Source organism: Grammomys surdaster, unplaced genomic scaffold (genome assembly GCF_004785775.1).
Source record: "Grammomys surdaster isolate TR1022 unplaced genomic scaffold, NIH_TR_1.0 145, whole genome shotgun sequence".
Classification (NCBI taxonomy): domain Eukaryota; kingdom Metazoa; phylum Chordata; class Mammalia; order Rodentia; family Muridae; genus Grammomys; species Grammomys surdaster.
Window position 1 is genome coordinate 1,599,197 of NW_021604603.1, and position 70,878 is coordinate 1,670,074.

At 50.0% G+C, this 70,878-nt stretch overlaps 1 protein-coding gene across 1 annotated transcript; it reads right to left on the bottom strand.

Moving 5' to 3' along the window:
* Positions 1 to 6,047: 6,047 nt before the first annotated feature.
* Positions 6,048 to 30,987, bottom strand: Cdk18 (cyclin dependent kinase 18). Its single transcript, XM_028764635.1, has 16 exons — positions 30,700 to 30,987; positions 14,731 to 14,879; positions 14,457 to 14,536; positions 13,867 to 13,992; positions 12,551 to 12,607; positions 11,709 to 11,823; positions 11,459 to 11,553; positions 11,120 to 11,182; positions 10,448 to 10,571; positions 10,165 to 10,285; positions 9,533 to 9,630; positions 9,252 to 9,357; positions 9,101 to 9,143; positions 8,331 to 8,421; positions 8,011 to 8,088; positions 6,048 to 7,448 (listed from the first exon to the last, which is right to left on the bottom strand). Exons 2-16 carry the CDS (start codon positions 14,852 to 14,854, stop codon positions 7,414 to 7,416), a joined length of 1,356 nt encoding a protein of 451 aa, XP_028620468.1. The 5' UTR covers positions 14,855 to 14,879; positions 30,700 to 30,987; the 3' UTR covers positions 6,048 to 7,413.
* Between the last annotated feature and the right edge of the window lie 39,891 nt (positions 30,988 to 70,878).

A 70,878-nucleotide genomic window follows, 5' to 3' on the forward strand; every position in this document is an offset into this window, starting at 1 on the left:
CCACAAGGAGTCATTTCCCTTACTCTGTCAGAAGGGACATGTGGCTGGCTACCTGTGGTGCTGATCAGCAGTATATCAAAGCCCATGCTGGCTCCAGGCTCCCTCAGTCTCACAAGTACCGGTTAACAGATTTCCAAGTCTACACTAGCTATGATGTACATAGTGTAGTGTAGCATCCCCGCCCTTCTCACCCCTCCCCTCCCTAAACTCCCGCCACCTCACAGGCTTCTCTACGCTCAGCTACTCATCCTTATAGCCAGGCTATTCTTACTGTATTCTCATTCTCTCTCTGTATTTCTCTCTCTCTCTCTCTCTCTCTCTCTCTCTCTCTCTCTCTCTCTCTCTCTCTCTCACACACACACACACACACACACACACACACACACTTGCTATGCTCTGTTCTCTATCTCTTGCTCTCTTGCTGTCTTCACTAGTCTTTCCTATTTCCCTAACCCTGGTCATGTACAGTCTGCTGGCTGTGTTAAGTCTAAGTCTTTCTCAGCTCTGGACTTCCCAGATGCCTTTGGATATTTTCCTTCTTTTATCTACAGTAAAAACCTTAAGCATATCATAAAGTGGTCATATCTGCAGTTTCTTTACTGTGCCCCCTCGAATACAAAAGGTACAAGATCAGGGAAGCCGTGGAATCTTGCCCCATTATTACAGAGAGCAGCTGTGGCCAGGAGATGTGTGGTGGAGTCCAAGTCCCTGCTAGTCAACTGCATGAAATTGTGAAGGTGATGCCTAGGTTGCTATGGAGATCACAGAATATTGGAGATGCCAGAAGTGTGGGCAGTCCACCGAGGAAACTTAGACGCAGAGTTGGGTTGATTCAAGAGAGAATTCTATGCTACAGGCATCAGATATGGAGGGATGGAGGGCTACCCAGTCCCTTAGGAGCCCAGCTGATTTCATTAGGAACCCCAAGTCCCAAACACAGATCTATGGAATTGAGAGTTTGTTGTTTGGGTCTTTCTTTGTTCTGATCGTTTCTTGCTATTCCCTGGGTCTTCTCTTTTGGAATAGGAATGTTAACTCTGTGCCATCATGTGTTAGGAGTATGTAACTGCAGGGTCTAGCATAGCCTTGGTGGGGGTGGAATGACATGGCTCCCAACCCTGGGACAGGACATGGGCCTCCACGAGTGTCAATGACTGCTGTGGGCATAAGGCTTGCTTGTATAATAATGTACATATTTTACATCCTTCCTTCAAGAAATGTCCTCCCTGTTAATGTTAATGACTCCATGATAATCACAGACAGCATGAGTGTGGATGTTTTAGCAAAATGGTAAATGCTGGGACCTTCGAGACAGCCCTTACGGCTGTGGAAGAGAACTCTAAAAACATGAGTTTGAAAATATATAATTTCTCAACTATGTGAAAAATATGGATGCAATATGAATTGTATAAGAATCTTCATAGAGCTAAAGGAACAGAGGCAGCTGCACTCTGAGCCATATTGTTAGAAACGTACTAAGGAAGAGGATAAAGAGATTTAGGGAGTGATGATCGAAGGAGATTCCACCCAGCTAAGTTTTTTACGCTTACAAAGGCAGACAGAGTCCCAAGTTCAGGGTTGGCTCGGGACAGAGCAAGGTTAGGCCCAGGCAAGGTAGAAATGGTAATTTCAGGACATGGTCACACTCAGCTAGTTTATCCTCTGTGCTTAACAGAGGCAGGCAGATCGCTGAATTCTTTTGCAATGTTAACAGTAAATGTGTGCTTGCTGTCTCCTCAGAATCAAAGGGCTGGGGTCACAGGATGCTGATTCACAGGATAATCAAAAGGGAACCTGGAGTCAATGACTGGATGGATATGTAAGATAAAGGGCTGGGCTTATGATCTACAAGAGATGAGCTGGCCAGAAACCTTTTTAGAATAGCAAGAGAGAACTGCTTGGAGAACTGTCTCAAGCAGAAAATAGAGAGAGAGTGTGGTCTGGAGATCTCCAGAGAGAAAGCAGAACAGAGGAAAAGCAATCTGGAAAGCTGTCTTGAGCAGAACATAGACTGCCATCTTGGACCCATGGTTTTTTTTTGCTGCTCCCAGACACCCTTTTCTCAAAACCCTTCTTGAAGCTGAGGCTGGTCCCTGGCATGCAAGTTTTATTTCATAGGAACTTGTATATAAAAGATTGCTTTGGGTCTCAGTGAAACTTGAAGCTTGGATTTTTAGAAGGTGTTAAAAATGGGGACTGGTGAGCTAGATCATGTGTTGGAAGCACTGGCTGCCCTTCCAGAGGTCCTGAGTTCAATTCCCAGCAACCATATGGTGGTCCATGACCATCTATAAAGAAAACTGATGCCCTCTTCTGGCATGTAAGTGTGCAGATAGAGCACTCATTCATTAAAAAATATATATTAAAACTGTTAAAGACTTGGGGCTTCTGAAGTTGGATTAAATGGTGTGGGAGGGGTTGTATTATAAAATGGTCCTGAGATTACAGGAGGTTATGACAGAACAGATGTGTTTGAGTGTCACCTTGACAAGGGGCAGGCTTGTGGTGGTTAGCGTCAGCCTGGCATGACCTGGGAGACAAGCCTCCAGGCACACCTGTGATGGACTGCTTAGCCTCTGGGCATGCCTGAGAGTGACTGTTAGGTTAATTGAGGAGGGGGTACCATCCTCAAAGTGGGTGCAGAACTGTATAAGAAAGAGAGATTGGGAAGGATGCAAGCTCTCATCAAGCCCTGCTTCCTGCTTGTGGATGTGATGTGACCAGTCAGTTCAACCTCCCACCACTCGGTCTTCCTGCGGTGACAGGCTGTACTGTCGTGAGCGGAAGCTGTGTCTCCCTGAGTTACTTTTGCCAGGATATTTTATTACAGCGGCAGGAAAAGAAGCTAAGACAGGGTATGCGAGAGCTACTCAGCCACTCACTGAGTAGGACCTAGCCCCAGAGTGTCAGAAAAAGAAGGCCAAAGCAAAGGCAAGAGCAGACATCTAATGTGGAGGGAAGCAGCCCAGTGGTGTCACATCTCGTCACTGTACCTGTGCATCCTGGCCTGTCCGTCCCAGGAAAGCTGGCACGCTCATCTGTAGCTAGCTACTGAGCACCAGCAATGCCACCAACCACTGTCATAACAGGTGGAGCAGGAGCAGGGCCTGCTGCCCTTTTAGGTTGGTGAGGGGTGGGAGGGCTTCGAAGGGGAGGGATGGGGGCGGATAGGGCCACGTGTTGGAGCAGAGGACAGTGACCTTCTGGTGCTGTTGAGCTTGTTCTGCTCCAGCCTCTATATGTCTTGCTCAGTTTCGGGTACATGTTCTTCAGGACTTCTGCTGGAGTATTCTACCCCTGGCTGTCCACCCAGCTCCCCCTTCCTACTTCCCCCGACTCTCTCAGGGACCTGTGGCCACACCAGCATGCCTGCCCCTGCTCTCACATTTCCTGGTGCAGCTTCAGCTCATCTGGTCCGTGTCCAGCTGGGCAAAGCTCGTTTCCTTTCTAGCTCTCGGCTGCATAGAGAGCCAAGCACACTGCCTGGCACACAGTGCCTGACAAAAAAATCTGTCTGAAGAAAGGCCACCTGCAGGTCTGAGCTTTCAGAAGCAAGGAGGAGTGTCTTGTACCTGACCTGTCCTGGTGTCCAGCACAGGGCCAGGCATGGAGGCCATGACCAATGTCTAGGCTGATGACTTGATCTGTACAGAGGGGCTCAGAAGGGGTTCTGGAGTCCCAAATTGGAACCAAGTGTCCAAACAAAGAAAGGGGTTTGTCAAGCGTCAGTTCTGACCCCCAGCTCCATACTTCAGGCTGTGTGGTTGTGGAGATAGGAAGAAGAGTGTCTGAGTCTGTAAAGAGTCATCAGGCCCAAGGAGTTTTTGGCTTAGGAGGCTGATGGGACCTGGGGATAGAGTCTGTAGGAAAGGCCTATGGTACCTGGAAGAGTAGGACAGGGAGAGCGACCCAACCCTAGGTCCCATCAGTGGGAGAGTGGGCCTGCTCTGCAGCAGTTCACAAACAGGGCCTTCTGGTCAGTAGCTATAAATGGGCACAGGGGAAGGAAGGTCAGATGGAGCCTTGAGCACTCCTGGCCTAACATCAAGGACAGTAGATGTCATGCCAGAGGGGACAATGACTCACCAGGGACTCCAGCAGAAAGGCTTCTGTTTAGGAGAGTGGCACACTATCAGGAAATGACTTCTGGGTACCCAGGAAACAGGGCTCCAGGGCCCAGGGCTTGGCTGTGGCTCAGCTTGGTCCCTAGGGCACTAGCAGTGGCTCCTGCAGCCCATCAACCCCGGCAGCTGATATAGCTAGTCACTCAGCTTGGCCTCGCTGTGATATCCAGCTCTCCTGTCCAGAACCATCATGTCTCCTAGGTCCATGGAAACCTGGAATAAGCTTGTCCTTCGGGTCTAAACCCCTGCTCTCCCCACCCCTTAGGCCACCAGCATTCTAGGTTGAAATTTCCCTGACACAGGCACCTCTCCAGGTATCCCCACAACCAGAGCCAAAGCACAAGGACAACTGCACGGGACAAGACATCTGCACACAGTGGGCCCACAGTATGATAAACGTTGGCCTTCACAGTGCTGCTCCAGGGAGCTGCAAACGCTGCTTTTCCCTGTGCTTGCTTCCTGCTTCCCAGGTCTCACTGCTTATATGCTCTTCTCCCTAAAGACCAAGGAGGGTTGGGCTGGACACAGACCCAGGGCTCTGGAATTCTAGGAAGGTTTTTTGTTGTTGTTGATTTGGTTTTTGTTTTGTTTTGAGTGGTGCTGAGGTTGGCACTTGGGGCTCACAGAACTCAGAAACTTTGTATATGATAGGCAAGGCCTGTGCCACTAAGCCATGTCCCCAGGTCTTAACAGACTTGGGATTCTAATTTGTTAGATGACCTGAGGCCAGTCACTTCAGCCCTGGGGACTGAAATGTTTATATATATATATTGGGGAGAAAGAGGTTGTGTTGTGGTGGAGATTTGATGAGATGGGTCCAGACATTGCAGGTGGGCAGAGGACAGAGTGCAGAGGGCAGGGGGCAGAGGGCAGGGGGCACAGGGGAGGCACTTAGTGTCTAGACTGCATGTAGGCATCTTCTCACTGGCTCCTTGCCTGTGTGTTTCCTTTCCCTTGTAGGAATCACCCGTCGTTGCCTGAGAGGTTCCACACTTTGATGCTTTGATGAGAACTCGTGTGGGAAACGATGCGAGGCCAAGGACCAAGCCCTGGCTCACTCCAGCTTCCATGCTTTGTCGAGGAAGCAGGAATGCCCTTAAGTACCAGGCCACAGAACAGGTAAGGCCAGGTGGCGTGCCTTAGGGCTTGGCATCCTGTATGGTCTTGGAACAAATTTGAGCAGTGAATTGGAAAACAACTGGATTCTCAGCACTCCAAGAGTTGTGTGGCTGGAGGTACAGACAGATATGGGGAGGTCCTCGGAGGACAGCAGCAGGAGAGTGAGGACTAGTCAGGTCTGTGCTCGCCACCGCTCTGGCCATGGCCACTTTAATACTGACTTACAACTTACAACTTATCCCTGCCCCTGCTCACCGCCACCCCCAGAAAGAGACAGACAGACAGACAGACAGACAGACAGACAGATACAGAGATGACAAACATACAGAGACAAATAGAAGACAGACACATGCACACACACACACACACACAGAGAGAGAGAGAGAGAGAGAGAGAGAGAGAGAGAGAGAGAGAGAGATTGATCTCCCCACTGGTTTCTGCTTCCTTAGTGCTGAGATTAAAGGTGTACATCACTAAACCTGGCCCAGCCCTCTTTGTATCTCTGTGACCCTCCAATCCCAAGAAGCCAAGAAGCCATGTGGTTTTGGCAAACCAGAATGATCCATGGAGGCCAGAGCCCAGGCCCCTCCTCAGGATTCTCTCTGGGCTCTCCTCCTTGGTCACCACAGGCACACCCTGGACCAACGGCAGGACACAGAACACAGATGCCCAAGCATTTTCTGTTTCACCCATGACCCTGGGTACCCTTTACCAGAGTTGATATGACCTCAAATATAGCACGGAGGGTACTAGAATCCTCCAGCCCTGGCCCAAGGCCAGTGCAGAGATGTGCAGAGACCAGACTCTCTTTAGTGGGTTGTATGTACGTCTCAGCAAGCCCAGACACCCAGAGTCGTCAGTCTTCTGTCTCTGGCATTGTCCTATCAGTCCCCTTTTCTGAATGAGACTACTCACTGCTTTTTGTACAACATGAATTAAATATATTCTCTGTCTTTGCTCTGAGTCATGACATTCACAGTCAGTGGGAAAGGGGGTTAGGGAGAACCCAGGCTCCCAGGGGTTAGGATAGGCATGGAGCTTGACCTCCCCTTGGCCTTTGCCCTTCAAGTTCAGCCAAAATGTTGGGGAGGAGTACAGAGGAAGGGTGCCTTCTCTAGGGATGTAGGATGAGGCTCTCAGGATCAAACCTGCTGTAATCTCACCTCTCTCCAGCTTGGACTGTGGTGCCGATGCCCTTCCCACCCTCTCTGTGGAGGCCGGTGCCAGGGTCAGGAGGACAGGACTGGGAAGGAGGTGGGGGGTGGGAGAGAGGCTGCACCAGCCCTAAAGAACCAAGGTTACCCTGGTACCAGTGTCAGGGTGACCTTGCATATCTGGGTGCCAGCCTCAGGACCCTGAGACAGGGTTGACTTATCAGCCCTCAGGGATGATAACACCCATAGGAGTGGCTTTGGGAAGAGGGACATAGGTGCTAGGTCCGAGTTCCAAGGGCAGGGCACACTCCGCCACCTGCCAATTTAAGGCAACCCTTTCCAGACTGGGGGATGGGCAGGGGGATGGCTGAGGCAGCAGGAGTACATCTTGGAGTACCAGACCACTTCAGGATGCAGTTGGAAACAGGCAGCATGCTGGTGCTTTCTAGCCTTGGTTCAAGCCAGAGGGTACAGGGCTTCTGGCAAGGAAGGGACAATAGCATCCTGGAGGTGGTGACAAGAGGAGGTACTACTTTTTTGATGCTCTAGGGATGTCTGCCTTTGGGTGGGCTCAGTACACACGCGGGCACAATTCCAGGCTCCCAGGTAAGGTGTCATATTCCTTGTTCTCAGAGGGGAGGAAGATGAAGTGAGGGTCCAAGGAATAAGAAGGGGGTTTGTCAAGCTGGCAGAGCCAGGCCCCACATTCTCCTGCACTTCTACTGAGAAAGGGTCCCAGGACCCTCCTCGACCCTCACTTCCTCTCAGGGAAGCAGTTCATGCCCCATCCCACGTTAGGTGACAAGGGGAATGGTGTCCAGGTAGAGGCCATCACAGAGCTGTGTGGCAAGCAAGGGAAGGAAGCAAATGCTACCAACAGGGCTGCCGAGTGGTCCTCCAGACTGGCCACAGGCATTCATTGTTCAGCCCTCTGATGGCCACACAGGCCCCATACTTCCTGAATTCATGTTCCGTGCGGCCTCTCATCCCTCAAGGTGCAGCAGGGTAGGTGTAGCTCAGAAGATGCTCTGCCGCCGGCTCTTCCCTCGCCCTGGAGAATGGAGGGAGCCAGGAAACAATAGAGGAATGGGAACGGGATTGAAGGGACACCTGTCCTTCACATGCCATGATCCAGTGGGCAAGGGCATGCACTTGAGTTCAGGTCTCATCTCTGTGGCTTGTGAGCTTCGTGGAATTGTGACTTCCCCTCTAGGGGCCTCAGGTTCACTGAAGTGGAGAACATGTGTGGTGCTAACCACACAGCCAGCCCCACAGTGTGTTTTAAAGACTACACGAGACAATGCATTGGAACTGTTATGCTAGGGACAAAGTCTGGACTGGCCAGGAGCTCAGGGTCTTCACGGAGAGCACACCAGGGACATGGCATGCCCTTGCCAGAACTACTGTGAAAGGCAGTGTTCCATCTGGGTGGGACTCGATGAGGGAGGAACCTCCCAGAAGGTCTATGTGGGGAGGGGGTGTTGACTTCCTATCCCGAGGGCACACTCTGGGCCCATTTCTTTCTCAAAGAAGAGTCTCCACTGGGGAAAGGTAGTCTAGTTGGCTGTTTCTTGCAAAGGGTATGGGATGAGGGGTGGAGCATGTGGCCCTACCTGGGTGCTGGAAGGCCAGGCCACGATAGCCTGGGTCCTTTTGGAGCTGGATCTCCTTCAGGGAGAAGATGGAGGCAGCTAGGCAAGAGAAGAGGATGGGGAGGCCTGGGTGGAACCACACACCAATACCTACCAACCCCACAGAGCCAAGGCACCCCCCCAGTCAAGACTTGCCCGGGAAGATCTACCATCTCTAGTGGGATCCACCCCCTTAGCTCCAAATGAGAACAGTGAAGGGAGCCATGTGCCCAGGACATCCAGCCAAACCCAAGCCTCTGCTATAGCTCCCACCCATACTGGCTGACCTCTCAGACACTTACTGTCATCGAGCTGGTGTACTCGTTCTCCCAGAGACTGGAAGTAGGGGTGATTTAGGGCCGCCTCTGCTGACATTCGATTCTTGGATTCATACTGAAAGGCACAGGGTAGGCTCTTGGGCCCTTCTGGAGAACCTTCTAGAAAATGGGACTCCTGTGCTAAGTTAGATGGCTGAAGCGGAAGAAGCTCCCATCTGACCCAAACCAGGCAGTCTCAGGCCTTAGGACACCAAGGTTTAGACACCAGAGCTTCCTGGGAGAGTGACTGCATCTTGGGCTGAACAGATTTGAGAGTCTACCCTCCCCCGAGTATCAGTCTATTAGTAGACGGCACCACTAACTGCCCTTTATCGAGTGCTTGCTCCAAGTAGGCACTGCGTCATCCCCAGCATCTTGTAAGGGATAAACTAATATCTGATACAAAGTTAAGAAAACTGAGCCTTAGCCAGGCAGTGGTGGTGCACGCCTTTAATCCCAGCACTTGGGAGGCAGAGACAGGCGGATTTCTGAGTTCAAGGCCAGCCTGGTCTACACAGTGAGTTCCAGGACAGCCAGGGCTACACAGAGAAACCCTGTCTTGAAAAACAAAACAAAACACCCCAAACAAACAAACAAACAAACAAAAGAATACTGAGCCTTCTGTCCCCTGGAAATGCCCAACCAGGTCTTGGGTGCCAAGCACAGAAACTAGTGCTTTGGAGTCGCAGATGGTGTCTCAACTACCATGGCTTTCTTTAGTTGTTGCTCCCAGGGTAGGACGGGAGGAAACTCACCAGGAGGAGGCTGGTCAGGAGGTTGATGCCTTCAGTGTCCAACCTGCAAGGAGGAGGCGCTGGCACGGGCACAGCCAGGGGCAGGCTGGGGACCCAAACCTCTGGGAGGGAGATCACAGTGGGGAGCAAGGGGCCTGGCAGGGGAGACTACCTGGGGGCATGGCTGAGAAGTGGTTGTGGCAGGTACCGGGGGAAGTTGTAGGCTCGAAACTCAGAGATGGACATCACACCCGGCCACGACTCTTCTGTAGGTGTCCCTGAAGACATAGGACCAGGTAAGAAGTGAAGGGCTGAGGCAAGGGTGCAACATTAAAGAAGACAGCAAAGGGTAGTCAAAGCTAGCCCCCACCCTGACCAGGCCTCGGTGCTCCTGGGTGGGCAGAGTTCTGGCGCCCCCTGGCGGCGAGGTGGAGAGTACGGAAAGAAACTAACCCAGGAGCCGGAAGATGAGGTGCAACTCCTCCTTGACAGTAGAGCCTGGGAAGAGAGGCTTGCCGGTGGCCATCTCATAGAGGATGCAGCCCACGCCCCTGCGGAAGCAAGGGCAACAGTGAGACAAGGAAGCACAGGCAGGCCTCCTAAGGCTACTGTGTGAGGGATCCAATGATCACATCTGGACTTGAAAGGCTTATAAAACCAACCCAACTCCCACTACAGACCCTCTTTGTAAGGCCTAAGCCCTTACTCTGCTAAGGCAGGAAGAGAGACTCAATACTCACAGTCTCTGAGGGAGCCTTGGGCTTGGCCAGGCACCTGTGCTGGCTTTAAAGTTGAGCTGGTTTTCCTTTTACATCAAATTGTACATTTTAACAATAAAATAGTATGCTCGTTCCAGGATGCTCCAGGGGAAGATTCATCCATCTACCCTCTATCCATCCATCTACCTTCTGGTAATTCCCACTCCCACCCCTTGGGAACCATCTCAGACGTATAGCATTAGAGGCTCTATAATCTCGGAGAACCTGATACAGTTCAGACTTAATTTGCTAACAGCAGTACGGCATGGAGAAGTGAAGTCTAAGGGTGCGGGCAGCCTCGGTTACTCCTGTCTGCAGCTGACTCACCACATGTCAATGGGGGTGGAGTACTCTGTGGATCCCAGCAGCACATCCGGGGGCCTGTACCAGAGGGTCACTACCTCATTGGAATAGGTCTTGGTAGGCACTGATTTGGCCCGGGCCAGGCCTAGGAACAGACATGTCACTAAACCTCCGCTAAAGGGTCCTGAAGGGTCACATACTCAGACATCCCCCAGAATCCCTACACGCTGAGGAGGCTGTGCACCCCAGGGGGAGGGCGGGTCAGACCCACCTGCCAACCTTACCCTGACCCTGGCATCAGCCTCACCAAAGTCAGCCAGCTTCAGCTCGCCCCTCTCATTGATGAGCAGGTTCTGGGGCTTCAGGTCCCGGTGCAGGATCTTGCGGCGGTGGCAGTAGGCCAGGCCCCGGAGCAGCTGGAACATGAAAATCTGGAGAAGAGAGGAGACATGAGAAGCCTAGTGGGATTAGGTCCCATGTGGGAGATCCTATCCCTCTGTCTCAGGCTGGAGAGGAATGGGGAGCAGAACAAGTCCTTGATTCTGCTGCCCACCCTGGAGGCAACAGAGAATCACATATGGGGGAGAGTTCAGGGATGGAGAGGAGTGTGAGGAGGCCAGAGCAGTCCCTCAGACATGAAGTGAGAGAGCAGAGTAAGCAAGAGTCCCGTGGGTGGGGATGTATGTGCTTGGGTCTTAGTCACCAGGACTGGCCATCCACCCTCCTAGCTTCTCAGAAGCCTTTCTTCACTCTGGCAGATAAACTCATGCTTGGTATTCAGAGTTAGAGAGGGGTCTGTATCCATAGCTGGACAGAAGAGGACGATAAGTCTGGTGCTCAGAATGGCTTCTAGACCGACCCTTTCCTCCTCCCCGCATTTGAAGCTCTGAGGGACCTCAGCAGCCGCTGACAAGGGGAGTGTCCCAAGCTGGGCTTTAGGACAGATGGCTGCCATGGAAAGGTCTCTACAGGCCCTCACCTTGACATTGTGCATGTTCATGAGGTTTCCACAGTGGTCTAGATACTGTTTCAGGTCACTGTCCTAGAACAGACAGACAGGTTCAGTCCTGTCCTCTGCCTGGCTGGTGGTTCAGGCTCAGGCTGAAAGGAGGCCCCATCCGGTGTGGGCCCATGCCTGCTGGCGGCACGAGGCCCTGGCTCTGAACCCTTGGACTACTTCCGCATGAGAATTTAATTGGCAAACAAAGGCTTGGGGTCCTTTCCTTGCCCCATCCCTCCCACTCCCTCACTCCCTCTCTCCCCCATCTCACTTCACCCACCCACAGGGGAAGAGGCCACCAGCCCCAGTCCAGCTCACCAGGTACTCAAACACCAGGGTGAGGGACCGATCTGTGTGAATGAGGTCATGCAGGGTCACAATATTGGCGTGTTTCAGGTCCTTCAGCAGAGACACTGGGGAGACAGGACCACCTGGGTCCCCAGGCTCACCAGTACCTCCCACTATCCCTTCCTGGAGCCAAAAATGGTCCACCACCCAGGCTCCCACCAGGTGCAGGTTGCTGAACCCCTTGTCCCAGAGGACCAGGGTGCAGACCCGGACATTGTACCCTCTCGAATAGCAGTGCAGGGCGCCCCTTCCTCATGTTCCAGCCGGATTTCCTTCAGGGCCACAAGATTTTCTGTCAGCTTGCTGCGTCCCTTGAAGACGGTGGCATAGGTACCCTGGGACAGGGCATCCCTGGTCAGCCCCAGATCATCCTGCTCACACTCTCCCTCCCAGCCTCACTCCTTTCTGCTTGGGCTAGGATTCAAGCTGCGTGCCCTACTCCCTCTGTTCAAATTCTGTTTGCTCCAAAGTCTGCTTTTTCTTGAAGCATCCCTATCGAGTCCCCGGCTGGAACGGACTGCCCATTTGTTCCTCTGTTCCCATGCTGCCGCCTCTCTCTGTTAGTATAACCCTGCCTTGTTCTTAGATTGTGGTAAGGTAGCCCTTGAGAGACAGGGCACTCTTCCCCCTCATAAACCTATACCCTCTCCAGACCACAAAGCCTGACACAGTGACGCTGAAGCCGTTTAATGACAGTGTCCTTTCTGTGTGCCAGGCACTAGGAACCGTACACAAGTTTCCTCTGGTACCCCAGAATGAAACTGAGTCATGAAGAGAGGCCATGGCCACATGCTAAAGTCATGGAGCCAGCAAGTGGAAGAAACAGGATTCAAAGCCAAACCATGACTACTTGAAAGGGGGAAGAAAGATGAGATTATGTATAGAGACCTCTGTCCTCAAGGATTTGTTCAAGAACAGGGCATAGGGCATATAACAACAGCTCTGGAGGCCAGAGCTGCTTGGCCAGGATAGCGTGACTTCATGGACCAGGAGCCATGGGGGGCAGAACAGAATCAAAACCATCCTACCTGCTCCCCAGAGAGAGCAACGTCAGTCTCTTACCTCCCCCAGTTTGTCCAGTTTCACGTATGTTTCCAGTTTCCCAAAGCCGATATCTGACTGGGAAGGAGACACAGGAGACTGTGAGATTCAAAGCCCCAGCAGACTTTCCTAGTCAGTGTGAAGGAAGTGAGACGCCCCCGTCATACAGAGAGGAACCAAGGCTAATGGCTCAAGCAAGCTTCAAACCCCTCTTTTTCTCCTCTCTCTTCATCCTTGTTCCTCTGGAAATGGGGAGCCCTTCCTCTGTGAGTTGGAGATGTGAGGCTGAGCTGCCCAGCCTGCCTGCTGCCCACCTCGCTGCCTGCCGGGCTCTCTTGCTTAGGTTAGCTCCTCATGAGCTGGCCTGTCACTCTCTACTATGTGGGAGTCTACTTCAGAGCCCAGTTCCCTAGTCATCAGTTCAGTCCTCTAGCTCAGGACAGGGCACTTCGTAATAAGATAGACCCACTTGCAGGAGAGGCTTCTAGAAGCTGGGGGCGGGGGGTGGCCCACGAGTCTTTCGTTTGTTTCTTTGTAGTTGGCTTTTTGTTCATTGTTTTATTTTGGAGGTCTTCTGACTTTTTTATTAAGCATTACATAACATATGTGTGCTATATAATATCCGTGTGGCCTTCTAGCAGGAATAGATGACCATAGCTGAGGGTTTTCACCCCTTTGGGGAGGTGTGTGTTGTTTTTTTTTCTCATTAGCCAGGAAGATGTTTCCTTAATCAGTGTTCTCCAAGGCGCTGGACACACAGTAGTGACTGCCTGTCTCTCCATCAGAGACTACTGGTAAGGAAGTCCAGTTGTTCTTTAGACCTTGTTCCCATTAGTGACCTTGTAGACGTACACAGTGGCTATTCCGGGGTGACCAAGCACACGCTCACGATGGAGAGGCCAGGAAGAATCTCGAACCACATCTCTGCATAGTGAAACACAACCTGAACCCTATTCAGATACTCCTGGTTTTGTTTTGTGTGTTTGAGACAGAGTCTTACAGTGTACCCTAGGCTGGCCTGGAACTACGAAGCCCAAGCCTTGGATTCTTGACACTCCTGCAACAGCCTCCCAAGGAATGCTTGGAGTACAGATATGAGTCACAGCACTGGCTTATTGTTTTTAACTGGGAATACCCTGGGGCTCCCAAGGGACTTGAGGGCTACTTGATTCCATACAGAGGTGTGTCGTTGACTTAGAAAGACCATTTATTAAAATCTCGGGGGCCAGCAGGTGGCGCCAGAGGCATAGGAATCTTTCTGGAAACCACTGTAGGCTTCAGCTGGGATGAAGAAAGCCAAGAGTGCTCTACCCAGTGTCTCACACTCTTGGACTCACCAGGGAGGCACGGCGGGACATGCGGGTAAGAGGCTTGGGCAGCCCTGGGTTCTCCAGCTGTAGCTTCTGCAGGAATTCCTGGGGCAAGCGGATATCCATGGGCAGGGAGAGCCTCTTGTTGAGGTCCTGAGGTGGCAGATGGGATGGGAACATCATGTTGGCCTCAGAGGGCCCTTGCCTCTCATTCTGGATCTATCTGTCCATATAGGGAAGGCCAAGCCACAGGCTGTGACCTCAGACTCACAACTACCTGAAGGGCATACATTTGTGAACCTGCAAAAGTTACTGTGTGACCTTTAGTGGGTTCCTTCCCATCTCTGTGCCACAGTAGAACATAAATCTCATGCGGTCATAGACAATGTAATTTTGCAAGCACATTTTTTTTTCTATACTGGGCACGGGTATGTGGGATATAAAAACAGTCAATTGTTTAACCAAGAATGGTTTAGCACTTGGCATATATTCTCACAGAACCCCACAATAAGCTGCACCAGTTGGAGCCCTCAGTGGCAGGCTCTACAGGAGCCACCCTGCGAGGTACACTGCTGTGGACGCGCCTGACCTGTGGAGCCTGGAAGGGGCACCCTCACCTCCATGGAGAATCGGCGCTGGCTCTGCCGTTGTTGATACTGCATGCCAGGAGACAGCTGCCCAGGCTCATCCTTGCCATCTGTGGGGGAGAACATGCCTGGTTACAGCCCACAGGACTGAGTGGCATGTCTGAATGAGACAAGTGTCAGTCCCTACCTCCCACTCCACAGTCTGTCAGCAGCCCAGAGCACCCCACCCCTTCTCCCTAACGTCAGCTAGTCAGCAGGGGTCACGGGGAGTCTGGTGAAGAGAGCTCGGTGGCCTGACCCTCACCCTCATTCCTCTGCGTGTGGAGCTGGTTAAACTGCTCAGTGAACTCAGCCAACGACTCCTCGATGGTCTCTGGGCGGGGCACGGACAGGGAAAGCCTTCGCTTGAAGTTCTTCATCTTGTTCATGATCAGCAGGGGTCCAAGGTGGGTCCTGGGACAGGGAGGAGAGAACAAGGCGATGTGGACAGTCTGGATCCGTGGGAGCCAGGCTCTGCACATGGCATGTTTAGGTTACCCTGACCAGAACTACAGCTCCATGAGTGCAGGATCTAACCCTGTATCTCTCTCCAGTGACTCTCAGCTATCTTCTGACCATGAATATTCCCTCCCCTGCCAGCACAGCATCCATGGCTATAGCTACAGGTGTGCAGGAGGCCACTCCAGACACTCAGCCTCCTGCCGGAGCCAGGGGGTCTAGAGATCTCTGGGGCAGGATAGCAGAACTTCATGACCCTCAGGCCATCTGGTCTTTCTGAAGGAGCCTCACTGGCTGGTGGCTGCCAGCCACCTGTCAACAGGTTTCAAACTCCATGATCCCTTTTACTGATACCAGATTGTTCCTCTCTGGCTCATCCTGGTTCCTTAGGAAGGAGATCAAAGGACAGTAAATGCATGGCCCAGCTCCACCTCTGCTCCAGATGCAGTGTGCAAGTCAGGGGCTGTGTGGGGAACTCAGCCAGCCCAGGAAAGGGGAAACCTGTGCTGTTAGATCCTCCATCACCTCAGTCCTCTGAGCAGGCCTGGGTTCCCTGGGCTGAGGATACAGTGGGGCGGGAGCTGCCTTGTCCTATGGCCCTCTGCATGCTGGCCTCTTCCAGATGGCACCACAAATGTTAACGCTGCTTTCCACAGGTGGGCAGTTCATTCTGCCCTCTCTCTCTTTATCCTTCCCTCTCCCTCTCCTCCATCGCTACTCTGAGATAGTCTCACTGTGATCTCTGCCTGGCTTGGAACTCATTATATAGGCCAGGCTGAGTTTGAACTCAACAGAGATCCACTTGCCTCAGCCTCCTGAATGCTGGGATTAAAGGCATGGACCACCATGCTCTTCCTATAGGCTCACCCTCCACCAGCTTCATAGGCTCTCGTTCACAGCCATATCTCCATCCTGGTGGGCCCCACAATGCCTTCACCTACAGTGGGGCTGCAGGAACCAGGGGCTACATAACCCTTTTACCTCTCCATCTGGCCAGGAAGGCATCAGGAAGGCTAACCCTGTTTGGAAGGGGCCATATGAACTCCTCCCTGGGCCTACTTATAACCCACTTCTGGAAGATGCTCAGGCCTGCGGCTGGCTAGCACCCAGTTGCCAAGGCAACCAGGCCCCTCCTGAATCCTCCTGGTTTAAAGGATTATGGGTCAGTAACATGTTTGCTTTGCTTAACGATCATATCCTCCATCCTATGTGAGCCTTGAAAAGGTCCGCTCCCTGGCACTCTACACTCCTGGCTGCCCCTACCACAACTGAGCTGGGCCCTCAGGCTCTCTTGACCAGGCCTGTGGCTTTCCAAGCAGAAGGCTCTGGTCTGCGCTGCCAGCTGAGCTCTCCTCTGCTGAGCAGCGTGTAGTCCAAGTCAGTTTAGCACACCTCTGGTAGAGCATCTCCTGAATACAGCATGGTGCTGGACACTAGGTTACAGTAACTAAACAAGATCCCTGTTCCCAAGGAACTCAGGCTAATAACGGCACACTGCTGAGGGCTCTTCCCAGCTTCCCTGACTTGCCCACCTGGGTACCCCCTGGAGTCCTCCTAATTTCATTCCTTCTTACATCCTCAGCCTACTTTCTGCAGAACTCTGGGAGAAGGCTCCCAGAAGACAGCCACCCTGCTACATGCCCGTGTGTGTGGCACCTAGCTGATAGGACCAGTGGAGGCTCTGTAGAGGTAATAGGACAGATGGACTCAGTGACAAGGAGACTTGTCATACCCTGCCTGGTCACTCTCATTCCCAGCAAGGCTGGAGGATGTTGATCACTCTGAGTACATGTCCATTGTTGTCCAGGTACGCTGAATGCTTGGGATGACCAGAAACATCAGAAAAAAAAAAATCCAAACTACCAGCTTCTGGAACTGGGGCCTGGGATAGTGCTTGGGATTAAACCCAGGGCCTTGCAAATGGTAGGCAAGGAAAATGACACCTTCTCCTCACCATCAAGATTTAAAAAAAAAATTATGTGTATTTGTGTATATACGCCTGTGTATATATGTATATGTCACATGTATGCAGGCACTCCTGGGGGCCAGAAGAGGGAGGTGGATCCTCTGGAGTTGGAATTACAGGCATCTGTGAGATGTCTGATCTGGGCGCTAGGCAGAGGACTCAGATCCTCTGGAAGTACAGCAAGCACCCTCGACCACTGAGCCATGGTTCCAGCCCATTCTCTTTTTCCAATGGGTATTTTGATATAGCCCTGGGTAGCTTTGAATGTCCAGTCTTCCTGCCTCAATCTCTCCAGTGCTAGGATTACAGGCTTGTCCCTCTAAGAAAAGCAGAAGATATATTTTTAAGACAATAACTGGCATGTAGAGACATGGTCGTCAGGATCTGGGGTCCAGATGTCCAGGTGAGGGCTATCAGCTCACCCTTCCAAATTGCCATCTGGGTTAGGAGAGGGGCCCCCAGACCTGCAGAGAATACAGGAACGAGGCAGACACCATGGCAGGAGTCCCATAAAAGGGGATCTGCTCTGACTAGAGAACACACATTTATACTTCCTAAGCTCTGGGAGTAAGCCAAGAGGAACAAGGTGTGTGTGTGTGTGTGTGTGTGTGTGTGTGTGTGTGTGTCCACAGCTGAAGGGACATGGGGCACATAGCCAAGGCCATTCTAGGGGATGCAGGGGTGCAGGGGACACATGCACTTGGCTGCTCATGGCTTCAGCTCTAGCAGGAGGAACCAGAGCTGTCAAACAAAACAAAACAAAACAAAAAACAAAAAAAAACAACTCTCCCTACAGTCATCCTATGGTGGGCTTATGGGATTTTCTGATGGATTGCTGGCTCAGGGATCTCCCAGTAGCTGCCATGATTTACACCCTGGCTTTTGTTCCGGGTGGATGACTTCTTCAAGACAAGGACCAAGCCAAAATCCCATCTGCTCTAGGGTTTAGTTAGGAGCAAAGAGCCAATAGCTGGTCTAGGACAGAGTGGAGGACGGAACAGAGAGAAAAAACTGGAAATGCAGAACAAAGCCCATGCTCTAGGCTCAAGGCTTGACCTGAGAAGTGTGCAGGGCTACTGCATAGCAATAGCAACCAGCTGTTCTCTCTGCTGGAGAAGCGGCCAAGAGGAAATGGCTGTCACTACAGCATGAGGAATGGAGGTTAGACGTAAGGATAGACTTCCTGATGGTGATATGAGCACAGGCAGCAGGAATGGTGACCAGAGCAGAGAGTGGCTACTTCTCTCTGCTGGGGACAATTAGGGCATTGAACCCAATAGGGTCTTGGGTGTGACAGGGCACTCGGGGCAGTGAATGGTTTGTTGTTCCCCAGCTCAAGACACAAGATGCTCTGATACAAGATGCTCTGTCACTGTTGCCTTAGGAGAATCAGCTCCTCAGATTTGGGAACTGAGGGGGAAGGGAGACAGGAAAAGGGCCTGTCACCTTGGTGCTGTCTGCCCCGCATCCCCAACAGAAAGGGACAGAAAGGCTCAGTGTGACCCAGCCTGAGGCCCGCCCAGGGCCAGGCACAGTGTGGCCTTTGTCCCCAGGCCAAAGAGCCATCTGGGTCTGTCCCGTGCAACTGGTGCCAGGGAAAGAGAAGTGTGGTGTAGGGGTGCCACCCAGCAGGGTGTCATGGGGGAGGTCACAGCAGAGGCCCCTCTAGAGCTGTAGACTGGGTAAGCAGACCCTAGCCAACCTGCCTCCTACCTCCTGCCCAGGTAAAACTTCCTGATCTCCTAGGCACAGACCAGCTGCCAGCACTTCCTGTTGGTGCCAAAGACAAGGGTGTCACAGGGGAAGGGAGGAGGAGCTAGGCCCGAGAGAAAGAGAGGCTTTGCTAGGCCACTGTGCACCGTGAGAACACAAGAAAGGCCAGACTCGGAGGCCAGCGGGAGCCAGTGAGGAGGGAAGCGGTGTTTATGGAGAGTTTAGTTAGCACCCACAGACAAGAAGAAGGAATAGGCCTGCTCAAATTGAGTTGGCAATTTCCGAGGTGTCAAGTAGATCACAGGGACCACATCGCTCCCCACTTCTGAGGTCCTCCCCAGTCCTGTCCCCTCCCTGAGACCTAGGTTGCAAATGATCTTTCTTTGCACCTCAAACAACAGGCAGGCAGGCATTCTGCCACTGAGCCACACTCCAGCCTGGCCTTGAACCTTTTGGTGGGGTAAGGATGTACAGCCAGTAAAATGGGCAGGGTTGTAAATGCCAACAAATCCAGTACAGGAGAATCCAGTGGGAAGGAGGAAGACTGGAAGAAGTATGAGTTTAAACAGGGTGATCAGAAAGAGCTCCCTGAGGCTGGAGAGATGGCTCAGTGGTTAGAGCACTGGCTGTTCTTCAAGAGGACATGGGTTCAATTCCCAGCACCAACATGGCAGCTCAACTCCAGTTCTAGGGAATCTGATACCTCTATGCAACCTGTATGTGGGCAAGCAGCCCCGAAAGGCTACTCCTGTAGAGACCCAAGTGAGAGACAGAGGACTGGACCTGGCGTGATGCAGTGGAGGAGGGAAGTAATTGCTGGGAGGGTAGATTTTATGTAAGGGTAAGAAAGCGGTCAAGGGGGCTGGAGAGATGGTTCAGCGGTTAAGAGCACTGACTGCTCTTCCAAAGGTCCTCAGTTCAATTCCCAGCAACCACATGGTGGATCACAACCATCTGTAATGGGATCTGATGCCCTCTTCCAGTATGTCTGAAGACACACCAGTGTCTTCATACACTACATGTCTACAGTATACTCATATACATGAAATAAATAATTCTTTAAAAAAAAAAGAAAAGAAAGAAGGAAAGAAAGAAAGTGGTCAAGGACATGCGGCCTGTCAGAAGCAGTCCCTGGTGGGTGTAGGAGTCCTGGTTAGTTGGGTTAGGGTGGAGAGACCAGGAGTTGGAGGGACCGGGTCAGTTTTGACATCAGATGATCTCTGAGTCTGAGTTGGCCTCGCACATGTAGCCCATGGTGGCTCTTGGTACTGCTTCAACACAGCCGTGCCTCTCCCCACTGGTCTGCTGTCCCTAAGCCCAGGACCACCTCAGATATTGTCTATCCATGTCCTGAGTTTCCATATCCTGGAGAACATGGAAGCTGAGGAGGTTGGCAGAACACACAGGGTACTAGGAAGGCAGCTGTCACGTCATAACTTCAGAGGCCAGCCCTGAGAATCCACTCAGCAAACTCCTTCCAGGCACCATGGGGCCTCCTACCTGAACTTGACTGCAGTTACCCAGCCTGCACCAAGCACTGTCAGGATTTGGACCTGACTGGCTGACCTCCCATCCCACTGGTCATGCTGCACTGGGCTCTGCCTCCAGTGGGCTTTGTGCATGTACTTTGGGTCTCTTGGATCTTCAGTTTTGTCAACTTCAGGCCCAGGACAGCTGGATGCCCTGCTCTTGTGGGACCTGATTTAGTACTTGTCCCCACACCAAGGCACTGTGATTCCTGTACTGTGCTGGCACCATACAGCAGGCTTGTGTGAACACCTACTCCATTAATGGCATTGGGGAAGGGGGACTGTCTTGGCATCAGTTTTGGCCTGCAGCCAGAAGCTGAGGGATATAATTCGGGGATGCCCACTTTCTGAAGTCCAAGAGGGTTTTACCCTCAGTGCCAAAGGCAGACCCACAAGTGGGGATTTCCTGATACCCTCTGCTTTCCTATCCCGTCCCTATCTCAGGCACTGTGTGCCTTGGGGGAATTTTAAAGAACTAGAGGCAACGGCTGACCAAGTTTGCAGACGTCATAAGCAGGGCCTCAAACACATTCACCTTCAGGGAAAGCTGTACTTCTGGGAGCTGGCAGATCCGATAGCCTCTGCCCGCCACCTGACCCTGCTGGAGGATCAGGCATGGGGAAGTTGGCTGCCCTTACTGCCTGGGGCAACAGCAGCCGCCAGAACTCTCCTCACCGACACCTTGTCCCAGCTGGACGAGAAAGGCTGTATAGGCCTGGGGCCTTCAGGGTGGCCAGAACCGAGGAGGACAGACAGGCCTGAAGTCACACTGCCAAAGAACAGATGCTGTGGACAGTGACTGAACTCAGAGGACATTCCTACAGATTCTGGAATGCAGGAAGCGGGAGAAGGCCTTCTGGGGCCAAGCTGGGCAAAATCTACAGTAAGCCAGGTCAGGAGGCTGTGTTGGGCTCTGGGCCCTTGTAGCATCTTTTGTTTGCTTTTGGTGCTGGGATGTAGGCCAGTGGTCAAGGGTGTGCAGCATTTCAGTATGGACAGAAAGATCTATGGTAAGAGCCACATGCTGTGAGCCTTACTCACCAAAGTTCTCCATCGGTGTCAAAGAGCATACTGGCAGTACAGCCTGGAGGCACCCTATGTCTTGGTCTTGCCTGTAAGCAGAGGTAATGCCTAGCCTCTAATCCAACTGTGATGGGCACCTATCCTCAACCTCTGTGTGCTTCCAACATGACTCCCTGACATGCTAGAAATCTCTCAAGTGAGTACAGCCCTTACAGGAAGCATAAACTCCAGGGTCCAGTACACAGGCCACTGGTGTCTGCATCCCGTCTCCTCTTCTTCCCCCTTTTCTTTCAGTGTTTTTGAGTCAGGGTCTCTCTATGTTGTTGTGAAGCTCACTATGTAGACTAGGCTGACTTTGAACTCACAGAGATCCTCCTGCCTCTGCCTCCTGAGTGCTGGGATCAAAGGTGTGTGTGCTGCCATCCCCGGCCTTCTTGTCCTTTGAGAGTCCACTCTCAGCCCTTCCCGAAGGGTCCTATTCGGATAACTGTACTTGTCACACCCACGCTCTACTGCTCTGCACACAACATCCTTCTGGAATGTCCTTCCTCATGTTCCCCCTTGGTGCTGCCACCTGGGGAAGGTATACACAAGCACACCTCCGTCCCCCCAAGTAAAGTGAGAGGCGCTCTCCTGCCGCCATCAGAGCAGCCTGCAGACACTCAGAACTGGGCATGCTATCCTCCAGGTCAGGAACAGGGCCTTAGTTATTGTCTTTCCTACTGCCTTACACTCAGCAGCGCCCAGACTTGGTGGCTGAGAAGCCCAGTGAGCCACTGACTCATAACAGCTTGAAGCTTCTTTCTTCCTAGATATACACACATTTTAGACTCCTCAAGGACAAAGATTGTACGGAGCTCCACGACTTTCTGCCATGGGTAGTCAAGGGCTAGTGCCTTTCCTATCTCTTTCAGGCAACAGGGGACCTATTTCTAGCTTTATTTTTCTCCTTGACCGGGCCAGCTGCAGTGGATAAAGGAGGATTGATCTGGCCCTGCTCTCTCCTTGGGTACTCTAGCACAAGCTGTACATCCCCCGCCCCCCCCCAACACTGAACTATCTTTCTCAACTCTCTTTGGCTTACAAGGGGACTGGATTGCAGTGACAGGCAGACCAGGTACCAGAGGAGAGCCAGCTACTCATCCTCCAGAGGTGGAGTATGGCCTCTCCCCACAGTGCCCCTGACATCACCAGCCTGGGACTATAGTGTCCCTGGCCATACCATTGTGGCACACCTGGCCGAACACCTGCGAAGTAGCTGTCTGCTTCTTCACTTTCCTTGCTTGCCTATGCACAGACAAGGGCTGGGTCTACCATCACATCCCTCCACGACCATGGTCTGCCCAGAGCCATCTGTGAACATGCAAAGGCTGGCTCAAGGGCTCCAGTATGCCCTAGCCCTCCTCATCTGCATCAGCGGCAGTGGGGATGGGAGGGTGGGGCAGAAGGGACAGCTTCCTGGCCAGCAGAAATTCTCACAGGAAGTCACACGTGGAAGTGTCCCAATGAGGGCGAGCGGTGAAAAGAAGCAAATGCATCTGGAAGTCTCCAGGGCTGTGGGGTGGGGCTGGCACTGTCCTGGACTTCCTGGACTCCTGTCACTTACAGGTAGATTATACCAGAGGCTCCCAGGGCAGGTGATCCACTGGACACAGACCTGGCTTCAACCCCTACAGATGGCCCCTCCTGGCTCCCTGAGACCCCATTCCTGGCCCTCCATGTGGATAGTACACCAACCCTCCTGATGTCCACTCTGTACCCTCTGGCTTCTTGGAGCTCAGGGATTTCTGCACATAGAGAATCTAATAGCTTTTTCTTTGGGAAGTGGGATGAGAGGGTAGTTGGTTAAGAGGCCTGTAATCATCAAGGAAATTCTGGGTTTTCTGGTGAAGAGATAGGACATAGTGCCCTCTCCTTTGTCAGCTCTGGGCCTAGTAGACAGAACAAACTCTCCATCTGGGCTGACAGGGCCTTCCTCAATCTTTCCCACTCCCAGACTCTCAACTAAAGTGCCACTTCGTTGAGAAGCAGGGAGTACATGATCACACCACAGGCAGGAGCAGGGACGGGGCAGTGGCAAGGGCAGGAGTAGGAACAAAAGGAGCAGGAGGAGGAAGGACAGGGGCAGGAGCAGAAGCAGGAGAGGGAGGAGCAGGAGCATGAGTAGGAGCAGGGGTAGGAGGAGCAGGAACATAAGTGGGAGGAGCAGGAGCAAGAGGAGGAGGAGCAGCAGCAGGAGGAAGAGCAGGAGGAGGAGGGGCAGGGGCAGGAGCAGGAGGAGCAGGAGCACCAGCAGGAGCAGGGCAGGTCTAGCCCCCACCACCCACAGCCTCTGCTCCCACTCAATGCTCTCTTCTTCTCCTGTTCCTCTTGACAGTCCACCTTAAAGGACCTCTTTGACCTCACCCAGAAGACTCCCCAAATCTGTGACCCCGAAATCTTGTTTCGGGTGTATACATCCAAGGGAGGAAAATCTGTCTGAAGAGACACTACACCATAGCAGCACTCTCTGCGTCCAAGAAGTGCGACAGCCGCGTGCCCGGGACACAGGGACGAATTTTAACATTGGGAATGCTATTCAACTGTTAAGAAGGAAATCTTGCCATCTATGTGAGTGGGTGTGATTACGCATCAGCGGAGTAAGTTAGACACAGAGACAAACAGGAAGCTGCTCATACGGAGGGGGGAAGTAGAATGGTGGGTGGCAGGGGCTGAGGCAGGGGGATGGCAGGAGAAAAAAAGAGTCAATGGGACAGAGTTAGACTGGGACAGGTGAGTCCTGCTGTTGTGCACGGGACAGAGACTAGAGCTGGCTAGGAAAGACTCTGCAAAGCTTTTCTACTGCAAAGCAATGCTGATACCCAGATTCAATCATTATTTGACATATACATGTAACAAAACATCACACTGCGTCCTCAAAACACACCTAATTCTTATTAGAGGATTTTTTTAAAAAGCCTAAATTCGGAGCTGGAGAGGTGGCTCAGTGTTTAACAGCGCTGACTGCTCTTCCAGAGGACCCAGGTTCAATTCCCAGCACCCACATGGCAGCTGACATCTGACTGTAACTCCAGTTCTGGGGACCTAACACACCCGCACAGACATACATGCAGGCAAAATACCATGCACACAAAATTATTTTTAAAAATCTCAATTCTGCAACCTTATCCGGAGTTTTCTTTAAATTTTTTTGTTTGTTTTCGAGACAGGGTTTCTCTGTGTAGCTCTGGCTGTCCTGGAACTCACTCTGTAGACCAGGCTAGCCTCAAACTCTCGAACTCAGAAATCCACCTGCCTCTGCCTCCCAAGTGCTGGGATTAAAGGCGTGCGCCACCACCGCCCGGCAGTTTTCTTTAAATTCTAAAAGAACAGCTCTGCAGATAGTACCACCACTGCCTTCACAACAAACATAAACAGAAGACATGAAGTTCAGTGCCCTTCAGTGTCCCTTGGTAGCCCGTCACATCTCACGCTTTGTGTCCATCCCTAACTTTAGCACGGAAAGGGCCTTTAAACACTAGTGTCCCAGGGGACCTCAGAGTCCCACAAACAGGGAGTGTGTATATAAGGGGAACTTCCTGCTTCTTTTAACCACAGTTGGCTTTATTCTCCGCTCCCACCAGCCCGGCCTACACTAACCCCTAGCCACATTCTGAGGGGTCTCTCCTTACTAACCTCTCTTGTTCCCATCAGAGTGGCTAGTCTGGAACAACGGCTTGCCAGTCCCACTAACCCCACAGGCTCCACTGGCTAGCCCAGGCTTTGGGTAACTACCCTACCCTCTCTCCTTGAACTCCACATGGCCTCCCCTCGGTGGCACTGGTCCAGGTGACCACCCTGGCCTGGGCCCATTTCCTGTTCCTCCATGCCTCCTCTGGAGAGACTCTGGGCAGCCCTGGCTCTTCCCCTGTTCTCTAAATATCCCTGTCTGTGTCACTCAGCAGCCAGGGCACGGGCCCCTGGAGGGCTCCTTTCAGCTCACTGGCCTCACGAGCCCATGCCCAGCTCCAGGCCTCTCCCTCACTTTGTGCCTTAGACTCAACTGCTGGGTCTCAATAAGAACCCAACCTCCTGGGTCTCTTCCACTCCTCCTCCCCCACTCCCATATTTAGTAAGCCCACTTCCTCACCTGCTCCTGAGGCGGCACACCCCAAGTTCCTTCTGGCTCTTGGCTCTTCCCCTGTACAACAGATATCCTGAGTGATCTCATCCTCTCCTGGGGTGGAAACCACAACCCCCGTGCTGGTGACTCTCAGACCCACAGGCTCTGGGCCGTCTAAGCCCTGGGCCTCAAGCACACAGGGCCAGCTCTCTACCAGGAACTGACTGAATGCCTCTCCTGAGTCCAGCATGAGAGGTATTTTCAAGTGAAAAGGGCAGCTGGGTAAAGTCTGGGAAAGCTGCTCGTCAGGGTACAGACACTACCCTGACGTACATATAAACACCACCATGGTAGATATAAAGCAGGCAATTGCTCAAAACACCAACAGTGGTCACCTGGGCTCTAGAGTTGTGGGCGGTTTTCATTTCTTCCCATCTGTGTCTTCTAACGTCCCCATAATGACCACTTACCGCTTACCTAGTAAGAGAGCAGCAATACCTCTTTGTAAATAAAGAATATTTTTAGCTTGAGATTCCAGAGTGATTTAGAGAAGGCCCAGAGAACGGCGTGATTACTTTGAGCAAGGGTCAGCAAGCTTTTCCTGTAAGAAGTCGGCCAACCACTCTTCCCAGGCCTGTCGGAAGGAGACGCAACCCTTGTGAAGGAAGGAGTGTGTTGTGTTCTAGAAAACTTTGATTTAAAGACACTAACATCTTAATTTTACAATGAGAGACTGGAGGATCGCCGCAGGTTCGAGGCCAACCTGGTCTCCACAGCAAGTACCAGGTCAGGCAGGGCTTCTTGAAAAGCCAAAAAAGGCCTGGCGATATAGTTCAGTGGGCAGAGTTCTTGCCAAGCATGCAAGGCCCTGGGTTCAATCCCAGTACTACATAAACTGTAAATGGTGACATATGCCAAGAGAAGAGAGGACTAGAATTCCAAGGTTACCCTCGGTTATATAATGAGTTCCAGGCCAGCATGGGAACATAAGACCCTGACTCAAGAAATAAAAATAAAAACCATTCTTAGTTCAAAGACCATTCAAGAAAGCAGGTGAGATTTGGAAGGGGCCATAACTCAGTCCCTGCCCCTCAGTATCTGTTATTTATGCAGCATTTGAATCCTGCGCCCACTTCTTTGGTAGTATTTTTCTCCTCCAACCTGACTTGAGGGTGAGGCCTCCTTGATTTGCTTTGCCCCTCTGAGCCATGGCAAGGACTGGGTACCCAGACCCCAGTGGGGAGAGGTGTCTGGGCTATGAAGTTTGGAGGTTTGCAAGGCTAAGGACCCTCTGGGGCCTCACAACACAGCTTGCCAGCAAAGGATGGCGGCATCAGAGAGCTTGACAGGGTTTAGGAATCCCTGGTCTATGCTTCTATTTCTCAAGGCAAGAAGATCAAACAAAGAAAGACTGTTATCTGCCCAAGGCTCCTCAGAGTGACAGGCAGGACTGAGACCAGAAGTGAGCTTCAACATCAGAGCCACTGGGTACCAGAGGATGTCCCTCTGGCCGCTTTGCTTGGAGATGAGGCCTCATGAGAGAATCGGCTCAGATGGGGTATCTGGCATCAACACAGCAGTTAGGTCAAAGAGAGGTTCTGTGGTGGGTGTAAAGTGAATGGGCAGAAACCACGCTGGAGCTGTCTCAGAATTTCCTGTGACAATAAGACAGAGTGAGGCATCCCTGTCAGAGGACAGTTCTCTGTCCTCTGACCCTGGGGGATGGAGCCCTTCTGTTCCTACTACAGAGATCTTGCTGTCAGAAAAGATTCAAGTACAGGCCCAGCAACTCCATGCACCATCGGCCCTCCCAACGACATCAGGTAAGGCAAGAAGCTAAGGCCTATGGGAGACATGACCTCACTGCAATCCTCAAAACCACATGAACCATTTTAAATTTGGGAGGCTGAAGCTTGTGGGGAGCAAATTGCTTACCCAAAGGCAGCCAGCTATTGAGTGGCAGGGGCAGGATTATACACTGAGCTCGGCCCCCACCAACAGCTAGCAGGAGACATACATACGCATGTAAATAGTGAATGAGAAAATCAACCAGCCTCTTTGGAGCTATTCTTTCTACTTTGCTTATTTCCAGGAAAGACTTCAGCTATTGGGAGAGGGGGAGAAGACATGAGTTCAAATCCCCAGCATCTATGGAAAAGCCAGGCACAGCAGTGCAGCCTTGTAATCCCATTAGTAGGCAGCAGAAACAGGGGAATCTGAGGACAAGTTAGCCTGATCAAAAGGGTGAGCTCCAGGCTCAGCAAGAGCCTCAGTCTCAAGAAAAGAAAAAAGCAAAACAAACCATGGCGCATAATAAAGAAGACATCTAACGATACCAATCTCTGGCCTAAACTCACATACTTTTTTCCCCACTTAAAGTTAGCCCAGCATTGTGGCACATGCCTTTAGTCTCCAAGCATTTGGGAGGCAGAGGCAAGGAGGATCTCTGTGAGTTCAAAGCCAGCCTGCTCTACATAGTGAGTCTGAGGACAACCAGGGCTATGTAGAGAGACCCTGTGTCAAAAGGAGGACATGTTATATCCAGGGTGTACACACACCCAGAAAGATGGCATGTATCACCATGGTTCTTTCCAAAGTCTGGGTCAGCGTCTTCCCTGGCAGAGCGTTCTGACTTACCATGGTCCTGCCTGCTATCGGACAGCTCTGTGACCCTTCTCAGTTCAATGCCAAACCTCAGATCCTGCCTCTTGATCCCACCGCCTCAGCTGACAGGGCCTCAGTAACATCCTGCACACGGCTCCAGGAGACTGACTAGGACTAGGCTGAAATGGACCCGCATCCTCTGTCCTTCCTCCTGATGCTCTGCCACAGGCTGGTGCATGCCAGGCCTGGCCACCGGCCCTACAGGTGATCCGTGGCCTCTGGCCAGCTGACAGCTTGTGTGTGTGTGTGTGTGTGCATGTGAGCACATGCAGCAGTAGGAGCCAGCGCTAACCTTGGTGTGTCCCTACCCTCTGAGATGGGAAAGTGCCAGATCAGCGGCAAATGCCTAGAGAGTGAAGGTGCAGGGTCCAGAGAAGAAGAGAGAAAGGGTTATTGGGGGACACATGACCCCGGGAAAGAAATGTGACTTATTCCCAAGGGAGTGGAGCTAAGCAGGTAGGTCTGGAACTCCGCCAGCCAGTCCCTGGTGAACAGCAGAGCAGAACAAGGACTGCAAATAATTAAGTCCCAGGAAAGGGTCCTCCCACCCCAAGGGCAGGGTCCTCCCACCCCAAGGGCAGGGTCCTGCCAAAGTCCTGCAGCTCAGTGCCTACCTGACCCATCGGTACCTAGAAGGCGAGTACCTAGCAGACTGCTGACCATTCCTGGCACGTTTCCATTCAGTCCCCCTGTACCCGCCCCCACTCATTTCTTATACAGAACCCTCCTCTCCAACCCAAAGGGGCAAAACTTCTAGCCAAGGCCTTGGCTTGACAGCATTGCATGGTCTTCTGCCCGTGTCAGCCCTGGGGCATCCCTAGAGCATCGTCTTTCCCAATCCTTACCACCACACGATCACCTCAGCTTCCCTGTGTTATACAATAATAACCGTCCCTACCAGAAGCTCCTCTCCACGCAGACGCTCTTGCTCCACACTGAGCAAGTTTGAGAGTTTGCTGGGAGCCACTGAATCAACAGAAACAGGATTCCGGGAACGGCTTAGGTTTGGCCATCCTTTCTCCCCTTCAGGTCCCAAACTCAGTTAGGGAAGGAAAGAATCAGGAGAGGAGGAGGAAGAAGGGGAGGCGGAGGAGGAAGAGGAGGAAGAGGAGCAGAAGAGGAGGCTGGAGTGAGGTAGGAGTCAGAAGACCGGACCGGAGCCAGGCTTTTCCCTACGAAGTGGGGCTTCTTCCCCTGAGAGCAGAATAGGTTAACAAACAGAGAACACATAGTCCGTAGAGAAACACAGCCCCGTTCCCTCTGGATCTCAGGGCACCTATCCCCTTCCTGCACAGTCCCAGACTAGGAATCCACTTGCTTCTCAGATTATTGCCCCTCCGGTAAAGCCTGGTTCTGCCTAGGGAGTCTCATTACTTAGAGAACTACCCCCATCCTTCCTGAGGATTCCAGTACAGGCAGAGCAGGGCTGGAGAATGGGCTTGGGGTCAGATGGAAGTAGACTGGATCACACCTCTACATCACTCTCATCAGCCCCTCCCCCAGTCTGTTCCTTGGCTAGTGAAACAGTGATAATAACACTCGTGAGCTATCATGACATTATTATGACACCTTGCTTGGCACACAGCAGAGATTGGAGACAGGAGCTTAGCTGGGGCAGAGGGAGCCTCTTTCTGGGACTTTCATGATGCTGCCCAAGCTCACAGTCACAGCTGCCTGTTGGCCACACCCCAGAAGCTAGCTAGCCAAGGCCCAAGGCGTGATAAAGACAAGTGTTCTTGAGATGCAAGGATTTGGCTCCCCCAGCACCTCAACCTCACCTCACTATGTGCTTTGTGTCTCTATTGAGTCTCACGTCTGATACGGTGGGGGCCAGCTGGTTGTGTCTGCGACCCACAGGGCCCAGGCCACACACCACAGCTGGGTAGGCTGGGGAAGGCTGCTGAAGGCCGAGCTGGGCTAGCAAAGAGGAAGGCAGCAGCAGCTAGGGCTCAGAAGGTTCTGAGGACTTCCTCTATCCCACAATTCCACCCCTGCTTAAGAGACATATGAGGCCGCTGGGGCCTAGAGGGGTGCTGACCCCTCAGTACAGAAAAACAACCACAAGGCCTGCAGGGGCCTGTCCCCCAACAGGGTGGAACGGGAACTCCGACCCACCCCATTTTCAGAGTCCTGTGTCTTCCAAACATAGCAATCAAGCCATGTGTTTGAGACCAAGCCACCCATCCTCCTTTCCCACAGGCAATCAACCGCTGTCCACAGCTGATGAAGAGGGGACGATCACAGCTTCTCTGAACTTAGCCCAAGAGGAAAGACGCAGTCCCTAGCGACCCTATTCACCACGTAGCCAACGCGACAGGCTTCACCTGTCCTCAGTTTTCCCCAGGTCTCTGGCCTACCATCCACCGGCTTGTGGGGCTGGAAAGTTCACTAAAGCCCAGAAAGCCCTTCGAGGTGGCGATCTGGCCCTACACTCTCCTGGGTCCCTACGTTATCAGGACTCCTGACCCTTGTCCTTCCCATAAGGAAGGCACTGAGCGTCTGGCTTGTGCCTGGGAGGGAACTTTTGCTTTTGTAGGGTTCCGACGGAGCTCAGGGCCAAAGGGAGTCCCGGATCCAGAGTCCCCGCGGGGCACGCGTTCTGCCTCAGCACCTGGAACTTGGGAGTGGCTTTCCCAGGGCATCCTTCACCCCCCATCCCACCCCACCCCCCAAACACAAGCGCGCCTGCCGAGCGCCCATCGCCTACGGCAGCTCGGGAAATTTGCCCCAATCTCCAGGGCAAAGGCAGACGGCCCCTTTAAGGGCCGCCCAGCTTACCTTTGCTCAGCTTGCCCGGCGCGGTGCCCCTCTCCGGCCGCCGCCGCGGACTCTGCGCGTGTCCCGGTCGTGGCGAGCCGGCTCCCGCCCTCCGCAGCCGCGCTGCCAGGCTTGGGTGCCCTGCCCCACGCCCCGCGCCCTGCCCGGGTCCCTATTCGGGACCCTGGCTCTTCCCAGCTCTGGAAAGGTGAGCAGTCCCCCCCCCCCCAAAGAAGCTGCAACCTGAGCTGCGGGAGGAGGGAGAAGGGAGGGGTGCAGGAAGGTGGGTAGAGGAGGAGGAGGAGGAGGAAGGCAAAAGCCCGGCCCCAGCCAGAGTTTTTCACGTGTACAAGTTGACTCCGCCTTTGTCCGGACCGGCCCTGCCCACAGCCACTGCCAATCCCTTGCTCTCCCTCTGTCCCGGGGGCCACCCCTTTCTCCCACTCTGGGAACTAAGACCGGTGCTTCTTCCTGTTCCCCTCATAAGCTGGCCCTAAGTACAGAGAGAGGTCCGTTGGCCTGGACCACACCGGACAGGTCTCTAACTGTCTCTACCTAACCTGCTGAGTGCCTAGTCGGGCTCCCAGCGCCTAGCACATAAGAGCTAATGTGCGAGCTCAGGACACAGGGTCTTGGCTATTCTCCTCTCTTCTCTTCTGGAGTGTGAAATTGTCACTTACCTGATAATATCTCACTGAACCCCTCCCCCATCTCTGTCTCTCCATGGCCTGGAGGAAGAGTTTCTTTCCACTTAGCATCCCACTTCCACTGTGAAGAGGAACTCTGCCCTTTTGGCCAAGTGAACCATCTAAGGAGCTTTGCAGATAGCTAAGTCAGTTCTCAGTTTACACAAGGGGAAATCGAGTCTCAGAAAGGAGACTGAAGAGATCCAAAATCTTGCAAGGTAGTCGTCGAGGGTAAGAGTTAGAACCCAGGTCAACCGTCATTCTCTCCCACACTAACTTCAGGGGTCAAAAAACACCCCCAGGGGCGCTGGAGAGGTGGTTAAGCAGTTCCGAGCACTTGCTGCTCTTGCCAATAACCCAAATTCGGTTTCCAGCACTCGCATGACTGTTCACAACTGTCTGTAGCTCCTGTTCTAGGGGATCTGACACCTTCTGGCTCCATGGCACCAAGAACATATGTGTCGGATGCACGTACCTGTGGGCAAAATGCACGCACGCACACAAACTAAGTATAAATAAACCTTTTGTTTGTTTACAGCACACAACAAAATGCTGGGGTGGGCTGAGGGACAGCGTTCTTATGCAGGGCCCTTTTATCCTTGCTTCCTGTGCTCTGTGGGGGGTGGGGGGGGACTACATCAAAGAGGTCCTTGCTCTCTAGTCTTTTAGCAGACATGGCACATGGCTTCTGCAATCTGGGTGTCCTTGAGAAGGGTGCTTTGAATCAAACTCTTGGCTTGAGGAGCATGTGGTGTTGGAAAGAGGACAGTTTTCTTCTAAAAGATATAGGCCTGAGGTCACAGCCACACGAAGTGACTCACGGGTGGTTGACATCCCACAAAGGGCCTTCCTGCTCTTTGGTACTTTCTCTCCCAGAGCATGTAGATTTTTTTCTGGGCATGAGCGCTTTTTGCAGCTGTGAGTGCTACAAGCTGAAGGGCTGCAAAGAGTGCTACAGCCAACCTCTGGATTTGGGGTACAGGATACCTGTCCTGTTCCATGGGTAACGAAGAATATCTGGGCTCAGGCATGGTAACGTGCAGAGAGCCTGCCTGTAAATCCAGCACTCGGGAGGGAGAGGCAGAAGGATCACTATAAGTTCAAGATCAACCTGGTCTCTCCAGTGAATTCTAACACCCAAACAGTGAGACCTGCTCTCAAGAAGAGGAGGAAGAGAAAGGGGGGAAGGAGAAGGAAAAGGAGGGAGGAGGAAAAGGAGGAGGAAGAGGAAAAGGAGGAGGACAATAACAAAGACAGAGCAGGGAGGTTATGTCAAGGCCAGGGAGGGTTGAAGGGCAGGACTGTGGATAAGTATCTAGAGGATTAGAGAAGATGGGGCCAAAGGGTAGAGTTTCAGAGAGCGGGGGGGGGGGGGGGCGCAAAGGTCAAAAGGTCTCAATAAACAGTTTCTGAACATCTTCTGCACGCCAAGCAGTAACCAGGCTTCTGAGCACAGAGGATAAATAAAACCCAGACCCTCCCCTCCAGGAATTTTGCAGAAGGGAAGCAAATAGGAAGCTCAAGTCGGCTTTCCATTGCTATAATGAATACCTGAGGTAGCCAACTTGTAAAGAGAATGTGGGGGAGGGGGGAGAGAGAATGGCTTTGGAGGTTCCAGTCCATGAACGATTGACTGCTGCTTTTGGAACCATGGCAGCTTATGTCGTGGTTGGGAACAGGTGGACGACTGAAGCCACTCATGTCTGGGCTCGAGAGTCAAAGAGAAGAGAGGATGGTCTGGGGTTCCACTACCCCTCAGGGGTACGTGCTCAGTAACCGTTGGACCCTGACGCTTCAGGGTTTTGCCCCCTGAAGCCACAGGATGGCAACTGAGCCTTCGGAACATGGTCCTATTGTGACATTAATACAGTGCAGAGGTCAGTACTGGGTGGCCTAGGGACAGTCCCTGTGTTCTGTCTGAGCTGAGGGTCACCGGAAGAGAACAGAGGTGATTCCCAAGCCAGGGTGACATGGAGCAGCGTGGAACATCTCAGGAAAGAGATCTCACCGGGTCACCTTAGGACACCCTCTCCAGCAGCGGAGGGGGGGGGGGAAGGTCAGAGGTCAAGCCTAGTAAAGAGTGATACAGTCTTGAACTGTGGCAGCCCTGGCAGCAGAGAGAGGACGACCTGATTTGAGGGATGGTTAGAACATTCACAGAACTGTGTGTCTGTGTGACCAGAAAAAAATGTAAAGAGAGTTGAGGTTGGAACAGCAGTGTGCTAGGCTGGACAAGGCCCTGAGGCTTCTTAAGTGTGTCTTTATACTCAGAGCTCTCTTCACTACTGTGTGATCTTGGGCAAGTGACCTAACCTTTCTGAGCCTGACAAATCCTGTCGGACAAAGATACTAAAGTCAATCTCATGTTGTTGTGGTGCATATCAGAGATAATATATGCTAAAGGCCAACCCCTGGGCTTGCCTCACAAAGACTTGACAAGCAATAGAGATAATTACCATCATTTGTCCACCCAACAAGCATTTATGAAGCCCTTGCTATACGCCAATGGTACTAAATCCTTTGATCCAGGCCCTGTTCTCATGCAGCTCACTGTCCACTGGGGGAGAGATGCACAGAGTGACCGTCACATGTCAAGACAACACTGGCTGGGGCAGAGGCCAGAAGCCTTATTCTGCCCCAGCACAACTTCTCAGAGGACAGATGACAGTGGAAACAGTGTAATGCCAGTGACCTGGCCCAAGACTGTCAAATCATCCTGTCTCCAGCATGCAGTTGCTCTCAGAATTCTGAGCTCACCTCCCATTAAAGGCATTGTCTGAGAGGGGCTCATGGCTGCAATCCCAACTCCTGGGGGGGGGGGAGATGAGGCAAAAGGGTGGAAAGCTCAAGAACTGTCTAGGGATGGAGTCCAAGCTGGGTGTCTAAACGATATAAAGAGCTAGGGGTGTAATTTAGTGTAGACAGCTTGCATAGCAGTCACAAAGACCTGGGTTCAAATCCCAGTACCACTAATAAAAATGATTTTTAAAAAGGTATGTAGAGGTATTGTCTTAGCCGTGTGTGGTGGCACACCTGTAATCCCAACTCTAGGAAAGCTGAGGTGAGAGAAGAATGAGCCAAAGGCTAGCCTGGACTACTTAGATCTTGTTTCAAAACAAAACAAAACAAAAAACCTACATAAAGGCATCAATGGCAGCAGATGAGTATCTATATGGAGGCCAGAGACACAGGGTCTTGGCAGTCGGCCACAAGGGCATGTGCAGAAAGTGGGAAGAAGGGTTAGCTAGGTAAGAGTGAGTGTCTGATGCTGGCAGGACTCCAGCTGGGTCATGAGTATGCAGTGGGCACTTCACGCCCAGCCGCATTTCCCATAGGAAGTAACGTGTAGAACTGGAATGGTCATTTTTCTGCTGCCCATCTGCATCCTTCCCAGATTTCCTTCCAAACTCTGGTGTCCCCCACTCAACCACACCTATCTTCTTGCACACATCTCTTCAGACAGCTCAGTGGTTGCAGTGCTGCATAGGGCTGCCTGCTCCTGCGGGACATTCATTCTGCTACCCTCTGATCAAGACCTCAGGCTCTGAAGCCCCGTAGTCTGGATCATCTTGGTGTGTTCTAGCTCTGGCGTCTTTTCTGTGTGGGGGATGGTAACCGTCCCTCTCACAAGGGGCTGCTATGAGTCCTGAGATATAAATTGGGTGCTTCTTCTCTTCTTTGCAGCCCATTTCCCCCCTCCCCTTACAGAGTATCAGGCAAGAGGCTCTCAACTGGTAGGTTCCTAAGATCTCCACTCCTGTGGTCCTTCCTTCAGCATCCCCTTCCTTCCTCCAGGGGAGAACTTGAGGATTTGTGGGAGGTAAGGATGGTTCTTGCAGTGCCATGATTCTGGCAGGCCTGAGCACAACAGGGTCCGAGTGAGGAGCAGGTCAACTCCTCCCTCTCTGTTCCCAGCAACATGTCACTGCTCTGCTGATAGGATGGCATCCTTAGGTGCCTGAGGGATATATGGGGAATCTGGAAACTGCTCTGCCTCATAGACTGTGTGGGCAGCACATTTGAATAATTACTGTAAACCCAAAGTTCAAGCATGTTCCACTTCTTTCCCCAGAAGCCTCACAGCATCCAACAGGGAGAGAGCTTGGCCAGCTGAAAGCTCTTCTGACACACACACACACACACACACACACACACACACAGAGAGAGAGAGAGAGAGAGAGAGAGAGAGACAGAGAGAGAGAGAGAGACAGAGAGAGACAGAGAGAGAGAGAGACAGAGAGAGAGAGAGACAGAGAGACAGAAGAGAGAGAGAGAGAGAGAGAGAGAGAGAGAGAGAGAGAGAGAGAGTCTCCAGAGCACTTCAGAGACCCTTGGAAGGCTGGAGACCTGAGTCTCCCCTGAAGATGCATGAGGCCTCCATCTCAAATTTTCTCTTCAGCAGAATGGACACAGTATGAATGTCCATATCTTGGGGCATCAGGATTTAAAGGACTCCCATAGGTTGGGTGAGCTGCAAAGCCATCTGCTTGAGGCTTGGGGGTTCAGTGAATATTCAGAAGTAGGAAATGACAATCAGAGTAGCTTACTCTAAGAGCCACTCTGTCCTAGCAGGGAAGACAGATGTGGACTGCAGAGACCTGAGGAGAGACCAGCCTGCCTCAGCCCAAGTGGGCCACAGGTCTAATAATCAGTGGGGACAACAAGACCTGGCTGGACAGAGCCTATTTTAATCCCTGACCATTGCTTTCCTATGATGTATAGACATAAGGAATAATTTGAAAAAAAAATGGCATTTCAGTGTGATTTCAATTGAGTTCAGGATTTTTGGCTTTATGGCTGTACCAGGTGTCTCATCTGTCTTCCCCATTCTGCTAAATGTCCAGACATGTGTATGATCATGCATAAACACACACACACACACACACACACGCCCCTTGCATAACCACTCTAGACTTCAGTGGAATGACAGCTGCGTCCCCAGAAGGCTTTAAGACAGGGTAGACACATCTGTCTTGTTGACCCTGGCAATCATCAAATTAGAACCCCACCCCTGCAGTCAGTGGTAGTCCCAACACTTACCACACACAAGAGTATGTTCTCCCTCTCCCTCTCCCTCTCCACATTGATGCATTGCCATGGCAACAAAGCCATCCCACAGAGCCTGAGTAAATGGGAAGGTGTCCCTTAGCAACAAGACTGGAGCAGTGGTTGGTGAGGATGCTAGTGAGGCTGGCAGGGCAGGCAGGCCACTGAGAGGATCTCCCGGCAGGATTGGGTAGGACAGTTCTTGAAGATGGAGCTGGGGCTTGCTCGCCCCTGGAATGGGGCTGAAGACTCATCCCTATATTACTGTGGGTGCTCGGAGCAAACAATCACTTTTCAGCATCAGTAAGGATGGGAGCATTAGAGTATCTTCTCAGAAAACCTTAAGAAATTTTGAAACTTTTGGATAAAAGAGTTGATTGCTAGAAAGATCTAAGATGAACCCTAAAACTCATTGTGTAAACTCACTGTAGAGCTGCCCTCAGGTCCAGTGGAAAACATCTGCTCAGTGGTCTAAAGAACCCAGGTATTGGTTCCAAATGTGGTCAGGTGGACTGGGGGGGGGGCAGAAGAGCATCCTGGTGAGAACACAGGGACACGTCCAGGAGAGTATTGGATGGGCTGGGGGACAGGCAGATGGAGGTGGCACTCTGCCCCGGAGAGGCTGAAACCCATCGGCTGCACTTGGAAACTGGCCCCAGTGTGCACCTGTTACAGATGTTGCTCTAGTGGGTCACCAGAAACTATAACTGAAACCAGAGGTCTGACAGTGGGCTCCCCTCCTCCTCCAGTAGTTCCCAACAGTGGCTTTGGAGTCACCAAGCACATCTTGGGAACCTGATGGCTGCTTACCAATATCAAACCCACATATGCACACCCTTCTCCCTTCATCTTCAGGCTGTAGGCCTTGCCCAGCTGAGGCAGGGGCTTTGTCATAGAGGCATGACACACCAGGTCCTTTGTGACCTGGCCCTGCCTTCCCCACCAACTCATATTGACTTTCTCCCCCTTACAATGCATGTCCAGTTACATCAACTCTCATTCACTTCTCTTGTGTACAGGTCTATGTATCACTCTCAAGTTTCCCACATACTCCTCACCCACTAGAGAGGCTTTCTCCTTCACCTCTAGCCTAGTAAACTCCTATTCATTCTGCAAAACCCAGCCAAGGTATTGTCTTCCTGACACACACACAGTTCCTGATGCTGTGTAGACAGTCCTCAGCCTGAAGCACTTGTATTCTACATAGAATTCTTGGTGTATATCTTCCAAATACAGTCTCTCTGTGTCTGCTTTCTTCCTCACTTGTGAGCTTCTCAAGACTAGAGACTATGTCTTGGGTTATCATGTCCCCAGTGTCCACCACAGAACAAACCGGGATTCTCCAAGGTCTGGAGAACCTAGGTGGTGGAACTGAAGAACAGAAGCTAACCAGAGGAGAGGAGGAGAAAGTGGGAAGGTAGGACAGGAGCCAAGAGGGGAAAGAAAGTAGTGAGGGAAGGGGAATCAGGAGGAGCTGGAGGACCAGACTGTTAGTGACCACAGGCAGCATTGAGCTTACCAACTTGGAAGCCTTGGGTGGGTGACCCACTGTCTTGATTTGCTCAGCATTTGCCCAGTCCTGGCATGAGATGGCCTGGTCACCTGACTGGTGACCTCTTCCAGGGCAGATGTGGAGTAAGGAGCCTAAGTGCAAGTCTGGGAGGTAAACAGGGTTGCCAGTGCCGTGGATGCTAAGCTGCTTGTAGCCAAAAGAGGAGGAGCCTGACACTGTGCCAGCCTCCCAGGCCTCTCCTGTCTTCTACCCTGCAGAGAAGGCAAACAAAGCAGGAACATCCTGTTCACACTCAATGGCTTCCTCCTTAATGCCAGGACCCAAGCCTGCTACCTGGGTCACTCACCTAGTACTACCACCACTTCAGTCCCCACACGACTAGTGTGGCCCTGTGTCTTCAGACATGCTGGGCTGGTATCTGTGGGCTTTATTCAGTTGGCACGATGGTTCCTGCTTGAATGAAGGCAGCTCTCTGTAGAAGTGTTGTCTAGAATCTCGCTTGGGGGTTGGAGGATTTGAGTTCCATCTGCCTCCATCCGTCTCTAGCACTACGCAAGTACACACACATCGGATTGTGTGGATGACCAAGCATGAAGGCAGGGATGGGTCTACCAGCTTCTTTCTCTACCTCTCCTTTTCCTTCCTACCAATAAGTAGCCCTTAGTATTAATGGTCAAGATGACATTCCTGGAGAACTCCTCTTGGGGACACAGACTCCTAAACCCTAAGGGTGGGGAGTGTTACATCCCTGAACTTCAGGAGGGCTCCAGATATGACTTCAACAAACAATGTACAAACCCATCCTGTAGACTTAGAGAGAGGGACATATGAAATACAGGGACAAGAGAGACTTTTTGTGTGTTAGCATGTTCAAACAGTTGCTTGCTGAGTGTTAGTCTATCCATGTGAAACATCACTACTTTATCCTGAGTCTTTTAGTGTGTAGGCTGGGGTAGATTTGTGCCATTCTTACAGAGTCACATGGATGAGGATGGATTATGAATGAAATAACTCAGTGCAGTTCATATGAGTTGTTGTCCTCAGAGCCAAACTGAGATCAGCTGTACCTGCTTTCAAGAGTCCATCATGTCAAGGCCTGTGGACTCCCGACATTCCCTTCTGTCTTAGTTGGGGTTTATTGCTGGGAAGAGACACCATGACAACTCTTATAAAGGAAAACATTTAATTGGGGCTGGCTTACAGTTTCAGAGGTTCAGTCCATTATCATCATGGCAAGGAGCATGGCAGCAAGCAGGCAGACATGGTGCTGGAGAAGGAGCTGAGTGCTCTACTTGAACAGTAGACAGCAGAAGTGAACTGCCTGAGACTTTAAAGCCCGCCTCCACAGTGACACACTTCCTCCAACAAGGCCACACCTACTCCAACAAGGCTTTACCTCCTAATAGTGGCACTTCCTACGGGGCAAGCATTCAAACACATGAGTCCATGGGGGGCCATTCCTATTCAAGCCAGCATGTCTCCTAAAAGGATAAGATAGGTAGTCACTGGAACAACCACTCCTCCCAGCTGATCACATGCAATTCTGCCCAAATTTTATGCAGCCTTGGGGTCTCAAGTAGGGACTAGCGTGTATAGACTGGGAAAGACTAGGGGAGAGGTGGCCATCTATGCACATTATGGGGAAACCGTTATCCATGCTGGAGCCAGACCTTCTAGTCCAGCTGCTTTGGGTCACCCTTGATCCTGTCAGGAGCCCTCATCCGTGTTCTACAATGAAATCCAATAAACTCCTTGGATGAAGTGTGGTAGAACCAAGCTTTGGTTGTCAGCAAGACCTTGGGAGGAAGGAGCAGGTGTTGTTTGCGTCTCCCCCTAGGGAAGGAATTTTGGTGACAGACTAACTAAGATGAATCATTAGCTGTTGTCAGATTTCAAGAAGTTTTTTGAAGGTCTCAGCCAGTTGTAAGAGCTTCCCTCCTGCTGTAGCTGACAGACCTCTTTGCTGACTGTGGCAGCTTCTGAGGCACGTGCTGATGAAGACTTGGGGACCTTGACTTTCCTTTCTTTATCATCATCATCATCATCAAGCCACTCAGGACACTGCCTTACACAGTCACTTTGAACTAAAGGCTACAGGAACTCACCTGAGGTACCACTGAGAAGCATGCCCTGTTGCAACACGCTAGAGAGGGACCAGAACTCAACCCCCAACCCTTAGTTGAATCAGAAAAATTCAGAGGCGCTTGCCCTGATCAAGTTAAAGGCACTTACCGCCTCTGCAATCAGGCCCCTAAATTACAGAGCCCAACTGCCAGCTGCCTGGTACCATCTCATTAGCTGGGTGCGGGGAGAAGGTGTCATATGCCCTATGGGAGCACCTGACAGCCAAGTTTCTGCTCCATAATTAAACTCAAAACCCCAACCTCACCCCACCTACCCCTTCTCCGGGAAACAGCAAAGTTGAGGCCTTTCCCCTGCCCTGCTCCAGGGAAGAAAAACTTAAAGGTGTGAATTATAAGTTTCCAGCCCGGGCCTCCTGTGACTGTGAGATCGAGGGAGACTTGGGGAGGTGAAGTAGAAGGACAAGAGGGATCCCCAAGTCTTGACACATGGATGCCCAGAACCCAGCAAAGCCTGCAGGATGGACTGGCCTCTAGGGGGTTCTGAGGATGGACGTTAGTAGGCTGTGAGATGGCTCAGCAGGTAAAATGCCCTTTCCTGTAACCCCATGACCCCAAATTCCATCCCATGGAAAGGAAGAATTAGTCAACTCATGAAAGGTGTCCTCTGACTTTCAAATGTGTGTCACTGCATGGCAGGCACCTCCACTGTACATATAGCACAACACACACACACACTACATAAAAGTAAATTTTAAAAGAGGAAGGGCGGGTAGGGGAAATCTTGGGACCTAGAATAGTTAAGATCACCTACACATAGCCTCCCCCCATCCCACCACCGGCTCCCCACGCCACTGAAGGATGGATGGATGCTGGGTGCCTGACAAAGTCACCTGGGATACTCCCAGAGCCTTATAGCCATAGACGTGTGAGGTGTGTCCGGCTAACAGGTTCACAGAGCACCCTGGTCAGGAGCAGAAGCGTGGTAAGAGAAATGGATTTGCAAGTCTGTGGGAGTGCAGGTGAGTGTCCCTCACTAAAGAGGCTTCCTCTTGAGACAGAATGGTAAACTGGCTTTGGCGTTGCTGAGTGAGGAACATCAACAACCAGATGGGGAGGTGAGCCGACCAGAGCTCGCCCCTAATTCCAGCCAGAGGACACAGGAATGGACAACTGGAGTTTCCAACTATGCAGAGTCTGCTGCCTAGAGAAAGGTCAGTGGCCTGGGCCTGGGAAGAGACAGCTCTTCCCCATCCTTGCCCCAGAGTTCTCTGGTCTGAGCCTTCTGGGCCTGCAGGATGCCAGGCTCCAAGCTCCTGCTCTGGATTTGGAGAGACCAGACCTATGAAGAAAACTGTACAGCTGAAGGGAGAAGGTGAATTTACTGGGATAAAAACCATCGATCTGGGTTTCCAGTCCTCTGTAGCAAAGATAAAAGATGTGGCTTTGGCTTACAAATAATTGTGTGGCATTTTATATCAAGGCCAAACCCTTGATTATGCTCAGTGCCCAGCCAGAGCCCAGGAACCTGCCTCTGCTGTTGCAGCCAGGAAGTGCCCAGAACCCTCTCTAGTCCTGCCACTCCCCAGGGTGATTCTGGCTTTGACTGGCACCATGCCAATTCTGATTTTGTCCCCCACCCCCAATCTGAGGCTTGGAGAGACGAAGATAGCCTTGTGGTCATGAGTCATGGCCTCTGAGGGTTAGCACAACCCAGAGAAATGCCTAGGCAGGATATGCCCCCTTGCTCAAAGTCCCAACTCTTGGACATAGCTGGGCTAGGCCAGACGTGTACCTAGGGCCAGGGAGGAAGCTACTCTCTGAGGCCCAGCACTAGACCTGCTGATAACTGGGAGTCCTTTGCAGTCTCAAGTGAACCCAGTCCTGGGAAGATTGTAGCCTGGAATCATTGCTGATTTCCTTTCAAGCCAGCTTCCTGTTTTCTCTAAAGCCTCAAGCCCCTGGGACCCCAGCACAGCCAGGTGTGGCTTGAGGTAGAAAAGGGAGGGGCAATCAGGGGTCAGCATCTGGGGTCATCATGGACAGGCCCAGGATACTAAAGAGTGAGGAACAGGAAGTTTAGCTTTATATCGGGCTTCGTCTGGGACAAGCCCTGTGAGTACAGTAAGCCACTAGTGTCTCCCAGGAACACAACCTGACTACGTGGTGTGACAGATACCAGACCTGCTCACTGGGACTCACCTGAATGATCAGCTTGGTTCAGGGACCTTATACCTGAATGATCAGGCATGTCTGAATGTGCAGTCACTGACAGGTGAGCACCCAGGTGACCAAACGACGGTGGCGTGACCAGGTACAATACCTAAAATACCAGGCTGTCCTGAATTAGACACGTGCCAAATGGCCTGGCAAGAAACCGACCTCTCCAGAGGCCTGCATTCCAAGTGCCCAGCCCAGCCTCACAAGTTGGTGGCACCGGGCAGAGGCTCACGTAGCCAGGGGAAGGAAGGGTTTCGTGGTCTGCACTTCCCCAGGGCTACTGTTTGCCCCAGGGAGCCTGCCCATGGGTCCCCTGGGCACAGCTATCTTTGAGCATTTCTTCCCAGGATTCCCACTACTCAGGAGCCCTTACTGACTTTGCTCTTAATTCAACAGCTGGTAAATGAATTTAATCCAATATTTACTCCTGGAGAGAGATAGAGGGAACACGCGTCATCCAGGCAGCCTGGAGGTCAGTTGGCCAGGCTTCTCTCTCTCCTAGAGTGCCAGGGCAATCTTAGACCTGAGATATCCTTCCTCCTACCCATTTGACTTCTGATCCTGGCAAAATAGGAAGGACCCGGAGGGGATCTTTGTCCCTAAGAAGAATGAAAGCTGAGAAGTTGAGGGATTTCAAGGCTCAGCAGAAACACAAACTGCCCTCTTGAGACAGAAAGACACTTTAGACCAGTCCTGGCTTCCCACAGGAAAGGGGTGGTCTCTTCCCCCAAACCTCCAGAGGAGGAAAGGTGCAAATCAGGGACCTGGGTGAGGCCTTTGTTGTAGAATGAAATAAGAGAGCCCTCTGTGAGTACCAGAGGCAGCTGCCTCCTCAGAAGGGAGGTCTGTGGGAACAGTAAAGATCCAGCAATGGCCACTTCCCCCATAGGTGACATCTTTTTTTACTTCCCCCTGGTGTGAGTATCATAAACCCTTGAAATCCAAGGGATGCTGGCAGCTGCTTAAGGAGAAGCCAGTGCACCTGAGGGGAAGGAAGGCAGAGAGAGAACAGACCCTGGCTACTTCAGAGAAGGGCGAGAGAGTGCAGACCTGAAGATGGAAGAGGAGAGCTGCCCTGAAGAGACACACAAGGCAGTTATTTAGCAGGTCACTTTAACCCATGGGTTAAACAAATGCTATGATATCATTTTAGAGATAAGAAGACTGGGCTGGCAAAAGTGAGCGACTTGAAATCCAGAGCAGGTGTGTTCTTTGTCTCTGGCTGAGGTCAGGCTCCAGCTTTCACTGCAAGGCAGCCAGGGGCAGGTCAAACTCCAGGATGTGCGAATCTCTGCCATATACCAAGGTGCAGCTCCATTTCCAATGAGATTCTGTGAGTGAGTCACAGACCACAGAGCCACTCAAGAGAGAAATGGTCTCTGACCAGAGGAGCGCCTGGCTTAGATGCTCTCAGGATTCCTGTGCCTTGGCGCTGGGGTTGATTTCTCTAAATTATGTTTTCCATAAAGCAAACGTGGTCTGACTACTTCTAGAGTTGTGTGAAAGTCCAATGAAACATTGTTTATGAAACATGTAGCATGCGCTGGGGACACGGCTCACTGCTGTGCAGTCGAAGACCTGAGATTGAGTCCCCAGCACCCACAATGAAAGCCCAGTGTGGCTGTATACACACACACACACACACACACACACACACACACACACACACACACACAAGCCTCTAACCCCAATGCTGGGGGCTGGAGTGGAGCAGAGACGAGGGAGACCCCTCAGGCATTCTGACTAGCTCTACGTTTCAGTGAGAGATACTATCTCAAAGGAATAAGGCGGAGGTCGAGGTCGATAGAAGACTCCCAACATCTTCCTCTGGCCTTGTGTCTGGCTGTCCTGGAACTCACTCTGTAGACCAGGCTGGCCTCGAACTCAGAGATCTGCCCACTCTGCCTCCTGAGTCCTGGAACTAACGGCGTGTGCCACCACCAGCTCTGCTTCTGACTAAATTCTTAAGACCACTGAACAAAAAGCCCTGCGCTTTCTCTTTTCTGCGTGTTCCCTCAATTGTCTAGTTCATCCTGGATCTCACTTTGGATTCAGTTCCCTGGACCCAGAAGGATTCTGGTGCCCAGCTGGAAACCGGCTCTATCTCTCCCTCTTGTGATGCTCCCAGGCGGAGGCTCTGCCCTTCTCCAGCATACTTTCGGCACTTACAAGAAATTGGGAGCCAAGCAGAACTGCATCTGCCCTTGTCTGTCTGGACCCTGCAGAACGATGCTTGAGAGGAGAGGGACGTCACTCAAAGCTTGAGTCATGGTACCTGGCCATCAAGAGGGATCTCCCCAATGCCACCTGCTTGATTAGGGATCAAGTGCCTTTTAGAGTGAGTAGTCTGTGGGTCAAGGGATATTTTGGCAAGGGCTGCTGGGAAGGGCAGACAGAGGAGCTAAAGCGTCTGGTCAGGAGCCAGTCTGCAGGCCAGCAGGAGGCTAGCCCACCACTGCCTTTCTTGATTTTACTGCTCCAGGCCTCTGACCTCCTCGGTTGCCTCTTAGTTGTTTTTAGACTTCTGCTCCCAGGGGTTCCTGCAGTTGCTAATTTGGCAGTCTGGGCATCCTGATTCCTGAGAAGCCCCACTGCCCCGGGGTGGGGGTGGGGGTGGGGGTGGGATGGGATGGTGGTGGGTAGGGCTCCAGCAGGAAGGGGGACGGATTGGGCTACTTTCCTTTTTAACCAATTTCTAGCTCTAGGGGACACTGGAGTGCCAGCTTTCACTTTTCACAGTGCCACCCACTGTGAGAGCTGAGGGAGGAGACAGATGAACAAGTTGCCTCTGGAGAATCTGCAAAGCCAGGGAGGGAGAATCTCAGGACTCCAAGATAGGAAATTCTTGAGCAGAAAGTCACTACTCTCCGATCCATCTAAATCGAGCCTCTCCCCCAGCCAGTGCACGCCCCGTGTCTTTCTACATCTCTGAGTATCTGATGCTGTTGGAAAGCAACACGTGAGTCAGGAGACCTGAGGGCAGCCTCTAGCTCCAAGTACATAATTAGGAAGGAGTCTGGGCAAAGAACACCCCTAAGGGTCCCAAACAGGGCGATGCTGGGAGGGAGGCTGGTCAAGGGGGAGCTGACCCCAGCCAGGTACTGGGCTTATCTCACCTCACCATACTGACAGGAACAATGCCGCTTCTGCCTGAGGCTTAGGTGAGTCCCAGGCTTAGATCCTGGGGCATCTTCCTGAGAAGGAGAGACCTGAGAGCTCCCTCCCATTCAGGAAGGATCCTTAAAGATAATCATCTTATGCTGGACCTGGTGGTGCAAGGCAGGAAAGTCACAAGTCCAAGACCTGCCTAGCTATAGAATGAGTTCCAGGATTAGCTTGGGCAACTGAGACTTTCTGAAAATAAAAGTGAAAAAATGTAAGTAATCATATTAATTGTTATTAAATGTTTCTAAGCATTCTCCAAGTGTCAGATACTTTCATGTTTACTCACTTCTCAATTCCATAAACTAACGCCATCAGTGTTGTATTTTATAAAAAGTAAGAGAAACCAGGGATATATTTGGTGGAGATGTGGTAAGGTGTGGGGGAAGGGCCTCTGTGGGCCCATGCTGAGGCATCCCTTCCCCCTGAGGAACTAGAGTTTATTCAGGGCATAGAGGTGGGAGGAGAGAGAAAGAGAGGGAGAGAGAGGAAGAGAGAGGGAGAGAGAGGGAGAGAGGGAGAGAGAGGGAGAGAGAGAGCGAGAGAGGGGGAGAGAGGGGGGGGAATGGGGAGAGAAAGTAAGGAGCGGGAGCAAGAGCAAGAGAGAGGAGGGGACAAGCAGCCCCTTTTATAGTGAGTCGGCACACCTGGCTGTTGCCAGGTAACTGTTGGGCGGAGCCTAAACTAAAATGCTAACAATCAGCATTGTCCGTATATGTACTCAATTGTTCATATATCATACATATTCATATATTTAATAATTAATGAATTAATCAGAAAGTCTCAAGCTGGTCTATGAACTCAAAATCCTCCTGTTTTGATCTCCCTAGCGTTCTGGTCATCCACATGCTCTGCTGTGCCCGGTTCTTTGTCTCTAAGAGAAGATTAAAACATGGGCACAAGACCCCATAGGTAGTAGCTCGCCCATCTGGGATTTGGACCCAGGCAACCTCGGTGTGGGGAGCCCACTCTCCCTAGCTCTGCTCCAAGGATTGCGGCTTTGAGTTCCTACCTCAGTGTTCTCATCCATATACCAGTTGAGCCTATCCAGCAGGTTTTTAGTTGAAAAGCTCCAGAACAACCAATTACCTATGATTTCGTGTCTCCTTTCCTGCCTTGTGTAATAAAGTTGCCCAAATAGTAAGTAAACCTAAAGTTTAGAACAGCATCCCTTCTCAGTCCCGGAGAACCCTCCTCGATGGCCTCTGCTCCCACCTGCTGGCCATAGAGGGTAAGACCAGTCTTGAGCATTTTAGAGTTTTCTCTACGTGACGTCATCCTTTCTGCTTAGCTATGGGACCATTTCTGATGTCTGTAGGACTATTTGACTCCCAAGCCTTCTTCTTTTCTCAGATCCAGGTTGGTATATCCCAGTACAAAAGACTCTACCCCTTCAGCACACTCTACCCCGCCACCACCGCCACCTCTAAGTAGCACGGTCCTGAGTGTAGAGTAGGCCAGAGGACAGCATACTTACGGCACCAGGAGTTCTCCAGAGGGAAACGACACAGAGCCTGCGCAGGCTGATGGTGAAGCAGGGTTTAGATCCAAACCAGAGAAGTGGTCAAGCTGTTGCTTTCTCTAGCATCCTGTGTCACCCCAGGGACCCCTGAATCAAACAGGAGCCCAAGCTTTTTGGAGTGGCTGGCCACAGGCTCTATGGCTGAGGCGTGGCCTGAAGGAGTGTATGCTAAGGTTCACAAGTGGTGAAAACTAGAAACGAATAGATCCCACGAAGAGAAGACAGACTGGGGGTCAGGACCACGGGTTCTGGTGAGAGGAGCAAGAAAGAGAATAATGGAAAGGGACCAAGAAGGACTAGTCAGACGGAAGCTGAACACGAATGAATTCGGTGGAGACTCCCATATCTTAGAATGAAGATGAGGGGTTACCACCAGCTTCCGGTTTTTGTTCACCTGCAAACTAAGAGCAGTTACTCTTTTTTTGGGGTGGTCTAAGGGTTGAACCCCTACCTCTGGTCAAGGTTTTACATTTTTAAAAAATGCTTGAAAAAGATACAAGAAATGAATTTTTTAATGAATGAATATAGTATGAAGCTCCAATTTCAATGTCTGGTGGGCAGAGGTGGATAGTTCCAACATAGGGCTCACAGGCTTAAAGCATTTATTATTTGTCCCTTGACTGCAAAGCTTGCAGTACTACACCCTAAAAGAAAAAGATAGTGGGCCCTGGAGAAGAGCCTTGGAAAAGAAGGGGGACCTTGGGCTTCTGACGGATGAGTGGATTCTCTAAGAGCCTTTCTAGATTCTGCCACAATAAAAACATTCCCCAGTAAAGAACCTGTATCTCCCAGCCCTGTTTCCTACAACCTGTTCCACCACTATGAAGGCCTCTATCAGCACATTGGGAAAGATAAAGCAGACCTTGAAGGTTTGTTGACACTTCGGGAAGATAACAGCAGCAAACCGGTTTGTGAGGTGAATGTACTTACAGACTCGGCCACTAGAGGGCAGAAAGGCCCTGCTGGCTGCTCGGAGGTTTTGTAGGGTTCCTGGGGAGAGATGCCTTCCCCTGCTGTTTACAACCGTGCCCTTTGATCAGCTCACAGCCTGCCAAGGACCAGGCTAATGCAGAGCTTCCCACGGGGCGAGGCAGGTTTGCCTTTTCTCCGTTTCTGTCTTGCAGAACAGACTGACGGGGGAAACATCAAGGTAAATGGTCCCTGCACAGGTCTGTTTGCAGTTTGCAAAGCTCTTTTGTTCTCAGCCCTCCGATGTCCCCGAGATGTAGTAGAATAGGTACAGAGAGCTTGATGACTTTTCCCAAAGCCTTGAGCTGGAGAGCAGGGTGTGAGGGGTCAGAGCTTGGGATAGCGATGCCTGTTGGCTCTGCTGAGCTTACTGACCACACTTTCCAAGGAGACTGATTCCATCTTCTTCCATTGCTCCTGTCTGTGCTCCTGCTCCCACACTGGGAGAAAATCTGGCAGAACTTCCCAACTTCCCCTTCTACTCCCACCCACAGGTGCTTCAGACAGGAGCCCATTTCTGCAGACTTGAGCTCCCCTGGGATTGGCGAATAGGGGTGGTTCTTCAGGAATTGAGAACACAAAGGGAGCTACACACATATACTCACTCAGGTAGTCTCATATTTACACACAAACACACTCAAAAACATGTATAGCCAAAGTCACAAATACACTCATTCCCATTCACAGACACACTCATACAGACACACTCATTCATATGCACTTTTGCACACATGCACATGTATGCACATATGCACACGCATACTTACATATTCATGCATACAGACAGACACACACTCTCTCCTACACACGCTTGCAAATGCGCACAGTCACAAACACTTCCAAAAACACATGTGCACATGCATGTTCTCTTTCTTACACACACACACACACAGAGAGAGAGAGAGAAAGAGAGAGAGAGAGAGAGAGAGAGGGAGAGAGAGAGAGAGAGGCGAGAGTCAAAAGTCAGACATAAAGAGAGAAGCCATGGGGCTGAAGTGGTCAGGGAAGGTGGCCTGGGCAGGACAGACAGGAAGATGCATCATATAAAGGGCTCATTGGCTCTTCACTCACACCATCACAGGACAGTTCGGCATAAATCTAAGTCTCTTCTTCAGAGAATGGGCTGCCTCCCTCCCACCAGTCCATCCTTGCTGGTAGGGCTGCAGGGAGCCAGAGGATGACATGCTGGGTGAGGGAGGCAGGCAAGTAGCTGCAGTTCCAGAGGCAGTGGGCACCCTGCCCTCAGCAGGGCACACAAGCTGCTACGAGGAGTAGGCTTTTCTAAGTAGCTCGGCGTTGTGGTGTACGTGACTGACTGCTGAGAACACACCATGGCAGAGGAGGGGGCTTCCCCAGATGTCTGGCATGGCCTGACAGGTAAGGAAAGTAGAATAGCCCCAGGAGCCAACCACTTTAGCTCAGAGTATTCCTGAAACTTCTCACTGCGCTCACTGCGCTCACTGCGCTCACTGCAGAGCTATGATACTCCAGGTCCTGTGGGCTCTTTGCCCTACAGGGGGGCGAGTCTAGGCTACCTGTTCTCAGAGGAAGCCCCTCTCAGTTCAAAGTGCTGCCTGTCACATCCCCCACACCCCTCCACCCCTGACTTCACGTTCCCAGTTACCCCTATCCAAGCACCAACATGGGAATACCCTCTGGGACTTCTCAGTGGGCCACTTTGCAACTCCTGTTGCAGATTGCCACAGTCTGCTGCATGTTCACTCTGGGGTTAGAGTCTCACACCATGATCTTGTCACATGGAAGGAAGATTGCAACCCACAGTTTTGAGGGAAAACCATGGAAAACTACATCCCACCCTCTGAAGAGCTCACGAGTTGGCAGGAACTGGTGGAGCGCCTGTCTCGATCCTCCAGAGGAGACACATTATTGCAGGAGGACGACCCCACAACAGAGGAGCGGAGGGTCTGGGAAATTTGAGGTTCTTCAAGAAATAGTGTCTCTGCTGTGAGGGACCAGGGGACCTGGGGAAAATGGAACTGAGAGGGACGTGCCGGGGAGCATGAGGTAGCATCTCTATCTGGGTGACCCATAGGCACCTCCCAGGTAAATGTGTCCCAGGCTGAACCCAGTGACCTCCTGAAGACCTTTCTCTGTTCCTGCAGCCTGGCTGGCTGGTGGCACACCTTCCTCTAAGCACCCTGCCAGGAACAGGCAAATCCCCCTGGCACCTCCCTCTTCCCAGCTCCACATTCGCTGCCAGCTGCACAGTTTGCCAAGCTCACCGCTCAGTTTTCTCAAATCCACCCCTCCCTCTTTCTGCAGCTCCCTTGCCTTCCTCCTGCCTGCCTGCAGCAATGGGCTCTCCTGCCTTCCCTAACTGCTCCTGTCCCCAGAGGACAGCAGAAGGCTTCTCTGCACTGCTAAAGGGATTCTTTACTTTGCCTTCTGCATGCCTAGGTAGCACAGTGTGGGATTAGGTGCTAAAGCCAGATGTCTTAGGTTCAAATCCACCCTGCAGATTCATAGCTGGGCAAGCCTACTTCGTATCTAGAGAAAGCAAGAGTCTCTCTACTGCTGTTCTTCATCAGCAAAATCAGAACTTCACAAAACAGGTCTCTGACCTGCTGGGAAGAGTAACAGGTTTTTCTGTGTGTGAGTTCCTTCCTAGCTTTGCCTTCATTTCCTCTCCTGCTCGGTGCTCAGTCCTTCTTCTTCCTCCCGTCACGCCTCCCTCAGTGGACTAGCATGTTCTATCTCCTCTTCCTCTGCTCACTGCATGCTACTGCCCTCATCATGGTGCCCTGCTTCCCTGGCCAGTGGCCATTGCATTCTTCTTGCTCTTCCCTGTAAGACTGAGTGCCCCTCTGGGCAGACACAGGGTCCACAGAGCTCTGTCTAGTGTACACTTGCAGCCACAGTGCTTGCCAGCACTAGGGGATTGTGTGAGCTACAGTCTAGGTGTGCTTGCAGCATCTGAGCATGCCCCCAGGCTCTGTACCTGCTCCATTACTTAGGGCACCAAGGATGCTGTGAGGACCAAGCAAGAAGGGATTACATCATGGCCTCCGGGATCCCCTGTGTGCCAGAGCGGAGCAGAGCAGCCAGCAGTGGGATGGGGCAAAAGGAAAAGAACGCCAATCTGGTGTGGCCAGAGGCTTCTGGATCTTACTTTCCAAGGCCATGAGAGGGTCCTGGGATCCTTGGGACTGCTCCCACTGTGATGCAATAGTGTCTTCTGGGCTGGTATCAGCCAAGCCAGCCAGGAGCCCAGAGATGGATGTCTGCTAGACTAGCTTCCGGGGTGCGGGACTAGGGTTCGTTCATTCAGGCTTCATCACCCTTTTAACCCATCCTTCAGAAACGTTGTGTGTATGTGAGTGTGTGTGCACATGTGTGTGCCGGTGTGCCATGAGCATATAGACACCAGACATCAACTTTGGGCATCTTTTTCTCTACCCTAGTAGCAAGCCCCCAGGATCTGCCTTTCTCTCTCTTCCGCATGACCGTGCGCTGCTTTTTACGAGAGCGCTAGAAATTCCAACTCATGTCCCTCACACTTGCACGGTGAACACCTCAGTAATGTTTATGTTACCATGGCCACCGTAGTCAGTCACTTCTGGCAATGGAACCCACAGCCCCCTGATTGCTAGGCAAGCATCTCCAGAAATTCATTCCTAGTCTCACTCACTAATTTTATTGCATCATTATTTGGGGAGCTGGGCCTGGCACTAGGTACAAGAAACAGAATACTGGATAAGACTGGCTCCAAGCTGCCAGCCCCCACCCCCCAGGATGCAAACATCATGAGGGACAAGTGTCAGGGAAGGAAGCTGGACTGTGCACGTCACAATCAGTGCAGTATAGAGCTCAGTACCGTAACGGGGCAGGACAGCAGGCTGTCTGCCACTCGGTGGTGATACCATTGCCTGAGACTGGCTCTGTAGTTTCCTGTGACAACTCTCAATCCTGATCTGCAGGATTTAAGGTTGCGTGAGGCTACCAGGCCCCTGTAGCTCTGAGTCCAGAGCCAGGACCGAGCTGATCAAGGTAGCAGAAAAGTAAAGCCCAAGCTCCAGCCATCGCCCGATTGCCCCAAAGCAGCTGTGACCTCTGCCCCTGTGTTCACCTAGAGCAGATCAGACATTTTATAAACCTTGGCCCTGCAGCTGGACAGCCTGGATTTTAATATCACCTCAACCCTTCACTTGCTGTGTGACCTTGGACCAACCTCCTAATCTCTTTAGCTGCAGCACTGCCCAGTAGTGCCTGCATGTGGATAGCTAGCCCTGTTTCATGGGACCCGACTTTGCTTTTGCTACATTGTATGCTGTGGGACTTGTCTTCCTGTCTCAAGGTTCTGGAACATTAGGATAGTTGGACATCTTCAGTCTTCTTCAAGCCCCAGGGAGTGGCATGGAGCTTCGCTCAGAGCAGGCTGGCCCAAAATACTTGTTGAATGACTTCAAATGGTCAGTATGAGTGTTGGCCTGGCTGCCCAGGAGTGGGCAGGGGTCCTCTGCAAGTCACAGGGAGCTGGCAGAGGTGATGCCTGGCCATCTGGCAGGGAAGGGCAGGGTAGGTGCATCCTCTGAAGCAGGTGCCCCAGGAAGAAGAGTGGAGAGCCAGCCCAGAGGATTGACTGGCCCACCACTGAGCTTCTGAACCTGGGACAGAAAAGTGACAATCCACATGATCCTTTTCAGTGGAGGGCAGCCTACCAGTTAGGTACCGAAAAAGACTACCTTAGGAATTCTGAGGCTCCAGGAAAGATAGGGTACACTGTTACTTACCACAATAAAGAAGGGGAGGAGGATCATGCCTTGTGGACAGAGTATGGAGCCCCGCAAAGCAGCCCCCTGAGAGGCAGGGGAGTGGAGGAGTCCTTCAGCATCCCAGCTGGCTCAGGTCTCAGACTCTGGTCACCATGTGCTTCCTGGCTTCCTGGAGCACAGAGAGGCTGCTCACTCTCATGTCTGGAAGCTCAGGAGATCCCTGAGTGATCTCAGGTAGGGCAGGGGCTCTTGGGACACCACCTGGGAAGACGGTAGCACATTCTCATGGGGATTGTGTTCTGAGTAAGTTGAGAACTAGGTCTCTTCTTGTCTAATATGTGTGAGGCCTGAAGCCCTGAGTTCAGCCCCAGAACCTACAAAACAGCATAAAACCAAACAAAAAAGATAAAGCAGAGTAAAGGAAGGGAACAGAGGGGTTTCTTTGGGAATGGTCAGGAAAGATATAGAATGTTTGATTTCAGGTAAGGGCTGTCCTTGCCTGCTCATACCTGCCCACACCTGCTTAGAAAACAGCTAATGCCAAACCTGTTTTCTTCTGTCAGTCTGTAACCACAATAGCTGGAAGTGTAGATCGACCAAAGGGCCCCAAGGGGCAGAGACTCATAGGAGCGGCTCTCTGAAGGATATGCATCCATCTTTCATTCATTTTGTTACCCCATATTAATTTATAAATTAATGACATCATTTCTACTTTTTGGTTATTATTACACATTCTACTTCCATGAACATGTGTGTACACGTGCTTGTTTAAACATGTGTTTTCCAGCTGGGAGTAGACGTGTTAGGTCATAGGCTAACTCCATGTTTTATATGTTAAAGAAATTGCCAAAGTTCTTTCTTTCCTTATCTTTCATCTATCTATCTATCTATCTATCTATCCATCCACCCACCTACCTAACTACCTAACTACCTATTTATCTACCTATTTATCTGCCTATTTATCTACTTTGGGTTTTCGAGACAGGGTTTCTCTGTGTAGCCCTGGCTGTTCTGGAACTCACCCTGTAGACCAGGCTGGCCTCGAACTAAGAGATCTGTCTACCTCTGCCTCTTGAGTGCTGGGATCAAAGGCGTGCATTACTGCTGCCCAGTACCAAACTGCTTTCAAACTACTAGTACCACTGTATAGTCTCATCAGCCATGGCTGAGGCACTGCAAGCTGGGTGAGGTTTTCTTAATTGGTAGGTTTGTTTGGGCTTTATTTTAGGTCTTGTTTTTGAGAAAAGGCCTTGCTCCATCTCCCAGGCTGCCCTGGAACTCTGAATCCCCCTGCCTTCATCTCCAGGCACTGGGATTACAGAGTGCATCCACATACCCTTACTGAGGTAAAGTTTTCTTTGTAGAGTTTTATTTAAGGAGTGATTCCAGGAAACAAGTTGAGGAGTATGGAAGGAGAAGGGGAGGCGGGTTCCCAGCCAGTAACGGTTATTGAGTCACGGAAACACCAGGCTACTGTGTGACATTGGGAACTCAAATTTCAGCATTGAGAAGCAGTCAGGAGATGGGTAAAATGTATGTACACCCCCCCCACACACACACAGTCCAGAAGCTCCTGGCTGGGGACATCTGAGTGTGTGTGTTAATTTCTGCTAATACTCTTTTGCTAGATGCATAGGTAAGGAAGCAGACACTGCTGGAGAAACCCACCTGGCAAAGAGGTAGCGCTGTGTGCAGAGGAAATGCAAGCTGGATTACTGTGGGTAGGCAGCGGAGAGTGGGCACCTTCAGTACCCACAACATGGCAGAACCCAAGTTCTTTCTCACGCGGGGTTTACATTCTCCTAAGGGAGTTACAGACAAACATATGAGTTATAAAGTCAGGAAGCAGCGTGGGAAAAGAAAACAGGTGTGGGCGGTGGTGGCGCACATCTATAACCCAAGCACTTGGGAGTGAAGGGTAGGAGAGTCAGGAAGGAGTTCAGGGCTACCATTGGCTACAGAGTGAATTCCAAGTTAGCTTGGACTACTTGAGACCCTGTTTCAAAAGAAAAATAAATGGAAGCAGGTAAATGTGCAGAAGGCAGAGTGGGAGGCTTCGAGCTCATGGTGAGTACCCCTGATCTTCCAGACAAGAGAAATGTCAGCAGGGACCCTAGTGAGCAATAGGCTGCCAGAAGCCCTGCGTGCCGTCTGCTTTAGAAGCCAGGCAGTGGGAACAGCAAGAGCAAAAGCATCTGTAGAATAATCAGTCTGTGGAGTCCCTGGAAATTCGAGTCAGTGAGGCAGAGTCCAGAGGAGAGAGCAGAGCTGAAGGCAGGAGGAGGTGGGGACTGGAGGTGGGGAGTCAACTGGGTTGGGGACAAGCTAGATTAGATTGGGGAACTCTTTTCTTGAATTGTTTGTTGTTTTTATCTTTGAGACAATGTCTCACTAAGGAGCCTTGACTGGCTGCAAATTCACAGCTACTCTCCTGTCTCAGCCTCCTGAGTGCTTGGATTACAGGCACCTGCCACCATGACCAGCAATTGTTTGGATTTTGTTCTAAAAGTAACCAGCCACCTGGTAGATATGATCGATCTTGTTTATAGACTTGTTTCCTGCTGTTGGGTTTCAGAAACTTGGGAACTCCAGGTCTTGACCTTTAGTTAGCCTGTTAGGCCCTCAGGCCGAACCAAAACCTTGCTCTCCTGCCAGACAGCTATGTTGCCAGGAGCTGGCCCTCAATGGAGGAGGAGGGGAAGGGGGGCTGAAGGGTAAAAGAGAATTCAAAACGAGCTTGTATACCAGCAGACTCCTTCTGGAAAGCAGTCGCACAGTGTCCAGAGGAGCCTTTGTGTCTCCTCCAGAGAATGTGTCCCTTGTAGCTGAAGAAGAGCCTGCAATGGAATCTCCAGAGGTGGCAGGAGACAGGCGCTTCAGAGTGAAGGCACAGGTTTGGCTCCTGAGCTGATCCAGGCACACAGCCTTGAAGGGGGAGGGGTGTGTGTAAGCAGGACAGGGGAAGGGGGAGGGACAGGAGGAAAGGAAACGGTAGGGAAAGATGGAGAGGGGAAAGAGGAAGGAAGGAAGGAGAAGAGGAATGGGGGGAGGAGGAACAGAAGGAAGAGAAGGAGAGAGAGGAGGTGAAAGGGGAGATGCCAGAGGAACAGAAATGGCCAGAAGGGGAGATGGAAGGGAAGAGGAGGGAAAGGAAGAAGGGCAGGCAAGAGAGGGAGAGAAGAAAGGGCGGAGGAGGGGGGGAGAGGAGGCGAGGAAGGGCCGTAGGGCTGACAACCACAGGGGAATATTGATGAGCTTCCTGGCAAGAAGTGACAGAGCTAGTCGGGGTAGTGTAATGAAGACAGATGATCCCGGGCCAGCCTTGCCAGCTCCCCGGGGCGGGGAGAGTCACAACTTAGGGTAGGGTGGGTGGGGAGGGCTTGCCAAGCCCTTGCCATGTCGTCGCCTCTGGCATGGCAGCTCACCAGCTGCCCCAGCTTCAGACTGCTACCCTGCTCTCTGCTCAGCCAGTCTCCCATCCTCCCCATCCCCCTTCCCCAGGATGAGGCAGCCTCTCTACCTCACCTCACCTCACCTCACAGCCTCCAGACAATTCCAGAAGAGCCCGCTGCTTTTCCTCCAAGGGACCCTAAGTGCTGCCTATTCTCTGGTGAGCAGCCAATTCTCACACCTCTCAGCAGTGTATTGACTGTCCCTAGGTGGTGACACTCGCCCACAGCCTATAAACAAGGAGCAAAGAGCCTGGAATTTAATTTTTCCCTTGTTCATTTACCCTTTGGTTTTATGTTTTCCTCTTCTTCTCTAACTTTTTTTTTTTAAAGTCTCTTGTAGCCAGGTTTGACCTCAATCTCTTGAAGTCCAGGTTGAATTTCTGAACTTCTGCTTCCAGTTCCTAAGTGTTGGGATTGTAGGCGTGGACTGCCAAGCATGGTATATGATGCAGGGTTTTGTGCACATTAGGTAAGCACTCTATAAACTAAGATACATCCCCAGCACTTTCCTTACTTTCTTTTTTAAAAGAAAATTAAATATTTTGTTTTGTAGACAGTGCTTGATACATAGCTATAGCTGGCTTGGATTTTTTTTAATAAAGATTTATTTATTTATTTATTTATTTATTTACTTTATGTATATGAATACACCATTGTTCTCTTCAGACACACCAGAAGAGCATCAGACCCCATTACAGATGGTTGTGACCCACCATGTGGTTGCTGGGAATTAAACTCAGGACCTCTAGAAGAGCAGTCGGTGCTGTTAACCACTGAGCCATCTCTCCAGCCTGCTGGCTTAGATCTTGCAGTGTAGATTACGCTAGCCATGATCTTGCAGTGATCCTCCTGTCTCTGCCTCCCAAGTACTGGCATTACAAATGTGCCTCAGTGTCCTAGTCTTGTCTGTCTTTTGCTTTAAAGATTTTTTAAAAATGTGTATGAGTGCTTTGTAGGTATATATGCATATCACATGCCTGCAGTACTGACAGAAGCCAGAAGAGGGCGCAAAATCCCTGGATCTAGAGTTTTAGAGATTAATGAGCTGGTGTGTGGGTGCTGGGAACACCAAGTTCCCTTTAGAACTTCCACTAAGAACAGCAAATGCTCTCAATGGCTGAGTCAGCTCCCCAGGGTTCCCTTTCCTTCTATTAACTGTGGCAAAAATACCCCCTAATATAAAATATACTGTGAATAGCATTGAGTACGTTCATAGTGGTTAGTGTCCTAAGTGGTCCTGACAGGCTCACGCATCAAAGGCTTGATTGAAACGGAGCATGGAGGCACAGAACACTTTTTTTATGTACACGAGCACACTGTAGCTGTCTTCAGACACACCAGAAGAGGGCATGGGATCCCGTTACAGACGGTGGTGAGCCACCATGTGGTTGCTGGGAATTGAACTCAGGACTTCTGGAAGAGCAGTCAGTGCTCCTAACCACTGAACCATCTCTCTAGCCCCCCCCCCCCGCCACCACCCCCCCAAGAAAACTTAATCCCAGAGTGGTACCATTGGGAGGTGGTGTGACCTACTGGGATATCTTTGAGACAGGGGGCTTTTCCATGAAGGGGACTGTGGCACCCCAAGTGTTTCTCCTCCTCCTCCTCCTCCTCCTCTTCTTCCTCCTTCTCCTCCTTCTTTTGATCCCTACCCTGACATTCTACCATATTAGATTCTCCACAGGCCCAAAGCAACAGAGCCCACAGGCAAGTTCCTTCAGGGGCTTGTTATAGTGAGTGGGGAGAGCTGACTGACAGGGCACTACCATGCATTATCACCAGTGTGTATGTTTAACTGTTCATGTCTAGCTTCCTGTATTTAATGATATATTGAAAGTTCACCCTTGTTTTAATACATGTCAATACATTATTTTGTCTATCTGAAAAATATTTCACTGTAGGATTATGCTATATTTTGCTACCTATTGATCTATTGGTGGGAAATTGGGTTGTTTACGGTCAGTTTTGAAACACAAACCCAAACACTGAAATTCCTGTATTTATGTGGCTATGAGTAGCCATGTACCATGAACAGTTTTGAGGCTTAACAATCATTCTTATCTCAGAACTTAATGAGGCATGCCTTTAATCCCAGCACTTGGGAGGCAGAGGCAGGTGGATCTCTGTGAGTTTGAGGGCAGCCTGATCTACAAGGTGAGTTCCAGGACAGCCAGAGCTACATAGTGAACTCTGCCTTGAAACAAACAAACAAACAAACAAACAAACACCCATTGAGACAGAGTCACACTGTGTAGCACTCCTGGTTTGGAATTCACTGTAGACACTAGGCTGTCCTTAAACTAGTGGACGCTCCTCTTGCCTCTGGTCCCCAAAGTCTCCGGGATCACAGGCCTGGCTCAGTCTTGACACCCATCAATAGAACTATGCAAACATTTTTAAATCAATGGCATTCTTTAGAGCAAAATAGAAAATAAACTGTAGTTCACCAACTGGGAAGTGCTTCTCACTCTCTGGACCCTTCTCTCATTTGCTATGAAATTTGGGATCAATGTGCAAAAAAGGATTCAAAAGCCAAAGACAGCTGAGCCAATACCTACTGCTTTGCCTTCTGAAAAACGTTATTCCTTTATGTGTACGGCTGTTTGCCTGTGTATGTGTACCGTGTCTGTGCAGTGTCCAAGAAGGACAGAAGTATCAGATCCTCTAAGCATGGAGTTAAAGATGGTTGTGAGTCACCATGTGGGTTCTGGGAATCAAACCCCAGGTCTCTGAAAGAATATTCGGTGGCCTTAGCCACGGAGCTGTCTCTTCAGCCCCTCATCTTATCGGCTTTATCATACACTGATTTTCAAGCTTTAATATCTTTGAAATAATCGTCGCGCAGCTTGGAAGTGCTCATTGCTTTCTCAGTGGGTCGATCGTGCTTATTACAGTCATGGTTCTAGGTAAGTGTGACATGCTAGGCGCAGGTCAAGGGAACAAAAAACAGAAGACGCCGACAGCCTGAGAAAGCACCGTCCCTGTGGGAGCGAGTACGTCAGCCTGTCTTCTGGTCTGTGAACTCCCGCTGAATGAGCTGCGTGAGATGGAAATACTGACTTACTCTAGCTGACATGATGTCAACCTCATTTTCAAAGCCAAGCGGGCACAGCTCTCAGGCACCAGTGTTTCTAAAGCACACGTCTGCCTTGGCTGCCTGCCACGGCAGAGCAGTGATTCCGTGAGAAATGTGTGCGAGCAGACTTGTGAGCTGAGACTGTCACTGGAAAGGCCAGGACAGCATCTCACTCAATCCTCTTCCGCAGCGGTCCTCTGTCCCGCACTCCCAGCCCGTGCTCCTGACCCCCCCTCCCAGCCGGTGCTCCTGCCCCCGCTCTCCCAGCCTGTCCTTCTGCCCCGCCTCCCAGCCCGTCCTCCTCTGCCCCGCCCTCCTAGCCTTCTCCCATTCCGGAGAAGCAACATACAAACGTGGAATACTTTTTGCCTTCATTAAAATGGGTCAGATATTGTAATTACTTCCCAGGGAGCAAAGGGCTTTGCAGAAGGGAGAAAGGGATGTGGTTGAAAGTCAGCACCACATGCAGAATTCATGAGTAGGGCTAATTGGGCTCTACTCCGAAGCTGATCTTAGCTGCTTGGTGGAAGAATACCTGAGCCTGACTGTCCTGGCCCTGCTCAAACCTCGACTCCTTCCAGAGCCTTCCATGGGGCCAGGGAGCCTCTAAATTTAAGAGTCTGGATTCTATGGCAGACCAACAGTCAAGCCTTAGCCCTCGAGGCTTCTGGTGTCATCTTTTTGTCTGCAGCCAGCCAGTGACCCACCGGTGTGTAAAGGTACACGGAGCAGACATGGGGGAAAGGTCAGAAAACAGGATGGCTCTCTCTCAGTGTTCCCCAGGCCACCCACACAGGCTGCCACTTTGCTTGCCTTGGCAATAAGCAAAATTCCCAGGAGTCCACCCAAAAGATGATGGTTTAAGAGGGCGGAGCGGGCCCCACTCCTTACCAAGCTTCCCAGGAAATATGCTCAGAGAATGGAGGGCCCTGCAGAGGCTGGTCATGGAGCTGGGGGGGATCTTGGGGTGCTTTTCTTCTCTGATAGCCTATTATGGCCTGGAAATGATAAGTCCTCCAAAGGATCATGTCTTGCAAGCTTGGTCCTAAACTGGTGATTGGCTGATGAGGACTCTGACTTATCAATTCACTAATCACTGATGGAGTCTTAATTTGGTGACTTTATGGAGAGGTGATAGAAAGCAGGAGTTGGGCCAGGTCGGTAGAAGATCATCTGAAGGGTGTCTTGTCCCTGTCCCTTTTCTGTCTTCCCGATTCCCCGCTGCTATAGGGAGAACACTCCCCTCTGCCATTCGCTTGCTCTCCCTCTCCTGGCCCCTCAGCTTCTCTCTGTTGTCTAGTTGTGCTTTCCTGCCTGACACCTTCGCTCACCTGCTTGACCATGTTTGAAGTTCATGGCAAAGAGGATGTGAGGAGTCTATGAAGAAAGCATGGTCCAGGCCAAGTGATGGTGGTGCCTACCCAGCACTCAGGAGGCAGAGGCAAGGGATCTCTGAGTTCGAGGCCAGCCTGGTCTACAGGGTGAGTTCCAGCACAGCCAGGGCTACACAGAGAAATCATGTCTCACAAAACCACAACAAACAAACAAATAAACAACCCACAAAAAAAGAAAGAAAAGAAAAAGCACGATCTGACCCCTTTACTATACAAATGACAAACCCCAGTCCCTCCTGCTGTCCCTCATGGATTCATCCTGACATTCTGCCATCTTCCTTCTTCAGCTCCCGCAGCAGTAGGGGCCTAGGCTCCAGCCTGTGCCTTTATAGCTCCCTGCTGAGCCCTTAGTGTAGACTCAGGCATCAGGGGAAGTCTCTAGTGCACCAAGGTTAGCTACGCAGTCATCTCCTGGGGCTCATTGCATGGAGAAAAGCAGATAAAAAACCAGGCCACTATGCTGACCACATTTTCATTTTCTTCATCCAAATCCAGAATTTCTCCCATGGGCTTGCTGGGAGCAACTCAGAATTAAAAAGTAGAAACCATCTCTAGCCAGTCCGGGAGGAGGAAGCCTGTTTTGGTAGTTGAAGAAGCTCTCTGTCCAGCTGAGCTACAGCAATGGAGGTGGAGCAGGGTTTAATGTTTCCGAATCTCTGACCTCCAGACAGTCACCACCTTTGCCTTTCCACTATGGGAACCCTGAGCCCTGCCCAGCCAGGGCAGGGACAGCCAGGGCAGGGACAGCTAGGCCAAGGACAGTCAGGGCAGGGACAGCCAGGGCAGGGATAGCCTGTCCAGGTTACCTAAGTCAATTTTCCAGTTGAAGGAAAGGATCTTGTGTAGCTAGCATTCTTTTTAAGTAAGGAAAAGTGTATTTGTGTGTGTGTGTGTGTGTGTGTGTGTGTGTGTCTGTCTGTCTGTCTGTCTGTGTGTATTATATATATATAACACTATGTGGACAGAATGGACAAGCCATCAGATGGAAGCAAAATCTTTTTTTTTTTTTTTTTGGTTTTTCGAGACAGGGTTTCTCTGTGTAGCCCTTGCTGTCCTGGAACTCACTCTGTAGACCAGGCTAGTCTCGAACTCTCGAACTCAGAAATCCGCCTGCCTCTGCCTCCCAAGTGCTGGGATTAAAGGCGTGCGCCACCACCGCCTGGCGGAAGCAAAATCTTAATGACATTACTGTGGCATTATTAAAATGTCATTGGATTGCCTTTCTGTTAGCCTTTTATAGCAAGGAACCCTGGGACTAGAGACCAAGATGTGAGGTTTGTTTTTTGGGGGTCTGCCCTTGAGTAGGGTAGGCACCTGGCAGATCGAGTCCATTGGACTAGCCTTCAGGCCAGTCTGTCAATCAGGCTGTGCTGATGGAACAAGCACTGAGCATCCATGAGAAGACAGGCTTGTGATTGAGGGTGCCTTAGTCACTTCTCAGGGCGACCCAATACAGATGGTGTGCTCGTGGTCTTTATAGACAAGGAAACTGAGCGTCAAAGGAAAAATTAATCCTAGGTCCGGTACAGACCCAGAGTTGGCACCAATGCAGAGGAGAATATAAATGAGCCCAGTCTTACCAGAAGGGCTAGCAAGAAGAAAGAAAAGAGGAAAGGGGAGGGGCCCCGAGGCTGGGGTCTGCTTCCTGGTCCAGGCAGCACTTTTCTCTGTGAAACAGGAAGCAAGATCTTCTCCTGCAATGGGGAGGCAGGAAGTAGTAGGGGTGGTGCAGCTCTGAAAGGGTTTCTGCAGTTTTGGGACAGGGAGATGTCTTCAGAGACACCATGGTTGAAAGGTGGCTCAGCAGGTTTTCTCTGTCACATGTGACAGGAAAGGGTCATTGTCATGCTTATGCGAAATACATTAATTTTTGTTGTTTGCTTATTGCTGGGTCCCTAGTACAGTGCTTGGGGCACAATAGCAAACTGATTTGCTTACTAAATATTACAGAACACTTACTACATACTTCAAAATAGAAGCAGGAATCCAGCAGGATAATATATTATTAGAAGAGTCATATTGTAAACACATGAAGTGATTACAGGTAAGGCTGTGTACGAAATGAGTAATGGGGTAGCCAGCACCGTGAGCATGGGGGGCTTTTCCTGGGGGTAGCTCTGCAGACCGGAACAGGGAATGAGGACAAAGGTGTTCTAGGCAAAAGAAACAGAAAACCTGACACCCTTGGTCAGGAACAACTTGGAATATTCCAGGGAACCAAGAAAGGCTTGGCAGCTGGGGAGGAGATGGGGGGCGGGGTGTAGGAAATGAGAGGAGATGGGTCAGGCCATGTAAAACCTCATAAACCCAGTTAAGAAGCCTGGGTTTTATTCTAATTCCAGTAAGAACTCTTTGGAAGGCATTAAACAGTGGGAGGGCTGTGATCTAATTTATGCCTCATAACGTTCATTCTGGCTCTAGGGGGAAAGTGGACCACACAGGGAGGTGGATAGAGGTGAGAGAACAGTGGGGAGGGGGAGGGAGGGCATGCAGCAGCTCAGGTGGGAGAAAGTTCTAGACTCTGTGGGTATGGGAGGTGGGGGATGGATTGGAGGTCAGATCTTATCGATAGACTGGCTATAAAAGATAAAGGAGAGCGATCAGGACGTTCTCCAGTTTCCTGAACAGAGCTGACACACTATTAAATGAGATGGAGGGAACCATGAGAGGAATGTGCTGGAGGCAAGAGTTATAGAAACCAGGGATGCTATTACAGACGTGCTAAATTAGACATACATGGTAGACTGTGGGTGTGGGTTCCCCAAAAGAAGGTGTTGGTGTCCTATTCCCCAATAACAGTGAATGTGGCTGTTTTAGTCAGGATTCTCTAGAGTCACAGAACTTATGAAATGTCTCTATATAGTAAGGGAATTTGTTATGATGACTTACAGTCTGTAGGCCAACTCCCTAACAATGGAAATGGCAAGTCCAAGGATCTAGTGGTTGCTCAGTCCCATAAGGCTAGTAGATTCCAACAGATGTGCTGGCAAGTAAATGCAAGCAGGAGAAGAAAAGCAAATCTTCCTTCTTCCAATGCCCTTACATAGGTCTCCAGCAGAAGGTGTAGCCCAGATTAAAGGTGTTGTACCACCATGCCTGGATCTGAGACTTGTTTAGTCCCAGAACTCAGAGATCTCCTTGCCTTGATCTCTTGGGATTCATAGCCACCCACTGTGCCTCAAGATCTCAGATGCCAAGATCCAGTTCAGAAACTTGTGTCTCCCAGCCTCAAGATCAGGATCACAGGTGAGCCTTCCAACTCTGGGTTGTAGTTCATTCCAGATACAGTCAAGTTGACAACCAGGAATAGCCATTATAGCGACTTTACTCAGCAATCAGGGAATTAGGTATATAGCTCAGTTGGGAAGAGTGTTTGTTTAGCTTACATGAAGTCTTGGGTTTCATCCTTGGCACTGAGTGAACCGTTTTAAAGATTTTTATTTATGTGCTTTGGCATTTTGGCTGCATATATCTGTGTGAGGGTGTCAGATCCTTTGGAAATGGAGTTACAGACTGTTGAGAGCTACCGTGTAGGTATTGGGAATAGAAACTGAATTCTCTAAAAGAACAGCAAGTGCTCTTAACCACTGAGCCATCTCCCTAGTTCTGACAGTTGGTTTTTAAAGCCACCCATAGGACTAGATAAAATTATCAGAAGAGTGAGTTAGGGAAGCTGGGAAGAGGGGCTGGTGGGAAAGGCATAGGACTGGCCAGAGTGACAGGGCAGGAGGACATTTCAAGAAAAAGACAGTCCTTTGTGACGCACAGTGAGTGTGGTTCAAATCAGGCTGCTTTGACCTTCAAATCTGGCAAGATGGAGGCTGATTACAGGGAATGATTGCAATGGTGTTGGAGGCAGATGCTAAACTAGAGTAAGGTGAAGAGACGACCAGCAAGGAAGTGCAGAGTAGCTATAGAGCATGAGAAGTTTGCTGAAAACTAACAAAGAAGGGTTTGGCTCAGTGGCAGAGGCCTTGCCCAGTATGTGAATGGTCTTCAGTTTCGTCCTTAGCACTGAAAAAAAGTTGCTTTAAAATAAAAACTATATATGTATTGGTGTGTGTGTGTGTGTGTGTGTGTGTGTGTGTGTGTGACAAAAAAAAAATGAGGCTTCACCTGGAAAAAGATGAGAGAGTCAAAGGAAGGTAGTTCTTATTTTTTCTTATTCTATTTTTTTAAAAAGGTTTTTTATTTTTAGTAAATGTGTATGAATGTTTCGCCTGCATGTATGAATCTGCCTGATGTCTGCAGAGGTCAGAAGAAAGTGTTGGATCCTCTGGGACCAGGGTTACATGCAGTTATCAGCCACAGTATGGTTGCTGGGAACCAAACTGGGTCCTCTGTAAGACTGATACATACTCTTCACTGTGAAGGTGTCCCTCCAGCACCTTTTAGAAGGTGGAAAACTTGAAGGCACAGTTTTCCAGTCATGGCAGTGACCTTGGGATGAAGAAGAGACAGATGCCTGAGGTGCACAGGAGTTATCTGCAGACACAAAGTCACAGGAGAAGCAGAAACAGAAGGACCAAGGACACAGATGGGGATCAGCCTCAGGACTAGAGACTTCATCTTTCATGACTGAAAGGATGTGGCAAATGGAGACCTCTCAGGACGGGGCTAGATTTTGAGGTGAGAAGCTGAGGAAGCCCCTTTTGTGTGAAATCTCGTGGAGGGTGCTAGAGACTTGAAGTGGGAGGAGCAACAAGGCAGAGGGGACTAGGTCTGTGGAGAAGGGAAGAGTAATATTCTGGGAACCTGTAGAAAGCTGTCTAGGGCGGGTTCTGTGTTCTTTAAGTTCTAAAATGCTGAGCTCAGAGTGAAACCTCTTAATCCAACCGAATGAGAGTAAAGAACTTTACCCAAAAACTTTGGTCAAATTAAACAAGCTTTGTATCAGATAGGCCTATCTCCCCAAAGTGGAGTTTGAGAAATTAGCATCAAACACAGGAGACAGTGGGGTTTATATAGTCCCCCAAAACTGCAAGACTAGGGTGTTTTTAAAGGTTGGACAATGTCTAGAGGAATTTTGGTTACAATGAAACTTTACTTATAATTTTAAAATTACTAGACAGAACATCTTATCAGAGTGGAAGTCAGGGTATAGAAACATTGCAAATTCCAGAAAATGGGTCAAGACATAGTCAAATTCAAGTTTTATAGAAGACAGGAATGAACTTATTTTCTTTTTTGACCTTCTAACAAGATGGCTTTTAATCTTAAAATGGAGTCAAGCTAGCCCATTATTTCCACCTTATCTTATGTGTTCTTTTCAAATCCTTGTTAGGGACTAGCCATGTTTGTTGTATGGGCTGATAATGCCAGGGGAGGGAGAAGTATTTTAGTACCTTTTTACTTGGTGAGGAGCCAAATTTTTATCATACTAGCTAGGGCCTCTCTAATTATGTCTTATTGGTTAGCATGGGAAGTATATATTTTAAAAAGCCATCCTCTTTGTTTTACATAAAGCAGGTCAAGTACCTTATATCTTAGAACCATTTCAGCTAATGAATCTACCTGTTGATAGATTTTGTTCCATTTGGTTTTAACAGGTACCTTTTTGACAATGAGAGAGCCTGGAATGCCAATAGGGATTATTTGAAGTTATTTTGTCCCCTTTGCCAGGAAGTTTCTTTTGGATCTAACAGTCCAGCCATTGTTGAGGATAAGGGGCAACATAGTCTCTTCTGTAACTGCTTCTCAGCTGAAGTTATGATGTCATTGTCAGGGCCCAGGAAAGCTGGAATGTCACTTAAATGCCAGAAGGGGATTCAGACAATGGGGTACTCATCAGAAGCATCTGATTTGCTGACTCAGCTGAAAAGACAAAGAGGAATTGTCCATGGTGGGGTGATAGGTGGGGACCAGTTCTTATCAGCCTTCAGCAAGTCCAGGGCTCACTAGTTTTGTAGGACTACCTGAGGCTGGTGTGGTGTAGATCATCTTTGGAACAATTTGTAGTTCATAGCTGATTCCTGAATGTTGTCTGTCAGCTGGGTGAAAATCTGCTGGTACAGATAAAGACTAGGAATAGGAATTAAAGTTAAGAAATTTAATGGCAAGCCATATTTGGAGCTTCTCCTTTAGGAATAGGCAGTAGGAAGGAAACCTTAGGTTGTTGATTGACGTGACCTTTGATTGACAGGAGTATTGGTCTGTAGTCCATTTGTCCTGTGACATGTGGATTCAGGTTGTGATTCCCTGAAGTTCATATGAATCTTTAAGTTTACAAAAAGAAGATAAAGTTTTAGATATTTGTATTACCATTGTTTGTAATGTGTACTGAAACCCACAGTGTAGAAAAAGCAGCTAACAGGTGTCTATAAAACAGCTGGGGTAGACTCATGCTTTTGAGTCTTAGCAACAGCTATGACTTTGGGTTAAAAAGCATGGACATTCTTATTTTCTTTTCTGTCCAGAGGGCTGGATATAGATTGGACAGAGATGTACTTAGCATGGTGAAAAGCATTTTCAAGTCTATATTTAGAAGACAACCAAAAGAAATGTAAAATCTTGAGCTTGTGAGTGATAATAGTAGTCAATGCTTTACCAGCTTATCAGAACTTCAGTGATCGATGTTAAATTAAAACTCTGGGGCTGGAGGGATGGCTCAGCGGTTAAGAGCACTGACTGCTCTTCCAGAGGTCCTGAGTTCTATTCCCAGCAACTACATGGTGGCTCACAACCATCTGTAATGGCATTCGACGCCCTCTTCTGGTGTGTCTGAAGACAGTGACAGTGTACTCACATATATGAAATAAATAAATAAATAAATAAATAAATAAATAAATAAATAAATAATTTTTTAAGAAAGAGAGAAAGAAAGAAAGAAAGGAAGGAAGGAAGAAAGAAAGAAAGAAAGAAAAGGCTAGTCCTCTTTATACAAAAAACCCACAAAACTCTGAATTCTTAAAATCTTAATATAATAATAGCATAGAAGGGAAAGAAATGTGAAACATTTTTCATTTTTTCAAAACAGATCTTCAGGGGGCTGGAGAGATGGCTCAAACATCACTGGCTGCTCTTCCAGAGGCTGGTGCCCTCTTCTGGCATGCAGGTGTACATGCAGATAGAGCACTCATATACCTAAAATATATAAGTAAATCTTTAAACAAAGCAATACAACATATATATTAAATTATTTCCTTAGACCTTAATAACTTGTATTTATTTTTAGGCCTTCATAACTTATTGAAGCTTTTATATCCTCAGACTTTCATAACTTGTATTTACCCTAGAATATTTTCTTAGAAAACTCATAACTTAATATACATAAATTTAATACCTTTTAAAATCCAGCCATTTACCATAAGACACAAATGGTTGATTTCTGAGCACAGTCATTGCAATGCAAGTTCCTTTAAATAGTAAAAGTTACACATAAAATCTGTTTATCCTTTAATATGAAGTCTGTTAGAAAGGCAAACCTGTCTATGAGTGTGCCTTGTTCATTAGGTGACCTACTATCTCTATGAAAGTAAGACCTGGTTTTTATATATGAAATGAACTACAAAGATACCTACAGGTTTGGGGAAGGAGCTGGTTGCCTGCCACTGACAAATGGACAGAGCTACAGTTGGCCGTCAATGTCATTAGAGATCTGAAAAAAGTAAATTATATTAGGAAGAATAAACCAAATGGACTTTGTAGTGATTAAAATGACCAGCTACCTGGATGATTACCTAATAGGCTTCCACAATCTTAACGGGCTCACTGGGGCCGAGGTCATACCCAGGTCTTGGCTCTCACATAGGACTGCATTGAAGCTTTAGTTGCTGCATTAGACAGCATAGGCCTTAGGTTGACAGTCACGGAAGGGCTGAGAGATTTTCCTGTGGAGGAGGAAGTTGGGAAAACTGGCTCACTTTGACATAGGGAGAGTAAGGCAGTCAACAACCCAACAGTTTCCATAGTTTGTGTAGGGCCCTGGCAGCAAGCAAGGCATGAGGCAGTTTTTCCCCCCAGTGGTTAACGTCACCACAATCCAAGTCTGTGCCCCGTCTGTCATCTTTGGAGACCTTAGGGTCACCTCTAGCAGCTGGAATTTTTGTCTATTATAGAAGCTTTTTCCATTAAACTTTTTTTGACAGGATTTCTGTGTGTAGCCTTGGTGGTTCTGGAGCTAACTCTGTAGACCAGGCTGACCTCCAACTCACAGAGATCCGCCTGCCTCTGGCTCCACAGCACTGGGGATTAAAAGAGACACCAGCACCGTTCAACATTTTAAATGTCACATTCAGCAGATCTCTGAAGTTTTGAAGGCCATCTATTTATTAAGTATGCCTGATTTTTAAATAAACTTTACTTGGTTTTAGTTCCTGGTTTGAAGCTCAATCTAGGAAACTGATACAGAAGCTTCAACAGCTCTTCAACAGAGCTGAAATACATTTGTAATCGGCATGACTCTGTAGTTTTGAACACATTAAGGAAATGGATCATTAACCGGGTGGTGGTGGCGCACACCTTTAATCCCAGCACTTGGGAGGCAGAGACAGGTGAATTTCTGAGTTCGAGGCCAGCCTGGTCTACAGAGTGAGTTCCAAGACAGCCAGAGCTACACAGAGAAACCCTGTCTCAACCCCCCTCCAAAAAAAAGAACAATTAAAAAAAAAGGAATTGGATCATTTATAAGGCTAACTTATAAATGACTATTAACTTGCACGTCTTAATCTTTTATAACAAGTTAGTAGCTTTTATAAGATTAGTATTCAAACTCAATTCTAAATTGATTCGCATTTTCATTTCACGCTAGCTGGGAGAAAGGCTGAGCTGGCCATTAGAGTTTGAGACTGGGCACTGTAGGCACAGTAGAATTTAATAGAAAACACAGTAGCTATGGATGCCCTCCCTATATCCAGCAGCAGGAGCCAGTCCTTAGCTTTTGAACAGTTTGCTACCAGTGACAGCGCCTGCACATCAAAGCATCTGGGCGTTCATCTATTACATATCCTGTAGAGCCAACAACAGGCTTGTGCATATGACCAGATACACCATCTTTGTGTCAAGGCAAGACAAACACTAAGATGCTATCCTGTCTCTAGCGCTCCCTGTGGGAGAAGTATTTTTAAAATCCTCATTCCTACCTCAGTTCCTATTTTATTTTATTTTATTTTATTTTATTTTATTTTATTTTATATCCATTGTCTTCCTACTTTTTTGGAGATCTTTTTAGCCATTTTCATCTAGATTCTTAGTTTAGGAGCCTACTTCTATGAGGGCCTTTTAAGATATTCATTGGCTCTTCCCATGATGCAAATCGAAGGAACATTTGTAGATAGCTAAGGTTACCTAGAAGTGATTTCATGTAATGTTCTGGCAATGTCTGGTGGCAAGAGGCCTCTTTTTTTAAGGAGCAGTTAACCTGTGAGGCAGAGGGAGAAGCTTGCTAGGCCCAGGGAGACTTCAACTAGGCCCATTTGCTTTACCAAAAACAAAATATTAAAAATACCTTGAGGTTTTGTATGTGTACTTGTGGCTCTCTTTAGCTTTTTAATTTTTTTTTTTATCTAGAATAAAATATATTTTTACTATTTTCCTCTGTCCAAAACCTATGCCAGATCCTGTCTCATGATGTTAAACCTTTGCTGGTCCTTCTAGGTTATAACTTAATCAGAAGACCCAACTAAAGATGCCAGTCCCTGGTAGTAACTGTTAGGACACAGTCTGGACAGAGAGGCAAGAAGCCCTAATCCAGGAAGTGGCCCGGGCTGATTTTTTTTCCTATGAGACAGTTTCTTTTATCTACTCTTTTATTTGGTTTTTGCTTTTGGCAGCAATTTTGTCTTGACTTTTATTTTTAATGGATTTTTTCCTCTGGTTTGATAAATGCAGACTCAATGAGTTTGAGGACATTTGAAGATAAACATTTTGGCTCAATCTGTAACATCTGAGGTAAAGTTGACATCCATAAAACCTGTTATTTAACTTTTTTAAAGTGCTAATAGTCATTGACCATAGTAAATAAAACTTCATTCTTGTTACTTTTAATGAGGAATAAATATATTAAAAGTTTTTATTTACATCTTTAATTATTATAGCCCTTTAGTACCATTTCACAAATTTTTCAAACAAGAATTGAATCCAAATCATATATACAGTATGTTGTAGTAAATTAAAGACACCCATGCATAGATTAAATATTAAACCTTTTTGCTCTAAGTTTTAAGTTAATATTTTGTATAGACTTTATTAATGCCCAGTAATCTTACCCAGTAAATTTATAGATCTTGAGGTAAGAAAGTTCATATAATAGTTTTATAAAAGATAACCTTATATTTTAGCAAAAGTCTCAGAAAGTCAGATGAAACCAATAGTTTACTTTTGTTTTGTTTTTCTCTCTCTCTCTTTCT

Bases quoted from the DNA above. Each gene is read 5' to 3' on its own strand.
- Cdk18 (XM_028764635.1), bottom strand. From the start codon at position 14,854: ATGAACAAGATGAAGAACTTCAAGCGAAGGCTTTCCCTGTCCGTGCCC. The intron at 13,993-14,456 runs GTGAGGGTGCCC...CTGCCACCTCAG, and splicing joins AGCGCCGATTCTCCATGGAG to GACCTCAACAAGAGGCTCTC. The intron at 11,183-11,458 runs GTGAGCTGGACT...TGTCTGTTCTAG, and splicing joins CCCTGGTGTTTGAGTACCTG to GACAGTGACCTGAAACAGTA.